Below are 55,190 nucleotides of genomic sequence, written 5' to 3' on the forward strand. Positions count from 1 at the left end.
GCACTATGCCACCGAGTGGCTTTGGGTCAGGGGAGGCTGGATGTAAGTCCAGGAGGAAGAGACTAAAGACAGGGCTCACAGACTGACTCTGGATCAAGGGAGGGCTTCCTGGAGGAGGGAGGCTTTAACTGGAACCCTGGTACAACTGTGGGTTAGGGTTAGTTGTCAGGCTGCTAACCCCAAGGTCAAAGTCAGCAGCCACTCCTCGGGAGAAGGATGATGTGATCTGTTCCTATAAAAACTTACAGTCTGGGAAACTCTAGATCGGATCCCTATGAGTTCGAATTGACTTGGTGGTGGGTTTGGGAACCAGCTAGAGGGAGAGAGATGAGGGGTGGGGCTTTTCAGTAGGATAGACCAGCTATAGCCTTAGGTGCCTTTATTCAGGGTCAGATACTTGAACCTTAACCCTCAAAGCATTTCTTTAGCTCGGAGACTCTGGGTTGGCTCCTGGCCTGGGGCTGGGTCCTGGGGGCTCCTGGCTCTATGAGGGGCTGGAGAGGAGCCTGCTCCACCAGCAGCCCCTGGGAAGGCTGATCTTGGGGGGGATCCAGAGAACTGGCATTTGAGGAAACAGTCTGGGGTTGGGGCATCCAGTTAGTATCAAGGTTGGGCTCTGGGGAGGGCAGAGGTGGGGGGCTTTCTGGAGGGGTGGGCGTGGTGGAGAGCCCTAACTCCTGGCTTTCCCAGACTCCAGATTCTTCGGCTGCCTTGTGTGGAGGAGAGAGACATAGGATAAGGGGGGAGAGCTTGGTGGGAGGGCAGGATTCTGGGGTCCCTTGGCAGCTTGGGTCTGCAGAGGCAGGTGAGGATTGTGGTAGAGGAAGGGCAACTGGGCTAGACTCGGCGGGCAGCTGGGAATGGAGGTTCTTCATGGATTCTGAGGCATCTAAGGCCTGGGGGGGTTGATGAGATAGCAGGTCGGTGGGCAGGGAAAGGGGTTGGTGTTCTGGTAGCTTCTCCTCTTCTGGGTGCCATCTTATTCCTCCTGACACGTCAAGCTGGGTGGGGGTGGGGTGAAGACAGAGATGTGGTTGGCCCACAGAAGTTGACTGGGCAAGGGAGGGTGGGGGTGGGGGGTGTCTCACCAGGCTGAAGCCACTGTCCGAGTCCTCTCTATGACAACAGTCCAGGCTCTGGCTGGGCCGCAGACTCCCTGTACTCTTGACCCCCACATTCAGACTGTCCAGGATCTCGCTCAGCAAATCCAGTTCTTCTCCAGACCCCAAGAAGCTGCTGTCCAGGGCTTCCTCTGTCCACGACCCTTCACTGCCCTCAGGGCTCAGAGGGGGCATCCTAGCCCAGGGTAGACAGTCTCAGCTATCTGTCTGAGGCCCCCCAGACCTCCCAACCCCCACCCCCTGTGCGTCTTGGGCATGGGTTTTATCCACCCCATACATCCCAGCCTCCTGCCCCACAGATATACCCTGGAGGCTCAGAAGTTTCTTCTTTCAGCCTGTGTCTCCGGCTAGGGCGCAGGGGCCGGTTCTACAAAGGACAGAATTAGAAGGTAGGGTGGCAGACTCAATCATTTGGGAGAAGTGGTGCAAATCCTGGGGTGGGGGAGGAGAGAAGGGGTCCCTGGAGAGAAAGATAATCCCCTGCTAATTCCAGGGCAATGCATGTGCCTGTGAGCTCTGGGGGTCTAGGGGTTACAAGTTAGTCTGCTAACCACTAGGCCAGCAGTTAGAAGCCACCAGCCACTGCAAGGGAGGAATGTAAGGCTTTCTACTCCCATCAATAGTGACAGTCTCAGAAACCCACAGGGCCAGTTCTACCATGTCCTCTACCCTGTGAGTCAGCAACAACTTGGTGGCAGGGGATTTGGAGTTTTGGGGTGTGTCTGGGACCAGGGCAGTGGATTGCAAATGGTGAGAGGGTTTGCTGCTGAGAGGTTGGCATTTACCTTGAGGCACCTTGAAAGAAAGGCCTGGCTGTCTGAAAAACCAGCCATTAGAAGCCCTGAAGAGCCCAGTTCTCCTCTGACACGTGGCACCACCTGGCAGCAGGTGACTGGGGTGTGAGGATGGGCAGAAGGCAAGAGGGGTCTTTCTTACCTGTCCAAAATGCTGGGTGATGGGCAGGCGCTGCTGTAGACGGTCTGAGCGGCTGGCAAGGCTCGGGGCCCTCAGAGAGCCTCCCCTTAGGAGGCTAGAGTTCCCATCCTAGGAGGAGGATGGGTGAGCCTCGAACCCCTTCCTCCACTCTCCTCCACCCCTCTTGCTCATCAGCTGGGCTTACCTTGTACATCAGAAGGCTCTGCATCCCCTTCAAGCCACTCTTGGCCTATGGAAAAGCCAAGGAGTGGGTGGGTGGCTGGACCCCGGGGTGTGTGAGTCACCCCTTCTGTTCCCAGGGACACCTGTCCTCCATCTGCCTTGCCACCTGCCCCTCCCTAGTTCACACCCCCTCCTTGTGCTCACTCTCCCTTCATGTACCACCTCAGCAACAGCTTTTGTCCCTTCTGGCTAATTCAGAAGTATCCCCCGGGGAAGAGAGGAGCCCCTGGGTAGCTCAGAAGGCACTTCCCATCTGCCCAGAGGTGCCGTGGAAGAAAGGCCCGGCCCTCTGTTTCCCCAAAGCAGCAGCAACAAAATGATCAGCCACAGCCGATTCCCATAGCACACAGTCCTACTCCGACAGACATGGGGTGGCCCCCCCGAGATTGGAGTCCCCTGGACTACAATTGTTTGTGGGTTTTTAAAAAAATGATTCTTCTCTAAGGGATGGGTGGGGAAGGGGGAGACTCCAAAGGTAAATGAGCTTGGCCAATCCTGAATGGTGGGAAAAATGGGTCCAGGGCGCTAAAGGCTGAGGCCAGAAGCCAGTGGCCAGTTTGTAGCTGCAGAAATTGACCGGCCTCCCCCCTCACCACCCCTCACTCCCAAACACTGAACTTGAGGTCAGAATCACAAGGGCAAAATCTGGGATTGGAGTCTTGGTTGTTCATTTTGAATGCAAGGGGAAACTTGTTCAAGGTTTAACTGCTGGGGAAGTTTTGATTAAAAATTTTTTTTTTTGCATTTAACCATGTGTGTGGAGTTAGAACATTCTGTGTCGTCTCTCCTCCCCCCTCCCTCCAGGGGTGCCGCCTTTCCACCTGTCTTACCGATCGGTACATGTTCTTCATGGCTGGTTGGGTCTTAGCCTTGACCGAGTGCAGGAGGGCACCCCCGCCTTTCTGCAGAGACACATCCGTGGGCGCAGCATGGGTCCCAGGGTCTGGATCCTCACCTCTTCCCCCACCCCCCATGTATTGCTCTGTGATGCCGGCTCAGTTTCCCCCTGGTGGTGTTAATGCTTACAGAAAGGTCAGCAGTTCAATTCCACTAGCCACTGCGCCTGAGAAACAGGAAGGCTGTCTGCTCCTAGAAAGAGGTACTTTCTCGGAAACCCACAGGGGCAGTTCTACACTATGAGTCGGCATGGACCCCATGGCAGTGAATCTGATCAGTGGGCATCAGGGTGGCTAGGTTGGCATGAAATAAATTCACGATCTTCAGAGGTAAAGAGTGGGTGGTGTTTTTTTACCTTAAGGTTGTCGGCCCAGAGCTGGTAGGAGCGAAGCGTGGCTGGGGTGTGGAGAGAAAGAGGTTATCTCGGCCCTCGGGGGAGGTGGGGGGGTGGTGGCAGGGAGGAGGGGTGTGGGGAGGATTCCAGGCTTAGGGCTCACCTGAGGAGGCTTCATTGCAGGTGATTTCCTGCTCGAAGAGATCGGAGAAGCCCTCGCCGGCATTGAGCTTATCTAGCCGGCTCTCGATGAACTGGGGACAGGGAACAGTCTGGTGAGACCCTCTTCTGAATGCCAGGACGCAGCGCCTGGAAGCGACCGTCTCCTGCCCCTCCAGAGACGCAAGACTTGGTCTTCTTGCTTCTCAAAGAACCAGGAGTCCGGGTGCCACCTCTGGGGGTCAGATATCCCACCTGTGGAAGCCCTCCACCCCACCCCCCCAACCCCCGCCCTTTCGATCCGGCCCCACATTCAGGGGCTCGAGAACCCAACCTCCCCCAAAACCTGGTAATCACATGCCCCCCCTTCCTTCCTCCACCCAAAGGGAGCTGATAGTCTGGACCCAGCTCCCTTCGGAGTCAGCAAAGAGAACCCTCTTCCTGGAAAATCCACGACTTTGGTTCCACTTCAATTTCCCTGAGAGCCTCATCCGTCAGAAAATCGAGTCCACCCCGGCACCACTCAGGGATCAGCCCTGCCTCGCACTTGGGGGACCCAGAGTGGGAGACCTCACCCGATCTGCTCCAGTCCCTGAGATCAGGATCCCTGGCGTCTGTCGCAGCCTGCCCCAGCCACAGAAGCTTCACCTCAGAGACCCAGGCGTCCGGTCCCCACCCTTAGTCCAAGCCCCGCCCCCAGGAATGCAAGAGACCATTTAGCCCCACCCCTCTGCCCCCGCCCCGTCACGTCCTTAAGAATGCAAAAGTCCACTTCAGCATAGCCCTGCTCCTGAAAATGTCTCCCTAGCCATGCCCCAAACCCAAGACTCTCTAGCCACGCCCCCAAGACAGAAAGAGACCATGCAGCCCCGCCCCTTGGCCCCCGCCCTGCCCTGTCCCCAGGCGCCCAGTAGTCCGCCCAGTCCCACCCCTCAGGTTCACAAGAATGCAAGAAGTCCACTCCAGCCTAGCTCCTCCCAGAAACCCCTGAGTCCGTCTAGCCCCTCCCCTTACACTAGGCCCCTCCTCTCGATTTAGGACCATTCCTTTGGTCCCGCCCCTCCTGGGCGACCGGAAGAGACCCTCCCCAGCACCTGTTTGAATAGCTGCAGGTGCACCGCCCGCCGGTGGAAGTCCTGTAGGGGCGCCCCGGGCTTCTGAGCCAAAAATGCTTCCTCACTGAAGGTCACGGGCTGGCCCTGGAAGAAGGAGCCACTCTTTGGTCTCCCTGTGTCCCCCGGGGCCCTGCTTCTTCCCTCCCACTCATCCTCTGCTGCAAACACTGAGCACCTTCCGTGTGCCTGTGTGGGCTTTGACCCGAGGGCGGCGGGAGCCTTGGAGGGCTGGCTGTGGGCAGAGGACCTGACTCGGGAGCTCACGTGCACTCTCTGGCTGTGGCGGGGGGACAGACCGTGGAGGGGGGTGTGGGGGACAAGCAGGCTACTATGGGGCGGAGGGCGGGGCCAGGGGAGAGAGTTGAGTCCACCCTCCCCCGCAACGAGTTTCTAGAAAAGGTGTGAAAAACGTGGGTTTGAGAGGCAGCAGGCGTGGCTTCCACCCTCTCCAGCTGTGGGGCCTCGAGCCTGGGCTCCTTCGTCTATAAATAGCACCGTAATTGTATTCATCTCACTAAATAAGAGGACAGCGTTCACGCACCGCTCCTAGGTGCCAGGAGCCATTCCAAGAACTTTGCATATACTCATTAATATGCATTAGCTGGTTCCTTGGCATTGGCTCTAAGGGCTGGGTTGCACATGCTGCTGGAGTCGTTTTACAGGCCAGTAAATAGAGGCACAGACTAAGTGCTCAGGGGATGCCAGGTGTCAGTCACCGTTGTCGTGATTTTCAGAGGGACGCACGAAGCCCCTCTCCCGCGCCCCCGCCAACAGGTGCTCACCGGGCTGCAGATCAGCGCGTCACGGTAGCCCCCGAAAAGCAGGGCTTGAGCTTTCAGGAAGAGACGGGACACTCCTTCTCCAGGGGCCAGGGCGACTTTCCTTAGCCGGAGCCTCAGCAGGGACACCTGGATGAGGACAAGGACTCAGGCCTGTGGGCGGATGGGGCCTCTGCTTCCCGATATGGCCCGAGGGCGTGTGTGTGTGTTTGTGGCGACACTGACCACGTCCGGGGGCAGCGCCTGCACGTCGTCAAAGGGCGTCTCCAAGGTATTGGAGTCCACGTTCATCAGCACGACGTCCTCCAGGCCTTTGTCAAGTACTCTCTGCAGAAGGTGGGGGTGGCTGCTCAGAGCTCAGGCTCCCAGGGGATGGAGAGGGAGGCAGCTTTCCCGTCTTTGCCATTCGCGAGTCCGCCTCCACTCACCTCCGCGAGACTGGCGTGCACCCCGATGAGGTAGGGCATGGGCGCGCTGCGGACCAAGGGGTGATGTCATGCGCGGCCACCCTCAGGTCCCCAGGCCTCTTTCCCTGCTCCCGCTCCTCACCAGCAATAGTCCAGCAGGTGTGGAGGCAGCGTCGGTATCAGAACGTGCTCCCAGCGCATGGGGTACAGCAGAGCGCAGGATGCGTGGACGCACGAAGTCAGCTGGGGACAGGTGGGGCCCTGAAGTCAAGGCCTGGGACAGCAGCTTCCCCAGCTCCGCCTCCCCCGCGCTACTGGGTCAGGGACAAAGTCAGGCAAGGGAGGGGGCAACGAGAACTCACCCCCCACTGACCCTTCCTCCAAAGAGATGAGCTAGGGCTCAACCCTTTCTGATCCCTCCTCATAGGGGGCGTGATCACCCTGCAGGCCTCCCTCCTCACCCCCGTCCTGCCCCTTAGAGGAGGGGCTATAATCTAGCCCCCTACTCCCACCCCCGTAGGGGAGGAGCCACCACCATGCAGTCCTCCAAGCCCCGCCCGCAGGGGGCGGGTGAAGCCACCACCTAGCCCCGCCTACCCGGAGTGACCATTATTTAGCCCTTTCCTAGTCCTGAGCATAGGGGGGTGGAGTCAGCATCCAAGTTCTTCCCAGTATTTCTCCTAGGAGCTGCTAGAATTGAGCAGTCTTTGGGTGGCCTAAAAGGTGGTGCAGTGGTTTCACACTGGGCTTCTAACCTCAAGGTCAGTAGTTCAAAAACACCAGCCGGTATGTGGGAGAAAGATGAGGCTTTCTACTCCTGTGAATAGTTTACAGCCTCAGAAGCTTCCAGGAGCCGTCCTGTCCTATAGGGTCACAATGAGTTCGCCTGACTCAATGGCAGTGAGTTTCATATTTTGTTTTTTTATGAGCATGGGGGTTAGCTCGCACTGGGGGAGCTTTTGGCGTGCACTGGCCTGCTAACCGACAGGTCAGTGGTTCAAAGCCACTAGTTCCTGCTCTGGAGAAAGACAAGGCTGTCTACTTCTATAAAGATTTGCAGTCTTGGAGCTCTTATACAGGATTGCTATGGATTCAACTTGGCTCGATGGCAGTGGGTTTGAGTTTGGACTGGGTTGGATGGAACCATGGGGACGCTTGTTGGGAGAAACGTGAGGCTAGCTATTTCCCCAAAGAGTTAGTTTCAGAAAACCTAGTAGTGTGGTGGGATTAGGCGCGGCTAAAAAAAGGTTGGCAGTTCAAACCCACCGGCAGCTCTGGCCCAGTTCCACTCTGCCTTAAAGGGTCCGAATCCACTGCCAGCGGCGGGCTCGGTTTGAATTTGCACTTCACTCTCGGGAGGGCGGAGCTAGGCTTAATTTGATCCATAATGGGTGGAGCCCGGACCCAGTGTTCCAGAACAGAACCAGGTCCTACCGATTACCCGCCTTAAAGTAATCAACTAGCCCTCAATATCCGAGGGGGCGGGGTCAGAGACGTGCCATATGGCCCCGCCCTAGGAGCCTGGGCTTCAGGCCCGCCGCCCCGCCCCTGCCGCTGGCCCCGCCTACGGTGCTGAGCTTGCTGGAGGTGAGCAGGACTCTTCGTTCAGCCAGGAGCGCAGCGAAGAGCCCCACGATGTTCACGTCGGTCACCGCCACCACCAGCTCCGTTAGGTTCCTCTGAAGAGCAGAGAAGAGCGCTGGGCGCGGGCGGCCGCCAGGACCTCTACCAGTCAGCCCGCTGAGCCCCTTCCCAGCCCCCTACTCACATTCTCAGGGATGGAGGGCAGGCGGCCGGAATCAGGGGCCACAAAGCAGGAAAGCTAGTGGGTGACCAACGGCGGGACCAGTTACTCAGAGGCCGGTTATCTCTGGGTGCCCGGTCCCCTAGGGTCCCCAAGTCCCACTCACCGGCTTGTCGTTCCTGGGGGTGGTGGTTGGGATGCTGTGTGCACTGGAGATGGTCAGACCGCTACCCTGGAGGTGAGTGGGAGGTTGCTGTGCTGTTGTCCCCAGCGCTGGAGCAGCCCCCTGTCCACCTGGGGCCCTTCCCCAGGAAAGTGATCACTCACCAGTTCCAACCCCACTGAGGTTTGGGGTCCAGGCAGGGGCTGCTGAAGGAGGTTTTGAAGCAATTCATCGACTTCTGAGATCTAGGTGGGTGTGGGGTGGGAGGCTTAATTCAGGCTGGGGATGGGGGGGTGTGTCTGGGTGAGGCCAAGGGGCTCTGGGCAGGTCTTGGAAAGCGTTCTGAGAGGGGGTGGGGCATGGTAGGGAAGGGCTGATGCTGGCTTTAGTGGGAGGGGACTGGTCTCACTTGGTCCTGGGCCAGGAGGTCCCCCACGTTGTTCAGCAGCTTATAGAAGATTTCAAACCAAGGAAGGTGACTGGGGGAAGGGGAGACAAGAGAGACTTCCCTGTAAGTGAGCCCTGGTCTAGGTCCCCCTACCCCCCTTCACTCCAGGTCCCCATGGCTCACACCTGAGGGTACACCCCTAACCCAGGGCCCAGGCCCACACCTCAAGGCATATCTCCTGCCTCAGACCTGGAGATGCACCTTCACATCCCCCACCCCCCAGTCTGGGCCCCATGTCCCACCCTGAGGGTATACCCCAGTAGCCCTCACTGAAGGCCCGCACCTGAGGACGCACAGGCAGCTCTGGGCCCCAGCTCGCAGACGGCAGAACCCAAACCTGCGGTTGCCCACCAGGTCCGTGAGGGTGAAGGTGAAGTGCTGGACAGCAGGGCTGGGGGGCTCCCTGCAGGGGGAGAGGACTCTGAGAAATCTGGGTACCCTGTCTCCCAGACCCACAGCCACCCCCAATAACACGGGTCTTTGTGTCCCCAAGTATCTGAGTTCCCTCGTCTCTGGGTGTGTGGACCCCTGGGTGTGTAGGGCCCTGGGTATGTGGACCCCAGGACGTATGGGTGCCTGCATGTGTGGGGCCCTGGATGTGTGGGCCCCTAGATGTGTGGGGCCTTTGGGTGTGTTGGTCCCTGGGCCCCCAGGCATTTGCTCCCTTCCATACCTCTCCACATCGAAAGGGAAGCAGAATTTGGGCACCATCTGCATGGCTTCCTATGAGTTGAGAGAGAGAGAGAGAGAGAGAGAGAGAGAGAGAGAGAGAGAGAGAGAGAGAGAGAGAGAGAGAGAACAGACTACTGAGCCATCCTGGTTGGGCCTCTGCCACTGAGCTCCAGTCCCAAAGCCCCAGCCCCCTTCTCCCTGGGGAGCTGGCTCTGGCCCTGGAAGTGGGAGGAACCAGCCTGCATACCTGCTCCCTGAAGTCTGGGGGGAACTGCCGCAAGATGGGGGGATCTAGGTGGAGAGCAGGTCAGTGAGTTCAGGACCCAGGCTCCCCTCCACTCACCCACACTCTCTTGGTGCCCCCTACTTACCCTCCTTGAGGGAGGCTGGGCAGCCTGCTTCGAAGAACCAGTCAAACAAGGCAGGGGGGCTCCCTCTGTGGAACAGGAAGAGGCTTAGGGGATCTGGGACTGGTTTTGCTTCTGTGTTTGGGGTGTCTGCTACTCTGCACCCATGTGATGATCGTGTGTGTGCATGTGTGGTCCTAACGGTTTGTGATTGTGAGTGTGACTATGCATGGCCGTGTGCATTCCTTTGGGCCTCGGTGTGGCTGGGTTTGCACAAGTGTGTGCTTGGGTGTGACTGGGAGTGAAGGAGCATGGGGTTGATGTGATTGGATGGACACAAGGGTATGACCGAGTCTGACTGGCTGTGCACTCTCAGGACTGGGTATGCCCACGTGTGTTTGAGTGTGTACCTGGGTGTGACTGGTCATAAGGGTGTGACTGGTTGTGGTAAGTGAGATTTTATGCCAAGTTTAAGGTACCTGTCAAACCTGTCAATCAGGTGGTAGCCTGGGGATGCCTCTTTGGGGGTGTGGCCTTTTTATAAGAGACACACTAGAAACCTCTCTCACTGGCTCTTCACCCTGCTGGCCGGGACTCTTTGTCTGTTGTATCCCTGCCATGTTCCCACCAACTATGGATACACTCAACTCTGCCCCACCGGCCTGAAAGCTCCCTGCTTCACCTTTCTGCCACATCCACCTGCAGCTGAAGAGGGCTCCAGCTAGCATGGGACCTATGGACTCAAGTTGTACTGGGTTGGCACATGTGGCAGTTAATATAATCTGATGTCGACTTGTGGAAGGGTAGAATCTAGCCTGCCACTCAGGTCACAGCTTGATCACCTCATTTGGAGGCGCCAATGAGATAAATAGCTGGCTGGAGTCAGGACACTTGTTCACTCCTTGGGAGACATTATTGACAATGAGTCTGAAGGTGCTACAGCCATGTGGAGACCCTCGCCAGCACTGAGAGGCTTCCACCACCACTGGATCCACGAGACATTCCACCCACTGGCCTGTTATCTTCCTGCATTTGTTTTCTGCATGTGTTTCATGAGTCTAAAGAGGAAGTTATAGATTGGTATCAGACATACAGTCTACCAGATTTATGGACTTGACCTGGACTGGGCTGGGATGTTTTCTCAATATTTAATTGCTCTTGTATATAAAGCTCTTTCTTATACACATATGAATCTCCCTGGATTTGCTTCTCTAGCCAAGACAGCCCAACACATTTGGTGAGCCCACATGGATGGGACTGGCTGTGCACAAGCTGTGACTGAGTGTGCGTGGGTGTGTGACCTTGCGTGCCTGTTGTGTGTGTGACTGAATGTGTGCCCTCCCTGGCGTTTGTAGTAGTATGTGGTTATGTAACACTTGTGTGCATCAGTGTTGAGAGAGAGAGAGAGAGAGAGAGAGAGAGAGAGAGAGAGAGAGAGAGAATGTTGTGGCTGAGTTCAAGGTGGCATGGTTTACTTGAGAGGGTGCCTGCTCTGTGTGTTGTGTGTGTGACTGAGAACATGATGTGTGTGTGTGTGTGTGTGTGTGAGCTTGTGATCCCATATGGTGTCTGTCCTGTGTGTGTGTCCGACAAGATGGGGCCTTGTGTGTGCAGCTGGGCAGGGGCAAGGGTCCATGTTCATGATGTGGGGTTAAACTGTGATCGCTCAGCCCCTGGCACTGGTGACTGAGATCTCATTTGGGAGCAGGGTGGTTGCCAATGACATGTCTTAGGCCGATGTAGGCCATACTGGCAGTGGGTGACTCCTAATCTTGAGCGGTGTCCTGACAAAAGGAGAGATACGCCCAAGAGAGCCGGCCAGGTGAGGACAGAGGCAGAGGTTGGAGTGGGGCAGCTGTAAGCCAGCAGCTGCGGGGAGCACCGGCATGTCTGCCCCTAGTGTCTAGAAGAGGCAAGGCAGGATCTCCCCAGGCGGCTCCAGAGAAGTCAGCGCCCTGGGACCCTTGGGTCTTGGATTTCTATCTTGATCCCTGATGGGTTCAGCCACCCAGCTTGGGGCTTTAGATGACAGTCGTTTAGATGACAGTCGTGCCCCGAGAACACCTGTGCAGCTGGCCAGCACGGCTGTGCGTGGCCTGGCCCAATTTGCCAGCCACTCTGTGGGCTTGAGACAAGACCCTGTCTGAGTCCCGGGTGTGACTTGGTGGGGTCCTGGTGGTGGACCTGCACCTCCACCTCAGGCGCACGCCCCCTGGGGGCGTCCCGGGGTGGTGCAGGACGCGTTGCCAGTGGCTGGCTGCACAACCCAAACGTGGGTGGTTTGAACCCACTCGGCTGTGGCGGTGGTGGCGGTGGCGGTGGGATGGAAGAATGTCCAGGCGATGCTGGATGGTGGTCCCGCGTGTGCAAAGTAAGACTGCCTGCCCCACGAGTTTTGCAGGGCTGTGGCCTTTCTCCCCATAGGGCCTTACTGGGGTGGGTGGGTTTGAAAGGCCGCACTCCGCCTCCTCAATTGACTGTGTGCCCTAGGACAGCGCAGGACCCCCCACCCTGGAGCCCAGCTGTGCCCTTCCACGTGCGGGATTGTCCTGAGCTGAAATCCACTGGAGGCGCTGGATTTAGTTTGGGGATTTGTGATCACACTGGGGTCCCAGGGGGAGGGGGGTGCAAACCATTTGTACTCTCCACCACCAACCTGAAGCTTGAGCCCACCCAAAAGCCCCGCAGAAGAAAGGCCTGGCATGTGTTTCCATAGGATCTCAGCCCAGGAAGTCCTGTGGAGCTGTCCTGTTCTGGGACACATGACTTGGTCCCCACTCGGTGTTGGCTTGGACTTAGGGGGTTTGTGTTTTTGTTGCCCGATCCACCCCCTTCACTAGCGAGGGAAGAAGGCCCTGGGGTTGTAAACTCATAATCTCTGCCCTGGCCTCTGTCTGCTCCCACCCCTGGGTCCTAGAGCTCAGGAGGAGAGAGGAAGAGAGGCCCAGGAAGACGAAGGACGAGGGAGGGTGGAGATGAACATTAGATCAGGGTCTGGGGCTCCCAGCACCGTATTCTCACACCAGGACAATGACACACCTAACTGCTCACCCTCAATGGCGCAGCTAAGCCGGAGTCCATACCCACGGTCCCTGGAACCGGGTCACCATCACCCAGATTTGGTTTTGTTTCTCTCGAGAACCCTGTCTAACACACCCGGCTCATGGGGAAAGCTCCAATCACAGTTAGGGGTGGGGGCAGGGGCGAGTGGGGGATGAAGGGGCCTGGGAACTCAGTGCCCAGAGGGCGAAGCAGCAGGCCCTGCCCCTAATCCTGGCAACCTGCTGGGTTCCCCTGAGGTGATTGCGCCAGTTCCCTGGGCCTACCCAGCCCCAGCTCTCCTCTGCCCAGGCCAGTTCTGGGAATCCTTGGTCCCAAGGATGGGGGTGGGGGGCTTACTCAGTGCTGGATCCCATGGTCCTGCAGGGCTGTGTACAGGACCTCTCCCCAGGGGTCTTGGGGGCCTGTGCTGGCGAGGGGCTGGGCCCCGGCTGGCTCAGCTTCCTGTGTGGCTCAGAGAGGAAGTTTAATGGGTGACGTCCCCGGAGGAGGCCCCTGCCCCCACCCACTTCAAGAGACCCAGGCATCCTGCCTCCTGCCTTCACCGGGGTGAGTGTGCAAAAGGTGGGCAGGCTGAGGCCAGCACCCTGCTCTGCAGGTGGGCCCTGCCTGCTGTCCACCATCAAGCCCAGCCTGGGCCCCTCCTCAGCCCCACCACCCTCGAGGCAGCTGAGAATCCACAGTCCTGAAAATGTGGCTCTTCCTAACCCCCCTTTCTCATTCACATGGAACCCTACACACACACACACACACACACACACACACACACACACACACACACACATCCTGGACAGCCTCCAGGATGCATGGAAAAGCCAAAGGCACACAGCCAGTCAGGGTGAGACAGACAGAGCCTGGGAACATCAACAGAGAGCTTGGATAGTCCACAGGCTCACAGCTAGCTCTGAGCCGCCACTGCCCCACTGGTGCCCAGCCTGGTCCCAGGTCTCTGCTCCCAGGTACTGGCTCCTCTCGTCACAAGTGAGCCCCTCAGTGCTGCCTTAATTCTATAGGGGATTTCTGGTCAGTGCACCTTCAGGAGGAGATGAAGCATGAACTCCACACAGACAAAACAGGGCAACAATGGGTTCATTTATTAAGGTGGGGACAGCTGGGGGCACAACCTCTGTTCCCCTCTCTCCCCTGGCAGCAGAGTGCACCCACCTCAGGAAAGCCAAGGCAGATAGGAGCTGAGTGGTGTGAGGTCAGGGATCAGGGTAGAAGCCATTGCAAAGGGTGGAACATAGGGAAGGTGGGGGTCAAGGGGTCAGAGGTGAAGTGAGGCTCACAAGGAGGTGACCAAAGGAAACCGGGGGCTGATCATTGGTGCTCCTGGGGGTGGGAAGGGTCAGTCAGAGGTTACAGGTAAGTCTGAGGTAAACAAAGTGGAGTGGAAGGTAGAGTGAGGTCGATGGGGTCAGAGGCCTAGCAGGAGCTCATGGGAAGGGTCAACTTTGGAAGAGTGCATGGGGGTAGGAGATCAAGGTGGGGGTGAGCTCAAGGACCAAAGGTGGACAAGGGGTGAGAGATGGCGTGAGGTCCTTGGGGGCAGTCAAAGGTCCCAGTGCCCTGGTGGCATTTCTGGGGCCACCAGGTGCATGGTCAGAGGTGGGTTGGGGTTGGGATGGCGGTGATGCACATGTGGACGTGTGTATGTCAGAGGTCGAAGGGCACTGCTTAGCGAGGAGGAGGGGCACCTGCGCGGCTCTAAGCCACCTCCTCCTCTGCCTCCTCCTCGAACTCGCCCTCCTCAGCGGTGGCATCCTGATACTGCTGGTACTCGGACACCAGGTCGTTCATGTTGCTCTCGGCCTCGGTGAACTCCATCTCGTCCATGCCCTCGCCCGTGTACCAGTGCAGGAAGGCCTTGCGCCGGAACATGGCGGTGAACTGCTCGGAGATGCGCTTGAACAACTCCTGGATGGCCGTGCTGTTGCCGATGAAGGTGGCTGCCATCTTGAGGCCGCGGGGCGGGATGTCGCACACGGCCGTCTTGACGTTGTTGGGGATCCACTCCACGAAGTAGCTGCTATTCTTGCTCTGCACGCTCAGCATCTGCTCGTCCACCTCCTTCATGGACATGCGGCCCCGGAAGACGGCGGCCACCGTCAGGTAGCGGCCATGGCGCGGGTCGCAGGCGGCCATCATGTTCTTGGCGTCGAACATCTGCTGGGTGAGCTCGGGCACGGTCAGGGCGCGGTACTGCTGGCTGCCCCGGCTGGTGAGCGGCGCGAAGCCCGGCATGAAGAAGTGCAGGCGCGGGAAGGGCACCATGTTCACGGCCAGCTTGCGCAGGTCGGCGTTGAGCTGGCCGGGGAAGCGCAGGCAGGTGGTGACGCCGCTCATGGTGGCTGACACCAGGTGGTTGAGGTCGCCGTAGGTGGGCGTGGTCAGCTTGAGGGTGCGGAAGCAGATGTCGTAGAGCGCCTCGTTGTCGATGCAGTAGGTCTCGTCCGTGTTCTCCACCAGCTGGTGCACGGACAGCGTGGCGTTGTAGGGCTCCACCACCGTGTCCGAGACCTTGGGCGAGGGCACCACGCTGAACGTGTTCATGATGCGGTCGGGGAACTCCTCGCGGATCTTGCTGATGAGCAGCGTGCCCATGCCTGATCCGGTGCCGCCGCCCAGCGAGTGGGTCAGCTGGAAGCCCTGCAGGCAGTCACAGCTCTCCGCCTCCTTACGCACCACATCCAGGACGGCGTCCACCAGCTCCGCCCCCTCCGTGTAGTGACCCTTGGCCCAGTTGTTGCCAGCTCCGGACTGGCCTGGAGGAGGGAAGCAGAGGGGGCAAGTGGGCAGTGCCCCAGCTGCCCACCTGAAGGCCACCCCCTACCCCCACCCCCAAACAACATCAACCTGTGGCCATCAAATCCGTTCTGACTCCCAGACATCCGCTGGGCTGCAGAACAGAACTGCCCAGAAGGTTTCCTGGGCTTCGATCTTTAAAGCAGCAGATTGCCAGGACTTTCTTACCCGGCCTACAGGGTACGTGCAAACTGCCGAGCTTTCAATTCAACACCTCAACACACTGCCTGCCACCCAGTTGGGACCCACTCACAGCGCCAATTTTCAGGTTAGTAAAATTCAAACCACTCTCCTGCTCGCCCCTCTACCCCCCCAACAAAAAGCCCTCACTTCCACAGTCCATTATAACACAGTGTGACCCTATAGAACAGGGTAGAACTGTCCCAGTGGGTTTCCCAGACTGTCACTGTTTCCAGGAGTAGAAAGCTTCGTCTTTCTCCAGTGGAGCGGCTGGTTTTGAACTGCTGACCTGGAGGTTAGTAGCCCAATGGTTGTATAATAATGAGGATACAACGATCACAGTGTTATTTGTTATCACTGTGCTTATCATTGTTCTTATTATCTTGGTTGTTACGGTTGCTTTTCTTGTTATCTTTATGATCTACTCTTCTTCCTATTTCTAGCATCCAGCCCTTGGAGGATCCTGATAAAATGGCAATCCAATCATCTCTTGCCCAGGCTCAAAATACCCCGGGGGTTCCCATCTTGGAGTGAAAATCCACAGTCTTCCCAGGCCCTAACCCCCTTCCTCCTCTCTCTCCCCCTCACTCACTTCTCTCCAGCCACACAGGACTCTTCACTGTTTCTTGAACTCCAGGCCGGATCCTGCCCCAGGGGCCAGTGCATGGGCTGTGCCCTCTACATGGGGAGACACGCTGCTCCTAGCTGTCCCCCGCAGCCCCTTCTCTCCCACCTTCCGTGAGGCTCTCCCTGATCGCCCACAAAACGCCCTCTCCTTCTCCTCTCCCCTGGTATATTTACTCTCTCCGTGCTACTCAGACGCTTAACATTTTCTCAGAAACCGTGATTATTGCGCGTAATCTCAATGGGGAGTGCAAACACCTGGAAGGCAAGGATTAGTCTAAGACCACTGGCCGGCGACATTAAGAACAGTGACATTTCTTCCAAGCCTTCCTCGGCCTCCTCTTGCAGCAGCTCCATCATCTCACCCTGGACTGGGGCAGCTGCCTCCGCCATGATTTCCCCTCTCGCCGCCTCTCGCAGGCTGTTTTCCCCGCGGAAGCCAGAGGGCGCGCGCGAGCACCTGCGTCAGGGCCCCTCCCTCTGCCCACAGCCCTCCAGGGCTCTCACTTCCCTCAGAGGATGAAAGCTGAGTCCTTCTCCAGACCCACAGAGCCCTGCACTCCCTGCCACGTTCCCTCTCTATCCTATCCTCCCCTCTTCTTGTACCCCGTCACTCGGGCCTTCCCTCTGCTCAACGGGACAGGCTTGTTGTGCCCCAGGACCTTTCCACAGGACTATGCTCTTAGTGCCAAGCAGGGACTTAATGATGATAAAGACAACAACGAATGCTGCTTTTAGCTTTTACATCACACCAGTCCCTACTCTGATTTCTGGACATCCAGCCCCATAAAAACCACAGGGTTTGTGGGAAGTGACCACTGCCCCCCCCCCCCCCGCCCACCCCGCCACCCCCTCTCCCCGGCAAGCTGTTTTCATTCAAGGAGCCTGTCCCAGCGTTAAAGAGTCTCCCAGCTGGCTCAACAGTGCCCGGGCCCTATCGATCTCCTCCATTGCTCCTTGATGCATAGGGCTGCAAAGACCTGCCCCAACAGTTTCTGGGGTCATCTACCTGCACAGAAGCAGAACGCCTCATCTCTCATCTCAGGATCAATTGGAAGATTCTCACTGCTGACCCTGTGGTGGGCAGTTCCATGTGTAACCCACTATGTCCCAGGGGTTCAGAACCAGCTCTGGGGGAGCAGCTCCTGTTTGCTGCACCGCTTGTCTCTCTGAGTAGGGAGATAATCTTTGAGTCCATTCTGATTCCCAGTGACCCTATAGGATGGAGTCGAACTGCTCCCTAGGATCTCCGAGACTGTCAGCCTTGACCAGAGCAGGCCGCCTCTTCTTTCTCCTTCAGAGAAGCTGGGGGATTCAAACTTCTCACCTTGCGGTTAGCAGCCCAAGGTTTGATACGCAACCCACCAGGGCTCCTGGCAGGGTGCTCAATAAATATTTTCTGAGAGCCCAAATGGTAGCCCAGGCTGTCAGGTTCCTGTCACGCTACTCCATCCATTACAATGTCACCTTCCTGAGCAGCCATAACCCATGCAACCAAACCCCCTGCCCTGGTGGCGATCCCAGCTCCCAGCCACCCTGCAGGAAGGGTCAGAACGGCTCCGTACAGTTTCCAAGGCTGTCAATCTCTGCAGGAGCAGATCCCACCATCCCTTTCCCTCAGAGAGGCTAGTGGGTCCGAACTGTTGCCCACCTTAGCATCTGAGCACTTCATCCCTGTGCCACCAAGATTTCCAAATGACCCTATGACCAGCGATTCCTCTCTGGGGCACATATTCCCAAGAGGCCTGAAAGCCGTGACTTCAACGGAAACATGTACACCTGTCCAGTGGACCTGTCCAGTTCCAGTTTTATGACAGGTGCAAGTGATGGATGTGGCCTGGAGGATGACAGGGTCCACACAATGGAACACGACCGGCCAAAAGTCGAAGCACGCCACACCATGGATGGGTCTGGAAGGCCACCACATGCTTTGCGAGGCAGCACAAGCAGTGTATGATCTTACTGAGGAAATAAGCCAACCTGTAGAAACCAAGGCTTTTTAGTGGTCATCCTGGGGTGGGAAAAAGGTGTTTTCTTTTGTGTTGTTGTGCTGGAGGGGGCGGCGGGAATGCATTGATGTTCGTGGTGGCTCAGTGATTTGGAAAAATGACAGCTAGGATGACAGGAATCAAATGCCCCTGAATGATGGTAAACCTTCAACCAAACTCACCACCACCAAGTTGATGCTAACTCACAGTGACCCTGACCGACAGGGTGGCACTGCCCCTGCAAGTGTCCAGGACTGTAACTCTCTAGGGGAGTAGGCAGCCTCATCTTTCACCCATGCATGTGACTAGTGGTTTCAAATGGCCCACATTTGGGTGAGCAGCCCAATTCCAGTCACCTAGGGCTCCCAAATGATGCCCTGGCGGCTGAAACAACGGTGGGGGATAATCCCATGATTGCTTCATTCCACCTTCCCACGGGCCCTGGGAAGTGTCTTCACATAAGGAAGGAGCCCAGGTGGCGGTAGTGGGTGGCGCTTTGGGCTGCTAACCACAAGGCCAGCTGTTTGAATCCACCAGAAACCCCATGGGAGAAAGAGGAGGCTGTCTGCTCTGTGAAGACGGACAGCCTCGGAAACACACAGGGGCCCTTCTACTTTGTCCTAGAGGGCTGTGGAGAGTGGGGATTGACTCCCTGGTGGTGCATGGTGGGTAACGGAACAAGCTGAACTGCTGTATGCTTAGTTCCACAATGAAAAACAGAGAGAGAGAGAGAGAGAGAGAGAGAGAGAGAGAGAGAGAGAGAGAGAGAATCTCCTTCCCCCAGGAAGTTTTCCTGTAATTCCTCAGGAGCTTCCTCTGAGTGTCCACAGACCCATGTGTGTTTTCATCTCAGCTCTGCTTATCTTGCCCCCACCCCCAAGCAGTGAGATAGCCCCCTCCCCATTCTGCAGGCTGCAACCCGACTTGCTTGGACTTATGGTGCCCTCCCCCCTGTGAGAGACAGTAGCACTGAGCTCTATGGGATCCCTGGTCCCGAATCGCTAGGTGGTCCTCTTGATGGAAGCACATCACCAAGTCTTTCTCCACGCCCCCCCACTACCCCCCCCCACATACCCGTGAATTTGAACAACCAACTTCTCGGTTATTGGCTGGCACCGGTCTCTGGTTGCCACGGAGTCTTTGGGAGCAAAAAGGGGCCAGAGGCTTTCCTGCAGAAAAACTCACCAAACACGAAGTTGTCCGGCCGGAAGATCTGGCCAAAGGGCCCGGAGCGGACAGAGTCCATGGTGCCGGGCTCCAGGTCTACCAGCACAGCCCGGGGCACGTAATTGCCGCCTGCAGAGAAGCAGATGGGAGGTGAGTGTGGGTGTGTGGGGGGTGGGGGGCGCGTGTGTCTGAGCCCAGCGCCGTTCTGAGCACCTGTCCCTTCCAGGCCTGCCCTCCCACGGCAGGTACTCCTTCCCCTCACTCTACCTGTGGCCTCATTGTAGTATACGTTGATCCTCTCCAGCTGCAGGTCACTGTCCCCATGGTAGGTGCCCGTGGGGTCAATGCCGTGCTCATCACTGATGACCTCCCAAAACTAGAAGGGGGTGGAAGGGGTGGCAGTGCGGATTAGGAGAGGAGCCCCCAGAACCTCATCTTCTGGGTCCAGGACCCTCATGCACCTCTGGAGCGTCCCATAGCTCCCAGAGAGGGGACCAGGCGACATGGTGGCAGCAAAAGATGAGGCGGCAGGAAAGTCGAGATTGGGGGCGGGGAGAGGCCAGGGCGGCCGGCTGCAGCCCGGGGAGGGCCGGGGTCCCTTTGTGCGCTTGGAGGGGCCGGCTGGCCAGCTGTGAGGCCAGCTGCGGCAGGCGGACAGAAGGCTGACCCCATCCCCATCAGATCCTTTGTTTCCAGCCTGGTGCTGCCCCCAGTCCCATCCCCCACCTTCCCTGGGGTGCGGGCCTTGGGGAACCCGGTTTTCCAAGGCCCAGAGTTGGGTGCTCGAGAGAGCCCCCCGGCCCCCCGCCCTTGCGCTCCTCCTGCCGCCCCCTCGCGGGTTCTGGCGCACCTTGGCCCCAATCTGGTTGCCGCACTGGCCGGCCTGCAGGTGCACGATTTCGCGCATGCTGGGGGCGCTGATGGAGGACGCGGTGGCGACGCTGAGGCTGGAGTTGACGGCGGTGGCGGTGGCGAAGCACTGTCCCTGCGCCCCGGGGCGCCGCTATATGAGCGGGCGGGGCCGCGTCACGGCTTGTCTCGGCCGCCCCGCCCCCTGGTCCCGCCCAGGGCACGAAAGGCGCAGGCTGGAGGGATCCCCCTGAGGGAGGGGCGCGCCTGGCCAGAGCGTCCCTTACCGTGGGCTCCATTGGTTCAACCCAGCCAGGCCTTGGGGCTCCGGCTTCATGGAAACTGGGGGTCGCAGGAGGGGGGCACGGAGGATGCCTTTAAACCAGAACTTGGGGAATGCTGCCTCCCCCACTCCTCCCCGCCCCAGCCCCACCACCGCGTTCCACCCCCTCACTCCAAGCCCTGCCTCAGTTTCTCTGCTCGTGACCTCCTTGCCCACTCTAGTTCGCCAGCCCCTAACCACCCGCCCCCTCCCATTCCCCGGGAGGGGTGCAAATGCTCAAGCGTCGGAAAAGGGAGATGGTTTCAATCTACCCAGAATCACTTGGTGGGGGGCGAGGGAAGGCTGGGAGATTTTCAGCCCTCAAAAAGGCTTAACCTTCAACACCGCGCCCCCCCACCCGCGAGGTGGATCTGTTCCACACACACTGGGTCCCCGGGAATCCCCCAAACCCCGCTGCGCTAGGGCGCGGGGCTGGGGGGTGGGCAAGAGTGACTTTCTGTTCTTTTTATTTTTTTTATTATTATTATTTTTTATTATTTTTTTTTGTGTTAATTTTAACAATTTATTGGGGCTCAAACAATTCTTTTCACAGTTCATATATATACATACATCAATTGTATAAAGCACATCTGTACAGTCTTTGCCCTAATCATTTTTTTCTCTTTTCTTCTTTTACATTTTATTAGGGACTCATACAACTCTTACCACAATCCATACATATACATACATCAATTGTATAAAGCACATCCATACATTCCCTGCCCCAATCATTCTCAAGGCATTTGCTCTCCACTTAAGCCCCTTGCATGTTCTTTTTATTGAGGGGGCGGGAGACTGTCCTTGGAGGGCCTGTCTTAAAGTAAACCCCCACTTTTCTACGATTCCTGGTTGGGGTGCTTGTGGAAATGGATGGAGATTGTGGGCAGCACACACTTCAACTGGACACCCCTGTTGGGTCTCTGAGTCCCACACAGGTGTGGCGGGGTCACCCCTAGCTTCTCAAGGACTGGCCCTTGTGCCTGGATGGAACATGGAAGTGTTAGGGAGTACCCAGGGCTGCCTAGTTCCCCGAAGGATACTTCTTTCCTGTGATCCTATAATTGATGACAACCCACCCCTTACCTCACCGTTCTTAATTGCTCTACACCCTAGTGTGTGTGTGTGTGTGTGTGCAATGGATAACACTCAGTTGCAAACGTAAAAGTTGGAGCTTCTAGTCCACTGGGAGGTGCCCCCGAAGAAAGGCCTGGCCATCTGTGGGAGGCAAACCAGTCATTTAGAAAAAGGCTATGGAACACAGTTGCTCGGACACCCACGGGGCCTCGGGGAGTTGGGGCGAACTGGTTTGGCATGACCTCGGGCAGACCCCTCGACTTCCTGGTGTGGCGTGTTCTCTGTAGGACGGCTCTTGGTGACTCTCGCAGAGCGCAACATTGTAGCGACCCCAGCGCCAACCAAGATCCGGGATTGGCAGAGACTTCCGGTGCCCCCACCTCCAGCTGCAGCCTCACAGGAGGTCCTCCCGGAATCGTCCTTCTCACGCCTTCCCACCCGCACCCTGACCCTAGCTCGCCCATCCGGGAACTCCTCCTGGGGGCTGGTGGTGGTGAGATCAGGGGTGAGAGTGAGGGGTAGCCAGGTGGGTCATGTGACCGTGGCCTCACGTTTCTATTTTTAACTTCTTTATTTAGTTGTTGTTGTAGAGACTACGGCACAGCGGCACGACTTCTGCACGTGGACACGGACGGCGTTCTTGCAGCTGGGTGAGAATTCTAAGACGGCTTTCTGGGGCGTTCCTCTACCACGAACAGGGATTCACCGTACCCCAAGTTCCCAGCGAACCTTTTATGTTGCTGTTGTTGATGTCTGTCTTAGGGTGGGCTTCACCGTCCCTCCACCCCCACTCCCTATTTCTTCTTTGTTTTATTTTTTTATTGTGAATTAATGAGGGCAAGGTTCACGGAGCCGGGTATCGGTTTGACACATTCTGTTTCAACTCTTCCAAGGCCAATCTCAACGGACCGTGGCGTCCCACCTCCTGCCTGCGGCGATTTCTGTTTCCATTCCTCCTCCTTCCCTCCCCCTCCGAACTTTGACATTGGGTCAGGGCTGTTCTTTGGATCATGAGCAGTGGACACTTTACCCCAGGGGCCAGTTCCGTTGCAGTCCTGAGGATCTTTAAGAGAGGGGACATTCTATTGTTTAGTTTAAAGGAGACTTGGGGGGGATAAATGAAGGGAGGGGTGCTTTTAGTTTAACGTTTAAAATGATCTCTGGGCAATAGTTTCCGGGGGTGGTTTATTCAGCTCAGGGGCTCAAAGAAAGTAGGGAGTCCGTGAGAATTTCAGATCTGTATTTTCACCAGCAGCTTCTGAGAGAATCTCTGATCACAACACTCAGCGATGGCAGCTGCACCCATCCAGCATCTCTGGTCTGCCCGAGAGGGGATTAGTCATCCATTCCATTTCCACTTCCTGTTTCTCCCTCAAGGAGCTCTGGGGGCATAGCAGGTTCCACGAGGTCAGCGGTTCGAACCCACCAGCAACTCCGTGGGAGAAAGACGAGGCTGCCTGCTTCCACTAGAGATCGCCAGTCTCAAACTCTGCAGGGTTGCTATGATTCAGATGGAGTCCTGGTGGAAGAGGGCTTATGCACTGGGCTACTAACAGCAAGGTCAGCAGTTTGAAACCACCAGCTGCTCCACAGGAGGAAGGTGGGGATTTCTACTGCTGCGAAGAGTTACGGTCTCTGAAACCCACAGGGGCAGTTCTGCAAGGCAGTGGGTTTAGTTTTTGGTGTGACTTGAGTCCTGAGACACTGTTAATTTCCCCCCAGCCCCCAAGCCACCCCAGGGGACAAGGGTGTCTGCTTTACTCTGTATAATAATAGTGACATGCAGGCCAGGGCTTGCGGCTACAATTTGTGACCAGCGATGCATCTATTGGATCAGCTTGCTTATGTTTTAATGCACAAAAACTACAGCCTCTGTAGGCAGGTCTGTCACCCTTCCTACTTGCCCCTCCATTGGTCAGTCTGTCCTTCTGGGGTGGCTGCCTGCTGCTGGGAGGCAGGAGGCTATGTCACTAGGATGTCAATGCCAGTGGCCTATTTGCTGGAAGACTAAGACCAGGAGTAAAGGCCTGGCGTGTGGCTTCTGAAGGCTGACAAAAAACGTACACGTGACCTTTGTTCGTGAATAAAGAAGGTCGCTAGGAAAAAAAATTAAAAAGTTGTGTGCTCTCTTGCTTTGCGCATGCCACCAGGAGGTATTAATTGCCAGAGGGGGAGGGGCGGGACACCATGCTTGGGGAAGCAGGGGCCCAGTGAAAGCCCAGGGTGGAGGCCACCACCACAGAGTTCAGCTGGGACGTGTAGGACATTGGAAGACAGGCTCCAGCCTGGGCTGCGTTTCCTTTGGTTGTCTGTAAGCTCACCAAGAATCCACTCTAGGGCGGCTACTAAGACAGGAGGCAGGTGTTATTTGCACACCCGTTTTACAGAGTGGGGAAATGGAGTCCCATAGAGGATGAGCCACACCCTGCTATGGCTGGAAATCACAGCGCCAGGGCCCTGGGTGGCTCCCTGGTGAGGCCCTTGGCTGCCAACCCAAAGTTTAGCTGTTCCCACCCCACGGCTGTCTCATGGGGGAAAGGTCATTGGCTTTTGTAAAGATTGAGGTTCTTAGGTGCTGCTGAGTTGGCTAGAGTCACAAACGACCCTGTGCACAGCAGAATGAAGCACCACCCGGTCTGGCCCTGCACCATCCTCACTCACCATGGTTGCTCTGTTTGGACGCACTGTTCTAGTCACCTTGTCCATGCATCTCATCACGGGGCTTCCTCTGGATGGGAGTAGCAACTGCGGAGGGTAGGGGGAAGGAAGGGGGAACTGATCACAACGATGGACACATAACCACACCCCACTCCCTCCTGGGGGACAAACAACCAAAAGGAGACAGCGGTTGGTGTGAGATATGAAAACAATAATAATTTATAATGTAGCAAGCGGTCACGAGGGTGGGTGGGGTAAAGGAGGAAAAAAAGGGGAGCTGATACCAAGGGCTCAATAGAAAGTAAATGTCTGGAAAATAATGATGGCAACATATGTACAAATATACTCGATACAATTGATTTATGGATTGTTATAAGAGCTGTAAGAGCGCCCAATAAAATGATCTTTCAATGAAAAAAACCCAAAACTTGACAGAGGGTCAACCAGAGGGGAGGGGGGAAAAAGAGTCTTCCTCTTTTCACTGCCCCTCTACTTTACCAAGCATGATGTCCTTCTCCAGGGACCGGGCCCTCCTGACAACCTGTACAAATGAGGAGGCACTGCTGTACAGATGGCAGCCTTGTCGACCCTATAGGAGCAGGTTTACTCTGGCCTGTAGGATCGCTATGAGTCTGATTCCATTGGATTCCATCAAGCTCAGTGGATTCCATCAAGCTCAGTGGATTCCATCAAGCTACTATATACCCAGTGGGAAGGCATCTTCTCTTTTGCTCTTTATAGAACAGAATAGGAGATTCAGTGTTACATTGTGAGGTAGTTAATTTATTGTGCCAACCTGGCCGATAAACACATGTGGGGTTAATTGAATGGCTCCGTGAGCCTCGCCTTTCTAGTTCTCAGGTCTCTTGCTTTGTGATGGTCGGGCCAGGTTACAGCTGCCTTAGCCAGTTCCTGCTTCAGCTTGCAAGGCTGACTTCCTGCAAGACATCCCCAAGGAGAAGCCTCATGGACCTACCCCGATGCAGGTCTGGGTGCTGGAGCACCCGTGTGGAGACCCCTGCCAGCGCTGAGATATTTACGCATTCACTGACTCTGCTTTCTTCCTGCAGCCTGCATCATTGCCTCTGTTTTGTGAGATGGAGGAGGACTTTGTGAATTGGTGCTGGACATATGGGTTAATGTTGAACTTGTGGGCTTGGGCAGCATTGGGTTGGGATGTTTTTTTATGCACACTTAACCTTTATGTAAAACTCTCTCTCATACATGAGTTTCTGTGGATTTGTTTCTCTAAAGTACCCAGACTAACACACATTGTTAATGGACCTGGAACTGGAGATGCTGCCTGTTACATTTTTTACTCTGTTTGGAACAGAAGGTATTGTGAGATGCTGTTACTTTGTGGCAGAGTCTGGTCTAGGAGGTGCAGTGGTTACTTTGTTACTCTGAACTCTGGAGATGCTGTGATATTTTGTTACACAGGCTGGAGTAGGAGGTGATGTAGTTGCTTCTTTACTCGGTCTTTAAAAAAAAAAAAAAAAAAGGCTGGCCATGGCAGTGGTGTATTTCAGGTTGACAATGTTGCCGGTGTCCAGGCAGCTGTGTGACCGTCACATGCCCTGAAGCTTGGGTCTCTGTGTCACGTGCCTGTTCCCCATGGTGCCCGGAGCCCTGGGCTGGCTCTGATCTGGGCTCAGCCTCCAGCCCCTGAGTCTATGCTTTCTTTGTGCTCAGAGCCCCAATGCTGGGCTTCCTTCCAGAGGTCCCCAGCTCCTCCTGCCACCCCCCCAGCTTGACCTTCAGACCTGATTTCTCTACCCTCTGCCCTGGCACGAGCCCTCTCCAGCTGCAGAGAGGAACAAGGTTCTGGAAGTTGCTGCTCCATCACAGGGACTCTGCATGCAGGCTAGAGGAGAGAGATCTCCCCCATACCTCCCCAACCCCTCCCCAGACCAGGGACACACACAGCTCTGTGTCAGCGGTGCTTGGTACTGTTGGCCCCGGGATGAGGGTGGCAGGGGAGAGAGTGGCGTATTCTCGGGCACTGCCAGGGTGTAGTCCACTACCCCTACCCGCTCCCCCCACCCTGCCACCATGCACCATTAGATACACTACCGAGTACCTCCCAGGGGAGGCAGGCTTAGAATAGAGGGGGTTCCTGGGAAATGGGCAGGGCTGGGATGGCGCTGCTGGTGGTTCTGACATTGAGGACATTGGTGGGGTGCCCCTGGCAGTTGTGATGGGTGATGCAGCCATTGGCACAGTCCAAGGAGGCCAGGCCTGGCAACCACATTCCAGGAAGTGTACCCTGTGGTCAGCTTGGCAATGCCATGGGAGGAGCAGCTGTCTATGTAGCCGGGCCACACATGTCTGGCTGCTCAGAGGACAGGGGTACACAGATGCTGAAGGTGAGGGTCCAGGGGCTCAGGTGAGCCCGGAGGGCAGGAGGTGACAATGTGTGTATGTGGGGTGGGGGAGGGGGTGGGGTGCAATGGCCATCAAGTCAATTCTGACCCCACATGGCAGAGTGGAACTGCTCCCATAGGGTTTTGGGTGTTAGCCTGGGCTTTCTATAGAAATGAAACTAGCGACACTCTTACAGGCATATGAGTTTTCTCTCAAGGAGGAGGTACCCCAGCCCAGTCCACTGTCAGTGCATGGAGTCCAGGCCAGCTGGTGTCCTCTTCAGACGTGCGTTGTTGCTGGCTGGGGACGCAGAAAGGTGAATTGGGAAGCAGGGAGCTCACAGGCTGGAGGGTGCCATTGAGCGGATCCAAAGTCAGAGGAAACGTGGCAGGTGCTGGCAGCTCCCAGGGTTAGGCGGCTCACATGAGGCCACCCCTGGAAGCAGACACAGAGTCCCACAAAGGTGGAAGGCAAAGGGCAAGATGAGGGGTCCCATTGTTTCTCTTATACAAAGGCCAACCCTCCTGGGAGGAATGATCAGACTTGATTAATCATCAGACCTGATTGATCGGTTGGACTCCACCCCTACAATTTCCTACAAATTCACGTTGACACACAAGCTAACTGGCACCGTTTCCTAAGCTGACATATTTACAGGAGCAGATGGTCAGGTCTCTTCTCCCGCAGAGCTGCTGGGTGGTTTGAATTGCTCGTCTTTGGGAATGAGTCACACTAAGTGGGAGTAGAGACAACCCGAACCTGTTACCACCGAGTCCATTCTAACTCATGGTCACCTCCTGTGCAGAGAACCGCCCTGCAAGGCTTCCCAGGCTGTAATCTTAAGACTTGTCTGCAAGTTCATCGTGTGGCAATGACTGGTCTGTTGTCATGGTGCTAGAAGCTGTGCAGTTTCAAGGACCGGCAGGACCACGTGTGCTGGACAGGTTTCAGCGGAGCTTGAACTGGAACCCAGACTCGGAAGCAGGACCTGGCAATCTACTTCTAAAAAACAAAGACAGAGAGAAACTGACCACTGAACCAAAGACAATAGCCATGACCATTTTGTGATTCCCCCATTTTGTCTTACAAAACAAAACAAAGCAAAAAGCCTTCAATAAACTAATCCAGGCAAAGACGGCACCAAAATGGAAAATTATAGACCGATGTCCCTGAAGAATGTAGATGCCAGCATTTTCAACAAAATTCTAACCAATGGAATTCAATAAAGCATCACACACAAAACATCATGATCAAGTGGGATTCATACCAGGCATGCAAGGATCTAATCTAATATTGATTAGGAAATAAATCATCAGTGTAACTCACCTTATAAACAAAATAAAAAGCAAACAAATTTACGATTATGTCAATCAATGCAGACAAGAAATTTGATAAACCTTAATGACTATTCTTGGTGAAAATACGTACCAAACTAGGAATAGCAGGGAACGTCCTCAACATAACAAAGGTCAAATATGTGAAACCAATGGCTAGCATATCACCTAGCGAAGAGAAACTGAAAGCACTCCTCCTTAGAAGAGGAACCAAACAGGGTTGCCGGCTGTCGCCACTCTTATTTAAGATTGTCCTGGAAGTCTTAGCCACAGACAGGAGACACCAGCAGATTAAAGGCATCTGGATCGGTACAGAGGAAACAAAATTGTCTTTATTTGCAGATGATATAACTCTATGTATAGAAAACCCCAAAGATTCAATTGACACTAAAGAGGAAATTAAAGGAACAATACCACTGATAATAACCACACAAAAGATAAGATCTCTAGGAATAACTATTACCAGAGAAAGAAAGGACTTGTACAAAGAAAATTATGAAACACTTCTACCAGAAACCAAGAGATTTATACAAACGGAAGACTATTCCATGGTCCTACATAAGAAGATTAAAAGTGAAATGTCAATCTGACCAAAAACACCTTTTAAATCCGATACAATCCAGATCTAAATCCCAGCACAGCTCTTCAAACACATACAAAAATGAATCACCAACTTTATATGGAAAGGAAAGAAACCCAGGGTAAACAAAACACTAATGAAAAAACAACAACCTTCCCAGCTGTTAAAACCTGTTACATCGCCATGGCAGTCAAAACAGATTGGTACTGGCACAATGATAGATAGGGCGACCAATGGATTAGAACAGAGAGCCCCAAAATTCAACCAAGCAGCTACGGACACCTGATCTTTGACAAAGAACTAAAGAACATGGGGAAAAGAGAGGCTTTTCAATAAGTAGTGCTGGAAAAATTGGATCTTCACCTGCAAAAGAACAAAAACAGTTTGAGGTTGTACAAATACAAGCTCAAGGTGGATTAAAGATTTAAATATAAACCCTAGAACCATAAAGACAATCCATAAAAAAAAAATAGAGACGCACGTAAGGGCCCTAATACAAGGCATAAATACCTCAGCCATCACAGGAAAAATACTCGCACTATAGAAGATACAACAGAGGACTTGGGCCTTGGGAAAACACAACAATTTATGCACACCAAAAGAGATTGCCAAAAAAATAAAAAATATTTAGCAATGATATACCAGCTAAAAGATTAATTTCCAAAATTGATAGAAACTTATAACAGTTTAATAAAAAATAGAAATGACCCAATCAAAACATGGGTACAAGATAAGAATAGACAATTTACTAGAGATGATACCCACAAGTCAACAATCGAATGAAGGAATGTTTGTTCTTAAGATAAACACACGTTAAAATAACCATGAGATACCACCACACACCAACACGCTTAGCAATGTTTGAAAAAGATCCTGAAAATACCAAACACTGGAGTTGACATGGAGAGATTGAAAAGCCCGTGAATTTTTGAATTGTACAACAGCCGTGGAAATTAGATGGTGATTTCTTAAACATATGCAAATACAAGTACCATATGATTCTGCAATCTCTCTACTTGGTATATACCCTAAAGAAATGGAGAACAGAACTCCAACAGATGGATGTATGCCCAGGTTTATGCAGCAATTTTAAAAATCATATCAAGAAAGTGGAAACAATATAAAACCTGGCTACAGAGGAATGAATAAATGAACTCTGATACCTTCATACAGTGGAATATCACACATCTTTAAAAAACAAGGATGAGTCTATGAAACACCTGAAGACATGGACCAAATTAAAAAACATTATGCTCAGCAAAGTTAGTCAATCTCATAATAAAGAAATAATCTAGAACATCATTATTCTAAAAGAGAAAAAAGTAGTAAGAGTAAAAGGAAAGTGTTTTTGACATTAAAGGATAAGACTTTAGAGACTACAATGAGGCTGGGATGGGGGTGGGAGGGGAGAGGGAAGGGACAAGAAAGTATGGAAGGAGGGCGGGTGGGAAAAAAAAGGATAAAAAGCACCTTATATGGGAGGCTGGTGTTTAATGGGACACTGTTGTTGATTTGATCGGACGTGCTGTGTAACTACATCAATATGTTTTTATTTATTCCTTTTTTTAAACAAAGTGGTACAAAGAGTCCATCAACAAATACCAAGAGGAAAAAAAATCATGTTTATATAATACTTTACATTTATCTATCTATCTATCTATCTATCTATCTATCTATCTATTTATAGATACAGGGGAGAGTGTGAACGCAGTCCCCTACTACCACAAATTATGCAGTCGAGTTTCCCATATTTGGGGATATAGCAGGGCCAGAGTGCAATGGAGAAGCCTCACCCTAGGAAATCCGCCTTCATGATCATGGTATCTCCTCTGCCAGGTAAGTATCAACACTTTACATTTTAAATAGCATCAAACTCTTTTTAGTAATGTGTAATAGCTTCTGGAAGGTCACTTATATCAAGAGCAGTCAGTCCCATTCAATGATCTGATGAACTGTTTGACTAGAAACCACAACAAGTGATTCAGAAACGGTTTCGAGTTATCTGTCTTCCATATTCTCTAGATCAAATGATGTGTTCTGTTATCTTTTTTTAAAAGATCATTTTATTGGGGGCCTCTTATGGCTCCTATAACATTCCATACATCAATCATATCAAGCATGTTTGCACATATGCTGCCCTCATCATTTTCTACACATGCGCTTTCTTTTTAAAAAGCCATTTTATTGGGGGCTCTTGCAGCTCTTATCTCCATCCATCCATCCATCCATCCATCCATCCATCCATCCATCCATCCATCCATTGTGTCAAGAACACTTATACATGTGTTACATCATCATTTAAAAAACATTTGCTTTCTACTTGAGCCCTTGGTAGCAGCTCATGTCCCCCTTCTCTACCCCCTCTCTCATTAACCCTTGATAATTTATAAATTATTATTTTTTCATGTCTTACACCAACTGCTGTCTCCCTTCACCCACATTTCTGTTGTCCATCCCCTGGAAGGGGGTTATATGTAGATCATTGTGATTGGCTCCCCCTCTCTTCCACCCCCCCCCCCACCTTCCCCTTACTCTCCTGGTATCACTACTCTCATTATTGTTCCTGCAGGGTTTCTCTAACCTGGATTCCCTGTGTCTCCAGTTCCTATCTGTATCAGTGTACATCCTCTGGTCTAGCCAGATTTGTAAGGCAGAATTGGGGTCATGATAGTGGGGGGGGGGGGGCGGAGCATTAAAGAACTGGAGGAAAGTCATCAGGGTTATACTGCACCCTGACTAAACATTTGCTTTCTATTTGAGCCCTTGGAATATGTTCTTTTGGTATATATTCTATTACACAGACAAAAGGGAAACAATATTAAATAAATAAAGCTAAAATGAGAGAGAGAGACCACAGCCTTAACAATCCTCCGGGTTCCTTCCCTGTCAGATCTGAACATTGACCAAGAGAAGGAGGAAAAGTAAACCGAATGGAACTTGCATTCTTTTGTGACATACAAACTGGTTTTAAATAAACAAAACATTAAAAAAAAAGGCAAACACACAAAAACGTTTATGTCTCTCTCCCCTCAAAAGAAATTTGATACAGGCTGTTGGAGGCATCTTCTACTCTGTGTGTGTGTGTGTGTGTGTATAAAATGGATGCTGAAAACCTCATGAATAGCACCAGAAAACACTGTAGGTTTCAACTACCGACCCTGAGTTGACATCTCAATATCAAGAGAACAAAAATCCTCGCAAGGGGATCAGTAAGCAACCTCATAATCAGTGGGGAGAATCACAACGCTGTCGCTTAGCAACAACGATTTCATTCCGCTTGGATCCACCATCAATGCTCGTGGAAGCAGCAGTGAAGAAAGCAACGGACGTGTGGTCTTGGGCAAGTCAGTTGTAAAAGGTCTCTTTACGAAGTGCTAACAAGACACGGGTTTCCCACGGAGGACTCAGGAGCGCCTGATCCACGCCCGATGGTCCATGACCTGTTAGCGAACAAAGGCTGGGTGATGAGTCAGGAAGGATGTCGCTGTCAAGGAATACAGAAGGAATCACGGCCTGCCGCAAGGACAGACACGTTTGCTTGCAAGAAGTCCAGCCAGGATGCTTCTGAGGAGTGAGGCGGTCGAGACTCTGTCTCATGTATGTTGGGCACATTGCTCGATCAAGCAAAAGAGAGGAATTCTCTCAAGAACATGGATGGTCATCGTGGCTGCAACAGGGGGCTCAGACATAAGGACGGATGTGAGGAGGGAGCACGGAGGGTCGTGTTTCCTTCTATCACTCCTGGGACGGCTGTGAGCCAGACCGCAATCGATGGTACCCGTGGTTGTTAGGTGCCATTGAGTCGGTGGCCCGAGGTAGAACGGAATTGGGCGATGGCACAGGACTGAGAATGAGCCCCACGCCGTGCTCACAGTGGTTGTTAGGTTTGTGCCCGTGGCTGCAGTCACGGTGTCCAACCGTCTTGTACAACGTCTTCCTCTTTTTAGCCTCCCCTGCACTTTACCAAGCACGACTTTACCTGCTCCAGGTCCTGGTCCCTCTTAACAACAGGTTGAAGCACCTGAAAGGAAGTCCCAGCATCCTGGCTTCTCCGGAGCATTCTGGCTGTCTCTCTTCCCAAACAGATTTGTTGATTCTTTTTGAAGTCCATGGTGCCTTCCAGTACTTGCCACCGGCATCGTAATTCAAGTGCATCGGTTCTTCTTCCGTCTTCCTTACTCAGAGTCCTACTTACTCAATGACCCATCCAGCGCTTGGTACAGGCACATGTTAGTCCTCAAAGGAGCCTCCTTGCTTTTCAACACTTCAAAGAGGCCCCCAGTGCAGCAGGTTGACCCAATGACAACAATAGGTGATGATTTCCAAACCCTCAAAGATGTCGTCGGCCAATCAGGAGTATGTGATGGGGGTGCCCTTGCCAGTGAAACTCCAGATGGGAGGCTCACTGCAGGCAGGTAGAGAAGACTCACTCAAGAGCCCTAGTCTCCCTGGGCCTTCAGGTCAGGCTGTCCTCTCTCTTCCACAGCCAAGGAGCTGGCAGAAGCCTCCCTTCTAGGGTGGTGTGATGCTGGGGAGGTGGGCCTGGTGAGTGACACACCTGGGGTTGTGTAATTGGCAGACAAGGATGAGGTTTGGGGTGGGGGGGTGCAGGTGGGACAGCATGATTTCTCCTGGGTGTATGTGGGGGTGTCCCGGCACATGCATCACCTGTGTGTATGGCTGTGGCCCCGCATGACTTTCCATCTGCGGATCTGTGTGAGCTGACAGATGACCCAAGGAGCAAACCATGTGGCTGAGTCTATTTCGACTCATGGTGTTGCATGTGTTCACAGGGCAGGGCCGCTCCTTAGGGTGTTGCTTTGGTCTCACTGCTACCCCATACATTGGGCCTTGTAGCAAGGCGTCTAACTAACAACTATTCCGAGGAGAACAGAGAAGGAAGGATAACTGTTTGATTAGGGGACCAGTCAACGGAGCATACAGCAGAACCCAGCTCCTTAGCACATGCTCGGTTTATCCCAATTCCCAAGTGATATTTATGTGACTTTCTTCTACGGGAGCCCTGGTGGTATGTAGTAGTGACAAGTTGGACTGTGATCCACACGGTCGGCAGTTCGAGACCACCAGCTGCTCCTCAGGAGAAAGACCAGACTCCTGTAAACCGTTTACAGCAGTGGTTCTCAATCTTGCTAACGCCACGACCCTTCCATGCAGTTCCTCATGGTGTGGTGACCGCCCCCCACCATAAAATCATTTTTGTTTCTACTTCATAACTGTAATTTTGTTACTGTTATAAATCGGGCGACCCTTGTGAAAGTGGTCAAAACCCACAGGTTGAGAACCTCTGGAAACCCCAGGTCTCGGAAACCCCAGCGGGTCACTATGAGTCATCATGGAGTTGATGGTGGCGAATATTTTCTTTCTTTCTTGTAACAAGATTAATCATGTATTCACATGCAGGTAGGCTAGTCCATAAAATACACTGACTACACTCAACCCCCCACCACACTCACTGTCATGTGCCCGTTCTGACTCATAGTCCCCCACAGGACAGGGCCAAACTGCCCCTGCCAGTCTGAGACTGCAAGTCCAGACAAGTAGAAAGCCGGGTCTTTGCCCCCCGCTCTCTCATGAACCCTATAAATTATTTTTTGTCATCTTACACTGTCCAACGTCTCCCTTCACCCACTTTCCTGCTGTCTATCCCTAAGGGAGGAAGTTATATGTAGATCCTTGTAATTGGTTCCCCTTTCCACCCCACCCTCCTTCCACCCTCCCAGTTGGGCCACTCTCAACACTGGTCCTGAAGGGATCATCTGTCCTGGATTCCCTGTGTTTCTAGTTCCTATCTGTACCAATATGCATCCTCTGATCTAGCCAGATTTGTAAGGTAGAATTGGGATCATGATAGTGCGGGGAGTGTGTGTGTGTGTGGGGGAAGCATTTAGGAACTAGAGGAAAGTTGTATGTTTCACCGTTGCTACACTGCACCCTGACTGGCCCGGCTCCTCCCCATGACCCTTCTGTAAGGGGATGTCCGGTTGCCTACCCATCAGTTGTCAGTGGCCCAATCCTTCTGACATGGACAGCCTATGATTCTTCCTTCATTATCTGTTCTTGGTCTGGAAGTTCTGCTCAAATCGAGTCACTTTGAGTGACTCTGCTGGGATGTGAAAATACCAGCGACAAAGTTTCTTGGATCCCATCTACACACACATCACCACAGTACCACAGACTGACAACAGGTGCTGGAGGGTCCACCTCGTCACTGGCATTTCAAATTCTAGTTTGGATTTAGTAGTTACATAATCTCACGTCAACCTGAAGTTATATACAAATGTAGGGGTGGTGCTCAACCTGCCCATCAGGTCACAGCCTGATGGTGCCTCCTGGTGGGCGTGGTCTCTGGTTGAGGAGGGCCCGGACAACCTCCCTCTCTTCCTATGCCTGCGTCTTCCTGCTTGCTGGTCATCCTGAGAGCCTCCAGAGCCCCGTGAGGTTTGCACCAACCCAACGACCAGCGAATTTCCTGCATTCCGCATCATAGCCTGTGGTGGTGCAGGTCTCATGAAGGACTTATGGACAAGTACTGCACTTATGGACTTGAGTTGGACTGGGCTGGGACTTTCTTGATTTACAGTTACTCCTTGATATAAAGCTCTTTCTTACACTTATATGAGCGTCACTGGTTTTGTTTTTCTAGTCAACCCGGCCTAACACAGCCCTTTGAGAGAAAGCATGATCAATGTATAACAAAACTGGTTCTATAGCAACATGGCCGAGTCCAATCACAAAGGGTCCATCCAGTCCTGTTTACAAGTCCCACCATCTTTACAGAAGGGCCCTGGGTGGCTCAGACGGCCCGCACTCTCTGACCACGTTAAGGGACTGGGTGGGGAGAACCCACCCAGTGGCATTGCAGAAGAAAGGCCTGGCTGTCTCCTAGGACACCCATGGAGAAGTTCTACTCTGTCACGCAGTGAGTGGGCAGGAGTGGGACTCCACCTGACAGAAGCTGGTGACTGGGTTTGAACTGCTGTCATCTAGATTGGTAGTTGAGCACACATGCCTTTTTTTCCCACCCTCCAGGGGCCTGGTAGGAGCCTTGGTTGGTGTAGTGGTTACACAACGGGCTGCTAGCCTCAAAGATAGCTGTTCAAAACCAAAGACGAGGTTTTCTACTCCTGTGAAGAGTTACGTACAGTTTCAGAAACCCAGAGGAGCAGTTCTCTACCATCCTATAGGGTTGCTGGGTGTCAGCATGAACTTGATGGCAGCGAGTTTTTGGTTTGGGTTCCCCCTCCCCAACAGTCAGACCACCTCCAGATGCCAAGGAGTAGGCCCTGGCTCCAGGCAGCAGGAAGTTCGTCAGAATAGAACTGTGCTCCATAGAGTTGTCAATGGCCAGGCCTTTCTTCTGAGTCACCTGTGGGCAGACTCAAGCCTATGATCATTTGGTTAGCAGCCAGGTGCTTCACAGTCTAAAACAATGCACCCACGCTGATCTCCCTCAGCAGACAGACCCAGGAAGACAGACTCACGCATAGAGCTCTGTGGCGGAAAAAGAAAGCGAGAAGAGAAAGAGAGAAAGCCCTGCCACACTTTGGAGAAAGCCCTACTCTCTCATTCGCAGACACTATGTACACGGATCCATGCTCTGCTTGCGCACCCAGTCTAAGGAGTCTCAGACAGACAGGCAGACAGACAGACGCACACGGATGCTCCAGAGCTCTCTCAGCAGTAAACAGGCCCAAAGCCACCAGTCCCGGAGCCAGGTGGTGGCGTACTGGAAGGTCTCCGGGGCCCATCCCCAGCCCAGGCAGGGCCAGTTTGCAGACTGCACAGGCTCAAGATGGGCACGCTCCACCAGACAGGGCAGGGTGAGGGAACCCTGAGGTTCGGAGTCCCCATCCCGCAACCGGGTCAAGGCGATTTTTGGGAGGGGTCTTGGGCTTGTGGGAGGGGAGTGAGACAACGCTACTGTCCCTAGTGAAATCAGATGAAAGGTAGGCCTGCTTCTAAGGCTTGCACAGGGAAGAGGGCGCAGGGCTCCAGCAGGTGGCGCTCTAGAGGGCGAAGACTCCGTCTGGCGAACGGCAGAGGGCCCCGAGCTGGGAGGGGGCGAGAGGGGCGGGGCTAACAAGGGAAGGGGCGGGGCGTGGGGCTGGGGCAGTGCATGTTGGGGAAGGGCAGGAAAGTGGGCGGGGCGAGAGGACCAAGACCTAGGAGAGTGGGCGGGTCCTTGGAAAATGGGCAGGGGAAGTAGGCGTGGCTAGGAGACAGGGCGGGAAGTGGGCGGGACTGGGTGATTGACGTCCCAGGGAGTGAGTGGGGACGAGAGAAATGACAGGGCGGTGGGCGGGGCTGGGTGACGACTGATAGCTGGTTTGTGGGTGGCCCCCTAGGACGTGACCGAGAAGTGGAGGTGGGTGGGCAGTGAACTGCGACGGTGCAACTGGGAGATTAGCGGTTGGTTTGAAGGTGGAGCCGAGGGAGAGGGGCGGGGAAAGTGGGAGGGGCTGGGGGAACTGACGGCTGGTGTGTGTGTGTGTGTGTGTGTGTGTGTGTGTGTAGCCTAAGGAGAATAACAGAGAAGTGGGCGGGGCGAGGCAATGGGCAGCGCCCAGGAGGAAGGTGACGGGACCTATGGAAATGACCGGGAAGTAGGAGGGGCGGAGGAACGAACAGGGCCGGCAGTGACAAACTTCCCGACCCCAGGGCTGGGCATTGCAGATGTCGGACTGCGGGCCCGGAGGGGTGGGCGGGACTTTCCCGTGCGCCCAAGGGACGCCCCGCTCCCCAGAGCCCTCGCCGCGCCCCACGGGCTCGGCGCGCCGATCGCCAACCAATGGCAGGTGTCCCCGGGCTCCAGAAGTCATGGTCACGGACGGCGCGATCGGTTTTAGAAGACCCTGCCTGTTCTGCCTCCGCTCTATAAGTTTCCCCGGGGCTTTGCCCCTGAGCCCCACAGCCTCGGTCCGGTCCGGTCCGGACCTCCGTGCGTCTGCGGCTCAGCCGGGCGGCCTTGCACCGAGGCTCCGCAGTCACCAGGGGCGCCCGCTGCACGCACTTGGGAGTGGTCTCCCCAGGGACTAGGGGATCGGGTAGGGGGCGGGGGGGGGGCGTGCAAAGAAGTAGGCCTGGGGGTGAGATTAGCTTCTGGGTTATCTTTTCCCCTTGGAGTTGCTGGTGGACTTGAACCTTGACCTTTTCTGGGAGCAGCTGAGGGTTGAACAACCGCACACAAAACAGGCTCCCAACAACAACAACACATACTCAGCTCTCCAGTTGATTTTGACTCAATTTAGGGGCTGGGATGAACCATCTGTATTTTTTGTGGGGCACGAGTCCAGGCCTCCTGTCTGTGGGATGAATGTGCCCTTTTGGTCCCTGGGTGCCTCCTCGTCCGTATGCACCTGTGGCTGGCTGTGACCACTTCCTTCGTGTGACTAAGAGCCCGGCAGTGCAGAGGTTATGAATAGGGCTGCTAACTGCAAGGTCAGCAGTTGGAAACCACCAGCAGCTGCTTTTCAGGAGAAAGAAGGGGCTCTTTGCTCCTCTGAAGAGTTAGTCTCGGAGACCCACAGGGTCAGTTCTATCCTGTCCTATAAGGTCACAATGAGTTGGAATTGTTTGGATAGCAATGTGTTTAGATTTATGATTTGTGTATGCTTGTGTGTCTCCACAGATGTGTCTGTGAGGGTGTGTGACTGTGGTTGTGTGTCCACAGATGTGTCTGAGTGTGTGTCCATGGGTGTGTCTGTGAGTGTGTGTCCATGATGGTGTTTGTAAATGTGAGTGTGTGTATCAGTGATGATGTGTCCACAGGTGTGTCTGTGATTGTGTTTCCCCAGATGTGTCTGTGTGTCCACACATGTGTCTATGTATCTCTCTGTGTATTCCTTGATTGTGTGTCCATGGGTGTGTGTGTGTGTGAGTGTATGTGCCTGTGTTTGCGTGCGTGTGGGTTTGTGTGTGCACGCCTGTGTTTGTGTGTCCATGTGAACTTGAGTGTGTGTGTGTGTGTGTGCCTGTCTGTCTCGATGGGTGTGCATCCTGTGTCCATGTGTGTGGCTGACCACCACACGGGCAAGTTGGAGAGCCCCTGCCAGGTGGTGGCCCTGTGTGGCTGGGGTTTCCCACAACCAAAAGCAGACTGGCTGCTTCCCAGCAGGGTGGGCGGGCTCCCTATGTCCACCTAATCTGCCTGGGTTTGTCTTGCCCCCAGCTCGACAGGGAAACACCACTTCCTGACTTTGATGTCATGGAGAAAGTCGAGAAAGTTTCCCCTTGTTCCTGACAGCGCGGGTTACAGATTTCTGACAGTGGAGCAGATGTGTGCCCTTGACCACAAGGACCGGCCTCACATTTGTTCTTTCCCCTCAGATGTTAATGCTCGGAAAACGCATGTACAGACACACAGATGCACCCTCTCACAGAGACTCTTCACTTACCTTCCTTGAGCCTCCTGGGTAAACCTCTCCCCCACCGGGACACCCCCTGGGGAGTGGGGTGGAGGTGGGGGTTGTGCAACCCTCTTTTGTTTCCTTAATTGCTCTCATGGCCCAACCTTCCTGGGCATGACTCACCCCCCTGCTCACCCCCTCCCCCCAGTTACTGGGGGAGGCTCAGAAGGGTTTGGCTGCGAGCTCTCGGTTTGCATACTCAGGAGTCCATCATGAGACGGGAGTATCCTTTCTGTCACATCCTACCGCAGAGTAGACATGGGCCTCGGGGACTCTCAGCACCCCCTTCCACCCCCTCGCACACACACAGGGGTCTCTGCCTTCTTTAGGACTTTCAGACCTCTGGGATCCTCAGCACCTCTCAGGTCATTTAGTAACCCCCCGACTCTCGGCACCCCCACCTCAGTCCTCTGTCTCCCAGGATCCCACCAGGATGTGCACTCAGGCAACACCTACTGTATGCCAAGACAAGCAACGGGGTGGTCCCTGGTGAAAGCCCCATTCTACAGACAGCACATTGGAGGCTCGGAACTGGCACGGTGCTTATTCTCCCAAGTTCATACCCTGGTGAGCGGTCGGCCAAGCTGTGGACCACAAGGTCAGGGGGGACTGCACCAGCTCTGGGGGTCAGAGCTGGGATTTGCAGCTTGGTGGTTTGGAATGTAGGTTCTGTCCTACAGTCTCTGGTTGGTGGAGGTATTCCAGGATAACCAGCAGTGCCTCAGGAGAAAGGCTGCTTAAAGTAACACACAACACCCACCAAGACAAACAACCACCAGAAACTGGCTGGGTGGGGGCGGCTGGGAGACGCTGAACAGTTTGAGCGGAGCTTTCAGATTCAGCTGGGCTGGGAAGAAAGGCCTGGCAAAAAATTGCCAATGAAAATCAGATGAAACACCGTGGTTACGTTAGATTTCTTGGGTGGGAAATACCTCTGTTTTTGGCTTCGCAGGAAAAAGAATTAACACCCAAGCCTGGTTGTGATCCAAGTGGGTTTTTTATCAGGGGAGAGAGAGAGGAGAGGAGAGGCGAGGTGAGGAGAGGAGAGGGAAAGGGAGTGGAGGGGAGAGGAGAGGAGGGCAGAGGAGGGGAGGGGAGGGGAAGGGAAGGGAGGGGAAGGGAGAGGAGAGGAGGGGAGGGGTGAGGAGAGGAGAAGGGAAGGGAGGGGAGGGCAGAGGAGGGGAGGGGAGGGCAGAGGAGGGGAAGGAGGGGAGAGGAGAGGAGAGGAGAGGGGAAGGGAGGGGAGGGCAGAGGAGGGGAGGGAGAGGAGGTAAGAGGAGAGGTGAGGGGAAGGGAAGGGAGGAAAGGGCAGAGGAGGGGAGGGGAGGGCAGAGGAGGGGAAGGAGGGGAGAGGAGAGGAGGAGAGGGGAAGGGGAGGGGAGGGCAGAGGAGGGGAGGGGAGAGGAGAGGAGAGGAGAGAGGAGAGAGAGATATCGCGGGTCACGGCCGAGTGAGCGGAGGCAGAGGAGCAGTTGATAAAAATGAAAGCGGTGGTCAAGGCCTTTAGGACTTTCCGCTGGGAGGCGTGGTCGGGGGCACTGGTTGACCCCATTGGCTGAATTACCACTTGGCTTGGGTTTGAATTGGTCCATGCCCCTTAACCTGCACTGGCTTCCCACCTCCTGTAGGGGGCCCCTAGGCATGTTGAAGAACAATCCCTTTCCTGCTACCTGACATTTCCCCACTGAAGGAGTATAGACCCAAATCTTTGGGGAACAGGGCGGCGACATCTCTAGCTGCTTCCTACTGATAAAAAGGGGCACGAAGTGGGGATTTGGGTCCACACCCTTCCTCCTCTGTGGGAAGAGATTGTCCACTCAGGGCCCACGATGGATGAGGCTGGGTGGGTCCAGAAGTTGGTGGTCCTGGAGCTGGCACCCTTGCCTCAGGGACCTTGGCAACCTGAGAACTTCCAGAAGAAACAAGAAACGGGTGGACAGTTTAGGTGAGACAGGGGTAAGGCTGTGAGATGGCTGTGCCTGTGGAGGTGTTAGTGTCACGGGAAGTTTAGAAAAGAGGGGATCTTAGGGCTGACAGGCAAGGGTGCTAGCTAGTTCACTTTAAACACAGGAATGGTGTAAATGCATGATTGGCTTCAAGACTGTGGTGGGTCTGAGGTAGGGTTTTCTGTGGAGCACACATCGGTCCGGGGGTGGCAGGGAAACACCATCCTCAGACTGTCCAGTGGCTCGCAGGAATACTTGTCTGCGTTCTTCTCCATGGTTTCACCCATCAATGGTGATCCAAGCACTTGGCCTGGAACCTTAACGGCAGTGGGGATAGAGAGAGTTACTGGCAAAGAACTCTTCCAGACGGGCTGAAGCTGAGAACTGGGGACCCGTCCTTCCACATTTTTATAAGACCTAAATCTCCTGGAAAGCACAAGTGTGGTAACCTTTCCTCCCCTTGGGTCTGAATGAGCCCATACTGATGGAATGCCTCCTGACACTGGGCTACTCTTGTGGCAGATTGCTGTAGAAAGGCTACCCCAGAATCCATAGCTGGCTCCGTTATGAGAAAAGACCATCCATATAAAACTTCATCACCCGTATAAAACTTCCTAGGGGCTCAAACACGTAGGTTGCCGTGGGGCAATCCTGAGACGTAACAGAGCTATGGGTAGTGCATCTTTCCAGCTCATCTGAGTTTCTTGTGTCAGCTATCTAAGGGGTAACTTCAGGTGTTGGTTAATTCTCTCTCCCTGCCCAAAGACTGAGGCCTCCTGGCACAGTGGAGACGATAGGTTATTCCCAAGTCTCGGGAGACTGCCTGAGTGACTTGGGCAAGAAAAGCAGGCCCGTTATCACTCTGCAGCGATTTGGGAAGCCCAGACTGAGGAATTACTTCCTGAAGTCATTTTTTAGCCACTTCCTGAGCCTTCTCAGTGTGGTTGGGATACGCTTCAATCCAGCCAGTAAAGGTGTCTATAAACACCAGAAGATTCTTAAATCCCTGGACAGCAGGAACCTGGGTACAATCTATCTGCCAGGCTTCCCCAGGGTAGGATCCCATGTACTGGACAGGTTGAGCAAGGTGGCTTCTGAGTGCCCCTCGGGGGCTGTTGGTCTGACAGGTGAGACAATGGGAAGTTACTGACCTGATGGTTGAGGTTACGTTGGCCTCTCAGAACTGCTGAGTGAGCAGGGTCAAGGAGGGTTTATGGCTAAGGTGAGTGGCGTGGTGGAAGGCTTTCATGACTTTCCACTGGAACCTTTGTGGCAAGAGGAGCTTGTTGTCTTTCTCCCACCATCCACCAGGTCGAAGGCAGAATTCCTGCGTCTTCTCTTGTTCCACTTCTGGCGAGTAATCTGGAAGAGGGAGCTGGTTTGGGGGAATTAAGGCTTTTATGGAGGCTGAGGGGCTGGTGCCCAAGGCTGCCTGTCTGGTGGCCCTGTCAGCAGCGCGGTTGCCCATGTCGACTTCCGAGTCCCCCTTCTGGTGCCCTCGGCAGTGCACTACTGCCACTTCAGCTGGTCTTTGGACAGGCTCCCGGACTTGATGGGGCTTCCCTGAGTGGTCAGATAATCCTCTTTCCTGCCAGATTGAAGAGTGGGTGTGGAGAACCAAAAACCCACGTTTGGTCAGAAAATAACGTTAATTTCTTCCCCTCTGCTAGCTCAAGGCCCCACGATAAGGCTAAGGGTCCGGCCAGCTGGGCTGAAGCTCCCGGGGGCGGGAGATTAGCTTCAATGATTTGGTCAAGGGAAACAATGCCATAACCGGCCTTGTCACAAAGCTGCTTCCGTTGGAGAATCAGACACAACCAGCTACCACCAGCGGTTGGTCTTTGAGGTCTGGCTGAGGCAAGTTATTAGTAGGCAGTCGCTCAAAGGAGGAATGAAGGGACCTAGTGTCCTTCCCAGGGTCAGGGAGTAATGTAGTTGGATTGAGGGTGCTTAGAGTCTGGACAGTGACATTGGGGTTCTCTATAAGAAGAATTTGGTACTTTAATAGATGGCTGTCAGAAAGCCAGTTGTCATCTTGTAGCACTTAGGAGATCCTATGATTAGCCAGGACCGCTGAAGTTCCTCATATGGTGATCTTTACTGCCTCTTGGACCAAGAGGGCCACGGCAGCTATTTGCTCAGAGATAAGGTGGCCAGCCTGCTGAGGTAGGATCTAATCTCTGTGATAGGCCACTGAACGAGGCTGAGTTCCTAGCTTCTGGACCAGCACCCCCAAGGCTACCACCTTTCTCTCATGAGCATACAGGAGAAACTTCTTTGCAGGGTCTGGGAGACCCAGTGCTTGAGCCTGGAGCAGAAGAGCCTTAAGCTGGTTCACTGCTTCCCTTTGCTCCATGCCCCAGAGTAGTGGTTCTAAGTCACTTTTCCCTCTCAGGCTCTCATATAGGGGTTTTGCTAGGAGTTCGTAGTTATGAATCCAGATCCTACAGCACCTTGTGAGGCTTAGAAATGCAGCCGTCTCTGCATTTCAGGCTCAGGCAGCTCCACAATTGCCCTTACTCATTCTGAGGAGAGTTCATTCTTTCCTTTTGATAAGACTAGTCCCAGGTATGTCCCAGGTATGTCCCAGGTATGTCACCTCCTGTTGCACTAGCGGGGTCTTGAGCCTGCAAACGCTGTAGCCTCTTTCTGCCAAGAAGTTTAGAACTCGTGCTGGATGAGCAAGGGACTGTTCCGAGTGGCGGAGCAGATGAGGAGGTCATTTACCTACTGGAGGACCGTGCCCCCCTCTAGAGTAAGACCAGCTAGGTCCTGGCTTAGGGCTTGTCCAAACAAATGGGGGCTATCTCAGAAGCATGGGTAACACAGTCTAGGAAAGTTGATGTGACTGCCCTTGCTCTAACTTCCGTTCAAAGGCGCTGCTCAACCCACGGAATGGAAAAAAAAAAAGGCATCCTTTAAGGTCAGGACGCTGTACCACTGGGTGGAGCTAGGAATTTCCGTTAGGAGGGTACAGGGGTTAGGCACGACTGGGTGCAGTGGGATCACTGCTTCATTTTATTATCCTGGGTCTTGGACCACGACCGGGTGGTTTTAATCCCCAGTTAGCAGCTGCACACTAGCCTGTGGGTGCCTCCCCTATGGGTTGTTGGCCTTAGGACAGAGAGCAGCCCAATGATCCATCTGCTTGCATGGCCCTCCAGGGGGCTCGTTCCAGTTAGGGTAGTCCCTAGCCCAATGACTTGGCAGCCAGCACACGTGGCACTTGGTACCTTGGTTGGGGGTCTGGGGAACCTGGGACGCATTCGACAGGCATTGGTTAGCAATAGCAGCCAGCCAATACCTGGGCATGCCGGGGTATCATTCCTTCTCTCCTTCCCCTGAGCCTGCACCTCCCCCTCCTGATCCCTGTTGTAAAAGTTAGCATAAGCCCTAGTAACCATCTCTTCTAGGGTAACTCCTCCAGGCTTCTGCACTAATTACTGGAGCTTTTCCCAAATGTCCGGTGCGGCCTGTGTGAGAAATTTGTCCCTGAGTAAGACTTGCCCTTCATAGGCAGTCTTCACAGCAGTGTGATTCATCGGGGCCTCTTTGAGATGCTCTACGAAGCTCACGGGGCTTTCCTCTGGCCCCTGGTGAATTGCTGTCACCTTGGCACAATTACGGGCCTTTTCCCTACCTGACTTCAGTCCACTTGTGATGCACACCAGAAAATGTTCCCGTGCCCGCCTGTCCTTGGGGTCATCACGATCCCAAGAAGGGTCACTAAAAGGTACAGCAGTTTCCCCTACAGGGTACTTTTCATTCATGCAACTCCTTGGCAAACTTCCTAGCACCTTTGAGCACTTGTTCTTTCTCAAAGTCTGTCATGGTCTGTCCCAGTGTGACCAGTACATCCTTCCAAGTTAAGTCATAGACTAGGGTGAGGTGCTGGAAGCTTTCTATGCACTGTTCGGGTTTGTCAGAGTAACTACCCAGTTCACTTTTAATCTGCTTGAGTTTAATTAGGGTGAAAGGCCTGGGGACCAAACTCTCCAGCTGTCTCTACTAAGGGTAGAATGTTGGCAGGTTCAGAACTGGGGTACAGTAGGCTCCGGCTTCAGGGACCCACAGGGCAGTGGTTTTCAACCTTCCTAATGCCGTGACCCTTTAATACAGTTCCTCATGTTGTGGTGACTCCCCAACCATAAAATTATTTTCATTGCTATTTTTGTTCACTTTCATGTTGCTACTGTTATGAATCAGGCCACCCTTGTGAAAAGGTTGGTTGACCCCCAAAGGGGTCGTGACCCACAGGTTGAGAACTCCTGCTTTAGGGGGTCCTGGGTGCACTGGGAACAAAGGTCTTTACTGTTCCTCAAAGGGAAAAAGGTGCTAACATTTTTTCCATCCTTCCACAGAAAGTTCTAGCTGAATCAGGGCTGGAAGGGAAAGGGTGCTGTTCTTTGGTCAGGATTCTCTTTCCTCCAGAACGTTCTGTGACCAGATGAACTTGCAAAACAAAATCAGCTTCTGTTGCTCCAGCCTCTCTGAGTCAAATCTATCCCTATTAGCAAGGATGCACCCAAGTGGGGATCCCCTTGGCACCAAACTGATGATCCCCATGTAGAAAACGCAAAACAGAGAAGTCCCCGAGAGCTCGATGCCTCGAGGTCAGTAACAGCAGTTTCAGTGCGCACCACTGGGGTGCTGTGAAACTGGAGCCTCGAGCAGTTGCCCCTGTTCGAGGAGGGTGTCGGGGACCCAGTCCCTGCCGACTAACTAGGTCCTGACCGTTTTCAAGACCACAAACTAGGTGGGACACTGCTTGGAGTGGTTCCCAATTGTCTTCAAAGGCGATTGCTGGCACGAGCAGCCTTCCAAAACCTTTGAAGGGGAGGAGAGACTGATCGGCTGGCTCAGAGAACATGCTAAGGAAATTGGGATCTTTGGCTGGTGACCATGTACTGCTGCAGTGGAGCTGTACCAGGCACGCGTTGAAGGCGGTATTGCTGAAAGGCATTTGGAGACAAAAGTTAGCAGTTACTCAGGAGCTTGGCTTCTGAATGCCTTTGGCCGAGGCTTTGGCAGCATAAAACTAGCTGGTAGGAAAAACAAAACAAAACACCAAACTAGCACACTGGCAGAACACCAAAGCATCTTGTTTGTAAAACCAGGAGAAAACAAAAGGGAAGGGAGGAGAGGAGGGAGTGTTGACCACTGGGGGACTGGTGGGGCTAGTTTCCAGGGCTGAGCAGCCAGCCCCCTAAGGACCCCCTCCACCACCACGTGGTTGGAGGGGTAGGCGCCATCTTGCCAGGGTCACAAAAGTGGCAGGGACACTGGGCAATGCCATCTTGCCAGAGAGCTAAGTGGTTGGGAAAATGGCAGCCTAGTCCGGAGTCTGCGGGGAACAAGGGATGGGAACCAGAGTCCTGCAGAGACCAACAGGGTTTATGCGTGTGCGTGCAAGGCCATCTCACTGGCCAGGACACAAAGCAGATCACTCAACATCAAAAAGGCCTCTGGGACCGAAATTCCCCAGCACTACAGGTTGCAGTGTTTCAATCCCATCTTAGGAAGCGAGGCGGGGAGAACATGCCAGCCCCTTCAGCGCAGAAAGACAGACCCACAGCCCCAAATATGCATAGGAAGACAGATATGAGGGGGCGGGAAAGGTGGCTCCTGCCGTACATTACACGTGGCCCCAAAAGGAAGTTCCTGGGGACATCCGCAGCCCTGTCTTAGCTGGAAAGGCTGGTGTCCTTTCCACAAGTCCCACCAAGTCGTGGTTTCCCCAATCTCCCAAGGGTGATGAGGTGGAAGTCAGAGAGAGAGAGAGAGAGAGAGAGAGAGAGAGGCACGGGGACGACCAAGCGGAAAGCGGAGGAGCAGTTGGAAAAGAGAGGGGTGCTCTCCAGGTTCCAGCCTTTAGGACTTTCCACTGGGAGGCATGGTCGGCGGTACTGGTTGACCCCATTGGCTGAATTAAGCCCACCTGGCTCGGGCTTGAATTGGCACATGCCCCTTAGGCGGCATTGGCTTCCAGCCTCCTGGAGGGGGCCCCTAGGCATGGAGAGGAACAACCCCTATCCTGCTACCTGACAGTCAGAGCCTAAAATTGATGGGGGCTTGGGGCAACACTTGGATAGCATTCATGGGGTTACCATGGCAGCCAGCAACACCCGGGGCTTAGGAGCCCTGCCCCAGCTGCCCCAGGGACTCATCTAACTTGGACAACTAAATGGCCCTTCCTGCGTCTGTCTTTGTCCTCCTTCAACACACATGGGCCCACCCATCATCACTCACCGCCCTCGAGTCTCTCTTTGCCCTTGTCCCCCCTGTCTTCCTTTCTCTCTTTCCGGCACCCCACCACTTACTCATTTTGCCACCAGGCTTGACTGGTGCCCACTGTGAGGCCTCTGTGCTGGACAGACACAGCATGTCCAGGAGGGTTAAACAGCTGGTACTGGGCCACCAGGCCAGGGGTGGTGGTGGTGGATTGGGTGTGTGCTTTTCTGGGAAAAATCAAGACAAAACAGCATCAAACGCCAACACAGACAATGAGAAGCAGGAACTCCCACTCACTGCGGGTGGGAGTGCCCGAGAATCCTGCTCCCCTGAAAGACAGTCTGGCCCAGGCTTACTAAGCCTCAGGCTCACAGGTTGGCGGTGTTGCTAGGTGACGCCAAGTCAGCTCTTCTGTCGTGGACAGCAGAAGCAAACGCCGCCTGTTCCTGCACCATCTTCACGACCAATCTTTGTCTGAGCCCATTGTTGGCAGCTTCTGTGCCAATCCATCTCACCGGGGTTCTTCTCTTTCACAAACCAAGGACCCAAGCTCACTACCATACAGTAGATGCTGACGCCTGGCGACCCTGTAGGCAGGGTAGAATGGACCCGGTGGGCTCCTGAGACGGTGACTCGTTATGGAAGTAGAAAGCCTCTTGTGTCTCCCACAGAATGGCTTGCGGTTTTGAACTGTTGGCATTGTGGTGAGCGGTCCGATGAGTAACCGCTCTGCCACCAGGGCCCCCTAAGATAAGATGTAGTCACTGGGCTCCTAGACGTTAACCCGCTGGAGCAAAAAGCCTATGTCTGCACAACACTCCTCTCACCGACGTTTATAGTCGCTCAGCTCATGTTGTCCTTGTCATTAGCTGCCATCGAGTTGCTTCTGACTCACAGTGACCCTATGCACACCAGAACGAAACACCACACAGTTCAGAGCCATCCTCACGATTGTTCTGATATTTGAGCCCATTCTTGCGGCCATGGTGTCAATCTATCTTGTTGAGGGCCTTCCTCTTTTTCACTGCCCCTCTACTTTGCCAAACGTGATGTCCTTCTCCAGGGACTTGTCTCTGCTGATAACATGCCTGTGATAGGTAGCTTTATTGTGCCAACCTGGCCAATCGGAACATGTGGGATGAATCAGGTCACAGTTTGATTGGTGGGCAAAAAGATAAATGATCCAGTAAGGCCCACCCATCTCTTTCTTGCTCTCTGGGGGATCAGACAAGTGTTCCCTGCTTTAGCTAGTTCTCTGCTTCAACTTGTGAGCTACACTACCTGTGGGACAGCCAACCTGTGGATCCTGTATTTGAGCTTGAGGTTCCTTCGCCACTCTCCTGGTGTGTACATCGCTTGAGCCTGAGGCTGCTGGATCCTGTCGTCTTGCATTGCTTGAGTTAGATATCCCATCCGAGCCTGCTTTGCTAAGCGCCTGAGTTGCTGACTGTTGGTGATCCACCCTGCGGTTTGCTGCCTGTGGGCGGACTCTGCCTGCATTGCCAAGGGAGGACTCTGCTGTCTGCTTCCTTACCTGGGACCCAGCAGCCCACGTGAGTTGAAGGACTTCCAGTCTATTAACTGTTCCACGGAAGCGAGTTAAACTGAGCCTCTGTACTGCTGCGTGGATTAATTAGCTGTTATTTTCCTTTGTGCAGTATCTAACTATCTAAAACCATAAGTGTCCTGGTTTTGTTTTTCTGTAGAACCCTGCCTGACACAATGCCCAAAGTACATGTGACAAATTTTCGCCTCCTCTGTCTCCAAGGAGCACTCCGCTGCACCTCTCCGCAGACCTGTTTGTTCTTCCGGCAGTCCATGGTACTTTCAATATTCTTGGACATTACCACCACGCAAATGCATTGATTCTTCGGTCTTCCTTCTTCAATGTCCAACTTTCACATGTGTAGGAGGTAAAGGGAGCCCCGATGGTGTACTGTGTTACTCGTTGGTCAGCAGTTTGAAACCACCAGCTGCTCTGACGGAGAACGATGAGGCATTCTACTCCTGTAAAGATTTACAGTCTCAGAAATCCACAGAGGCAGTTCCACTCTGTCCTACGTGTTCACCAGGAGTCAGAAATGACAACATGGAAGTCAGGTGCACGCGCGCGCGCGTGCGCGCGTGTGTGTGTGTGTGTGTGTGTGTGTGTGTGTAGAAGGAAGAATAAGATCTCTTGGTACTGTCTGCATAACTTTTTCTACAAACCTAAACCTTCTCTGGAAAATAACAATATCTATTTTGAATTCTTTTAAAAGCCTTGTGTTTTCTCTTCCGTGAAGGTTTACAAAGCAGTCCAGGGCCCTCGTCAGTCTCTACACACTTCATTCTGTGCCTTTTGGTGGCGTTCAGCAACGTGCACGGACGTTCTTCGGATGCCATTCCAACTGTCCCTTTGACACAGATGGAAGAAGACAACATTTCCTCGTGAAGGGCTGAGGGTCTACAGAGCAGAGTCTCACCTTCAGCAATTCACACGCATTCAGATTCAGCTCAAGCAGGGTCAGCCCCTCAATGGACCATGGCTCCTGCCACTTCCTCCCCACTGTGTTTCCTATTGCTACTCCTTTCCTAAACCTCTGTTCTTTGGTTCTCTAATGATTGATTAGGCTAAGTGTGTGTGTGTGTGTGTGTGTGTGTGTGTGTGTGTGTGGTCAGTTCCAGCCCTGAGGGTAAGGGCCTCCCCTGATCTCTAGCTGACCAGTAAGCCTGGTCTTTTTAACTTTGAGTTTTTTTTATTGTTTATCTTTTATTTCATAATCATCAATTTAACTCTGCTTTCCAGCTGGACTCAGGGGGAGTAAGGAAAGTAGGAAAGTCGAAGAACTGGAGTGAGAGCACAAGATGAACCGATACTGCAAGCACACGGGGAATAGAAGGGTGATTTCCCAAGCTACACAAGGAATGGTCTGGTGCTTAAGATGAAACAGAAAATTCTGATCACATTTAATTAGAGTTGTCCACAGTCAGCAATGGTGATCTTCTTGCTGGTCTTGCCATTCTTGGAACCACAACGCTCCATGGCTTCCACACTGTTCATGCCTTCCCTCACCTTACCAAAGACCACGTGCTTGCCATCCAACCATTCAGTCTTAGCGGTGCAGATAAAAAACTGGGAACTGTTCGTATTGGGTCCAGCATTTGCCATAGAAAGGATGCCAGGACCTGTGTGCTTCAGGATGAAGTTCTCATCTTCAAATTTCTCTCCATAGATGGACTTGCCACCAGTGCCATTATGGCGTGTGAAGTCACCACCCTGGCACATAAACCCTGGAATGATTCTGTGGAAGCAGGAACCTTTGTAACCAAAACCTTTCTCCCCAGTGCTCAGAGTGCAGAAGTTTTCTGCTGTCTTTGGAACTTTGTCTGCAAACAGCTCAAAAGAAACGCGGCCGAGGGGCTCGCCATCGGCGGCTATGTCTAAAAACACAGTAGGGTTGACCATGGCTGGGCACAGCAGGACCAGACAAGACTACAGGTTCAGGCGGCGGCGTCTGCAAAGCCTTAACTTTGAGTTTTGGTCCACATCTTTTTCCCACTCTCTCTCAGGTTTTCTAATGGGATCCCTTATAGAGCTGTTGGTCAAGTCGCTGGGCACCATCTTGTTCTTCTGGTCTCTGGACTGTGGGTGCTGGGATCATTGTTTCCACGACTCCTTTGACGGTCATCAGTCTTCCTTCTTCTGATTGGGGAGAGACCTGTAGTTTCACCTTATGAAAACTAAAATCCACGTGGGAGGGTGCACTGGAATGGATCGCGATGATGTCTACATGACTCTTTTTAAAGGTGATTTAATGATGGAAGTGTGTTTATATCATAAAAACTATTTTTTTGGGGGAAATAGAAAACTAAAATATCAACGACAACAACAAAAGATGCTGAAATTGGAGCCGGAAAAGTGTCCCTTCCTAGCTGCTTCCTGTTCCATCTGTCCTTTCAGTCTCACCAGAATGAGTGTTTGTGTGGGGCGGGACTCAGGGCCTCGCTTGAAGAGGAGGGAAACCAGGGATCACCCAGGGGCTGGGGGACAGCTCCGCCCAGAGGGGGCACTCAATCTGCAGTGGGGTGCTGAGAGAGAGTCCCAGACTGAGAGGGAGGGTCCCTCGGTGGGGGTGGAGTCACCTGCCTCCGATGGGCCAACCCCACCCCATCACGCATCAGAGTGTTCCCAGGCTCTGAAGGCAAGCTCCCCTTCCATGTCAGATGTCGGGGTGGGGAGCGGAGGATGGAGCCTGGGGGGAGGGGTGGACAGGCCTCAACCTTGCACCCCAACCTCAACAGACGTTATGAGAAGTGGCTGTGTACTCCGGGACCAGGGGCTTCATCTTCCGGAGCCTTCGTTTCTGCATCCACAGAAGAGATGAGCTTTGGAAGGGGCCCTGGTGCTGAAGTGGGTTAAGCACTTCCCTCTTAACTGAGAGGCTGCCAGTTGGAGCCCACCGGGCATGCAGTGGGAGAAGTGGCACTCTGCTCCCAGAAAGATTGAAAAAACTTTTCATTACAAATTAGAAAACAACCAAGCAAAAACCTGGTTGCTATCGAGTCAATTCCAACTCATAGCGACCCCGTAGCATTGGGTTGAACTGCTCCTGTGGGCTTCTGAGACTGTCACGCTTTACGGGTGGATTTGAACTGCTGGGCTTGCGGTTCAACATGTCGCCACTATGCCACTAGGGCTCCTGCTTTACCTATGAAATCAACCACTCGCCGAGCATCCCGATGGCTTGCCGTCTGAGATAGTTAAGGTTTGTTGTGCCAACCTGGCCGATCAACACATGTGGGGTTAATTGGAGGGAGGAGAGATAAATGGCTCGTTGAGCCTCACCTTTTTAATTCTCAGGTCTCTTGCTCTCTGATGGTCAGACCAGGGTGTGCCAGTTCCATGATTCAGCAGGCAAGGCTCACTTCCTGCAAGACATCCCCAAGGAGAAGTCACATGGACCTATTCTGATGCAGCCCTGGGTGCTGGAGCAGTTGTGTGGAGACCCCTGCCAGCGCTGAGATGCTCACACATCCACTAATTTGGGTTTCTTCCTGCAGTCGGCGTCATTGCGTGTGTTTTGTGAGATTGAGGAGGAACTTGTAGATTGGTGTCAGACCTACGGGCTTATGTTGGACTTATGGGCTTGGACAGAACTGGGTTGGGATGCTTTCTTAATGTACACTCATCCTTTATATAAAACTCTCTCTTACACATCTGAGTTTCTGTGGATTTGTTTCCCTAGTGTACCCAGACTATCCACACCGTCTCCGGCTGTTTTTTCCATTCTTCTATTTTGTTGCCTTGGGTCACTGTGTCAGGCTGCTGGTCTAGAGAGACAAACCAGTGGCACCATCATTGTACAAGAAAGAACTCTACTTCAAGAGGCAAACATCCATCAAGGAGGAGCTCTCGCCCAGTCCAGCTCAAGTCCATCAGTCGGATGCTCCCTGGGATCCTCTTTAGACGCGTGTGGCTGTTGTCTGACAAGGCAGAAGGCAGAAGCAGGCAGATTCCACAGCAATGGGTGCCCAGCTGCTGGATTCAAGGTTGGTAGAAAACATGGCAGGATGCCAACAGTGCTCATGTTGAGGCAGCCCACCTGGGGCAGCCCCTGGAGGGAGACACAGCACAGAAAGCAGGGAGGTGGAGGGGCGGGGGAGAGGGGGGAGAGAGAGAGAGAGAGAGAGAGAGAGAGAGAGAGAGAGAGAGAGAGAGAGAGAGAGAGAGAGAGAGAGAGAGAGAGATCCTAGATTCCCTAAAGAGGCATCATCAAACTGATTAACAGGTTGGCTCCAAACCCTATACTTTCTTTTTCTTTTAAAAATCATTTTATCAGGGACTTGCACAACTCTTATCACAATCCATCCATCCATCCATCCATTGTGTCAAGCACATGTGTACATTTGTTGCCATCATCCTTCTCAAAACAGTTTCTTTCTACTTGAGCCCTTCGTATCAGTTCCTCATTTTTTCCCATCCCTCCTTCACAAACCCTTGATAATTTAGAAATTATTATTACTTTGTCATATCTTACACTGTCTGATGTCTCCCTTTACCCACTTTTCTGTTTTCCATCCCTCAGGGAGGGGGTTATATGTAGATCTTTATGATCATTTCCCCCTTTCTACCCCACCTTCCCCTTCCCCTCCTGGTCTCACCACTCTCATTACTGTTCCTGAGGGGTTCATCTGTCCTGGATTCCCTGTGTTTCCACTTACTATCTGTACCAGTGCACATCCTCTGGTCCAGCCAATTTTGTGAAGAATTGGGATCATGTGGTGCCCGGCTATTGAGAGATATAGCATCTGGGGACTTAAAGGCTTGAAAGTAAACAAGTGGCCATCCAGCCCAGAAGCAACAAAGTCCACATGGAATGAGCACACCAACATGTGTGATCATGAAGGGTTGAGAAGACCAGGTTTCAAGCACCAAAGTGTGTGTGTGGGATTATATCATCGTGAATGAGGGGAGTGCGTGATGGGGACCCAATGTCCATCTGTAGACAACTGGACATCCTTTGCAGAGGGGTAGTGGGGAGCAGTTGAGTCACTAAGGGTTCAGTGTAGCAATAATGAAATTCACAACCTTCTAGTTCTTAAACGCGTTTTTCCCCTAACTATCATGACCCCAATTCTACCTTGCAAACCTGGTTAGACCAGAGGATGCACAGTGGTACAGATGGGATCTGGAAACACAGGGAATCTAGGACAGATGAACCCCTAAGGACCAGCGGTGAGAGTGGCGATACCAGGAGGGAAGGAGGGGAGGTAGAAAGGGGGAACGGATTACGGGGATCTACATACAACCTCCTCTCTGGGGGATTGGCAACAGAAAAGTGGGTGAAAGGAGATGCCAGGCAGTGTAAGAGAAGATAAAACAATAATTTATAAATTATTAAGGGTTCATGAGGGAGGGGGGAGAGGGAGGGAAAAAAGGAAAATGAGGAGCTGATTCCAGGAACCCAAGCGGAAAGCAAGTTTTGAGAATGATGAGGGCAACGAATGTATAAGTGTGCTTTACACAATTGATGTATGTATGGATTGTGATAACAGTGGTATGAGCCCCAATAAAATGATTTAAAAAGAAGAATTGGGATCATGATAGTGGGGGGAGGGGGGAGAAACATTAAAGAACTAGAGGAAAGTTGTATGTTTCATCAGTGCCATATTGCACTCTGACTGGCTCGTCTCCTCCCTGCGACCCTTCTGGAAGGGGATGTCCAGGTGCCTACAAATGGGCTTTGGGTCTCCACTCTGCACTCCCTTTTTCACAGTGAGATGATTTTTTTGTTCTTTGATGCCTGATACCTGATCCCATCGACATCTCGCGACCACACAAGTCCCTCTCCCCCACTTTCATACAATTTCAAGTTGACATAACCATCCAACTGCCACAGTCACTGTGAGCCGGAGTTGACCGGAGAGTCATGGAAGGGATTCTGCGCTGGTGCGATGAATTCAGCTCTCTTTCACTGAGCATGCGCTATGGAAGGGCTTGGTTTCTTGGCTTCCTCTGTGCTTTGAGAGTTCGACCCGTTTCACCGCTGTGAAGGGTGAGGTTCCAATAGGGGAAGCCACCAGAAATGAGAGAAGCTGGAATCCAAGAATCTGGGAGCAGGGTCAGACGTATTTGTTCTACAAAGTCCAGAGAGTATATGTTTCAGCTTTGTGGCCAAGGAAGCAGCCCTGGTGGCACTGCGGGTTAAGTAACAGGCTGCTAACCACCAGATCCACCAGCCACCCTTTGGGAGCCTTGCTCCTGTAAAGACAGACAGCCCCCAAACCCAAAGGAGTGGTCCTACACTGTCCCATAGGATCGCTGTGAGTGGGGACCAACTCCACAGGCCATAGATTTGGCTTTTGGTTTTGGTAGCGAGGGGGGTGGCAACTAAATAAACCAGACCAGATCAAACCAAACTAGATCAGACCAAACCAATCAAAACCAAACCAACCCAAATAACCGTGGCTGTGGAGTCGATTCCACATCACAGAGGATGCCCGCGTTCGTCAGAGGACGGTGCGACATGGAGTTTTTAGGGCTGTGACCTTGTCAAAGTAGACTGATAGGTCTTTCTTCCAAAGTGTCAGGGGAAGCCAGCCCCGAACACATCATTACGGATCCGGTAGGCACAATTGTACAGCGATAATAAGTAAAGATCATAGTAAAGTTATAGAGAGCATGAGAGATAGAAGAAGAATTGAAATAAATGGAGTCATACGTAATTCATGGAAGCATGCTCACCTTTGCTCCACTC

General features: G+C 53.3%; 2 protein-coding genes and 2 pseudogenes across 4 annotated transcripts; all 4 read right to left on the reverse strand.

The window, feature by feature from the left end:
- Window positions 1-345: 345 nt before the first annotated feature.
- Window positions 346-9,042, reverse strand: DENND1C (DENN domain containing 1C). The gene is made up of 20 exons (XM_075535720.1): window positions 8,999-9,042; window positions 8,609-8,728; window positions 8,287-8,356; window positions 8,042-8,122; window positions 7,881-7,946; window positions 7,739-7,792; window positions 7,539-7,649; window positions 6,113-6,213; window positions 5,992-6,037; window positions 5,789-5,890; window positions 5,567-5,692; window positions 4,764-4,868; window positions 3,674-3,764; window positions 3,532-3,572; window positions 3,110-3,181; window positions 2,242-2,286; window positions 2,058-2,165; window positions 1,427-1,488; window positions 1,054-1,296; window positions 346-978 (listed from the first exon to the last, which is right to left on the reverse strand). The coding sequence occupies exons 1-20, from the start codon at window positions 9,040-9,042 to the stop codon at window positions 405-407; spliced, it is 2,262 nt and encodes a 753-aa protein (XP_075391835.1). The 3' UTR covers window positions 346-404.
- Window positions 9,043-14,111: 5,069 nt separating this feature from the next.
- Window positions 14,112-20,093, reverse strand: TUBB4A (tubulin beta 4A class IVa). 3 transcript variants are annotated; one of them, XM_075535735.1, is made up of 4 exons: window positions 20,019-20,093; window positions 19,436-19,544; window positions 19,187-19,297; window positions 14,112-15,169 (listed from the first exon to the last, which is right to left on the reverse strand). In XM_075535735.1, exons 1-4 carry the CDS (start codon window positions 20,073-20,075, stop codon window positions 14,112-14,114), a joined length of 1,335 nt encoding a protein of 444 aa, XP_075391850.1. In that variant the 5' UTR covers window positions 20,076-20,093. The 3 variants fall into 3 exon arrangements, with proteins under 3 accessions (XP_075391850.1, XP_075391846.1, XP_075391840.1); XM_075535731.1 differs by lacking the exon at window positions 19,436-19,544 and having other exon boundaries at window positions 20,042-20,075; XM_075535725.1 differs by lacking the exon at window positions 19,187-19,297 and having other exon boundaries at window positions 20,019-20,075.
- A 9,946-nt stretch (window positions 20,094-30,039) lies between these two features.
- On the reverse strand, window positions 30,040-30,193 carry LOC142438013 (U1 spliceosomal RNA; annotated as a pseudogene).
- A 19,634-nt stretch (window positions 30,194-49,827) lies between these two features.
- On the reverse strand, window positions 49,828-50,448 carry LOC142430734 (peptidyl-prolyl cis-trans isomerase A pseudogene; annotated as a pseudogene).
- Window positions 50,449-55,190: the final 4,742 nt, after the last annotated feature.

Source organism: Tenrec ecaudatus, chromosome 1 (assembly GCF_050624435.1).
Source record: "Tenrec ecaudatus isolate mTenEca1 chromosome 1, mTenEca1.hap1, whole genome shotgun sequence".
Classification (NCBI taxonomy): domain Eukaryota; kingdom Metazoa; phylum Chordata; class Mammalia; order Afrosoricida; family Tenrecidae; genus Tenrec; species Tenrec ecaudatus.

Bases quoted from the DNA above. Each gene is read 5' to 3' on its own strand.
- TUBB4A (XM_075535735.1), bottom strand. From the start codon at position 20,075: ATGCGCGAAATCGTGCACCTGCAGGCCGGCCAGTGCGGCAACCAGATT. The intron at 19,298-19,435 runs GTAGAGTGAGGG...GCTTCTCTGCAG, and splicing joins ATACTACAATGAGGCCACAG to GCGGCAATTACGTGCCCCGG. The intron at 15,170-19,186 runs GTGAGTTTTTCT...TCCCTCCTCCAG, and splicing joins GCCGGACAACTTCGTGTTTG to GCCAGTCCGGAGCTGGCAAC.
- DENND1C (XM_075535720.1), bottom strand. From the start codon at position 9,042: ATGCAGATGGTGCCCAAATTCTGCTTCCCTTTCGATGTGGAGAG. The intron at 3,765-4,763 runs GTGCTGGGGAGG...CCCTGTCCCCAG, and splicing joins ACCTGCAGCTATTCAAACAG to TTCATCGAGAGCCGGCTAGA. The intron at 979-1,053 runs GTCAACTTCTGT...AGGAGGAATAAG, and splicing joins CCCCCACCCTCCCTTGCCCA to ATGGCACCCAGAAGAGGAGA.